Source organism: Protomyctophum parallelum (assembly GCF_964188405.1).
Source record: "Protomyctophum parallelum genome assembly, chromosome: 21".
Lineage (NCBI taxonomy): Eukaryota > Metazoa > Chordata > Actinopteri > Myctophiformes > Myctophidae > Protomyctophum > Protomyctophum parallelum.
Genome location: NC_139713.1, coordinates 26,747,144 through 26,819,232, shown reverse-complemented (window position 1 = coordinate 26,819,232; position 72,089 = coordinate 26,747,144). Strand labels below are relative to the sequence as shown.

The 72,089-nt window shown below is 41.3% G+C and overlaps 4 protein-coding genes and 1 pseudogene across 7 annotated transcripts in view; 2 read left to right on the top strand and 3 right to left on the bottom strand.

The window, feature by feature from the left end:
• The window catches only part of prune2 (prune homolog 2 with BCH domain), an 11,568-nt gene extending 4,469 nt beyond the window's left edge, over window positions 1-7,099 (bottom strand). Inside the window, exons 1-5 of the mRNA XM_083794176.1 lie at window positions 6,996-7,099; window positions 3,639-3,713; window positions 2,920-3,120; window positions 2,545-2,730; window positions 1,418-1,520 (exon numbers count right to left, since the gene is read on the bottom strand). Coding sequence (XP_083650302.1) covers window positions 1,418-1,520; window positions 2,545-2,730; window positions 2,920-3,120; window positions 3,639-3,693 — 545 coding nt within the window. The 5' untranslated portion in view covers window positions 3,694-3,713; window positions 6,996-7,099. The remainder of the gene's footprint in view (window positions 1-1,417; window positions 1,521-2,544; window positions 2,731-2,919; window positions 3,121-3,638; window positions 3,714-6,995) is intronic.
• Window positions 7,100-9,079: 1,980 nt separating this feature from the next.
• On the bottom strand, window positions 9,080-15,667 carry LOC310879242 (guanine nucleotide-binding protein subunit alpha-14-like). Its single transcript, XM_083793778.1, has 7 exons — window positions 15,510-15,667; window positions 14,131-14,315; window positions 12,807-12,961; window positions 11,608-11,736; window positions 11,096-11,225; window positions 10,649-10,802; window positions 9,080-9,299 (listed from the first exon to the last, which is right to left on the bottom strand). Exons 1-7 carry the CDS (start codon window positions 15,628-15,630, stop codon window positions 9,109-9,111), a joined length of 1,065 nt encoding a protein of 354 aa, XP_083649904.1. The 5' UTR covers window positions 15,631-15,667; the 3' UTR covers window positions 9,080-9,108.
• Window positions 15,668-20,855: 5,188 nt separating this feature from the next.
• hnrpkl (heterogeneous nuclear ribonucleoprotein K, like) lies at window positions 20,856-46,667 on the bottom strand. 3 transcript variants are annotated; one of them, XM_083793529.1, is made up of 18 exons: window positions 46,451-46,667; window positions 44,912-45,012; window positions 42,080-42,177; window positions 40,867-40,923; window positions 38,045-38,088; window positions 35,602-35,674; window positions 34,531-34,644; window positions 34,324-34,452; window positions 33,712-33,899; window positions 32,432-32,551; window positions 31,717-31,770; window positions 29,285-29,324; window positions 28,132-28,147; window positions 27,905-27,937; window positions 27,706-27,773; window positions 24,839-25,008; window positions 23,030-23,067; window positions 20,856-22,690 (listed from the first exon to the last, which is right to left on the bottom strand). In XM_083793529.1, the coding sequence occupies exons 2-18, from the start codon at window positions 44,970-44,972 to the stop codon at window positions 22,686-22,688; spliced, it is 1,308 nt and encodes a 435-aa protein (XP_083649655.1). In that variant the 5' UTR covers window positions 44,973-45,012; window positions 46,451-46,667; the 3' UTR covers window positions 20,856-22,685. The 3 variants fall into 3 exon arrangements, with proteins under 3 accessions (XP_083649655.1, XP_083649656.1, XP_083649657.1); XM_083793530.1 differs by having other exon boundaries at window positions 34,531-34,638; XM_083793531.1 differs by lacking the exon at window positions 23,030-23,067.
• A 1,140-nt stretch (window positions 46,668-47,807) lies between these two features.
• Window positions 47,808-51,427, top strand: LOC310878914 (coatomer subunit alpha-like; annotated as a pseudogene). Its single transcript has one exon. The product of its transcript is annotated as a coatomer subunit alpha-like (transcript).
• Window positions 51,428-54,365: 2,938 nt separating this feature from the next.
• ntrk2b (neurotrophic tyrosine kinase, receptor, type 2b) overlaps window positions 54,366-72,089 on the top strand; it is a gene marked incomplete at its 5' end in the record, with an annotated part of 25,694 nt that continues 7,970 nt past the window's right edge. The window contains 16 exons of the mRNA XM_083793046.1: window positions 54,366-54,565; window positions 57,081-57,155; window positions 57,258-57,329; window positions 57,747-57,815; window positions 58,114-58,265; window positions 58,481-58,617; window positions 59,008-59,140; window positions 60,214-60,341; window positions 61,807-61,990; window positions 62,105-62,122; window positions 63,584-63,618; window positions 63,846-63,945; window positions 66,744-66,932; window positions 69,047-69,177; window positions 70,365-70,537; window positions 70,869-71,109. Of these exons, the coding sequence (XP_083649172.1) occupies window positions 54,366-54,565; window positions 57,081-57,155; window positions 57,258-57,329; window positions 57,747-57,815; window positions 58,114-58,265; window positions 58,481-58,617; window positions 59,008-59,140; window positions 60,214-60,341; window positions 61,807-61,990; window positions 62,105-62,122; window positions 63,584-63,618; window positions 63,846-63,945; window positions 66,744-66,932; window positions 69,047-69,177; window positions 70,365-70,537; window positions 70,869-71,109 (2,037 nt within the window). The remainder of the gene's footprint in view (window positions 54,566-57,080; window positions 57,156-57,257; window positions 57,330-57,746; window positions 57,816-58,113; window positions 58,266-58,480; window positions 58,618-59,007; window positions 59,141-60,213; window positions 60,342-61,806; window positions 61,991-62,104; window positions 62,123-63,583; window positions 63,619-63,845; window positions 63,946-66,743; window positions 66,933-69,046; window positions 69,178-70,364; window positions 70,538-70,868; window positions 71,110-72,089) is intronic.

The following is a 72,089-nucleotide window of genomic DNA, read 5'->3' as shown; positions in this document are numbered from 1 at the left end:
ATGCACACACACGCACACATGCTCACAAACGCACGCACGCATGCACGCACACATGCACACACACACACACACACACACACACACACACACACACACACACACACACACACACACACACACACACACACACACACAACACACACACAACACACACACACACACACACACACACACACACACACACACACACACACACACACACACGAGACACCCAGATTGTATTTGACTATGGACCCACATCTGAAAATAGGGGGAAATGTTTACGGTTTCACTTGGATCACATAACATAACGCGGGTAACGCACGTGCAGTAACTACAATGGCTTTACTGAATGGGAAACGGTAACTAGTTAGCTTACTAGTTACAGCAAAAAGTAGTTTCTTTATGTAACGCCTTATGTTATGTGGCATTTTGTGGGATTAAGAGCACACAAGGTTTTTTGTTAAAAGATTAAACAGCTCTATATTCTGATGGTTCTGATCATTGCTATGTAGTTGTTCAATATTAGGGGTCTTCCCAACTCTCCAGCTCTTTAATAAACAGAAAACAATTTTTCAGGTGGGTTGCCAAATGCCAATTTCATCCAATCAGGAGAGAGTTACCATTTGCATTTATCCATACATCCAACCACGATCCATCCATATTCAACTGCTTATTCGGAGTTGGGTCACGGGGGCAACAGTTCCAGCAGAGAATTCCAGACATCCCTTGTCTCGGGCCACATAAGAAAGTTCATCCTGGGGGACCCTGAGGCATTCCAAGGCCAGCTTGGATATACTACCCCCATGACCCATCTGGTCCTTGTTCTGCCTTGTGTCTTCCTCCCAATGGGACATGCCCACCGGACCTCCCTAGGGAGACAGACAGAGATACCAGGAAGCATCTGTCTGTACTATACCCGAACCACCTCAACTGGCCTTTCCGCATGAAGGAGCAGCAGAGTCTCTCCCATGGGTGATTGAACATTATCCCTAAAGGAGAACGTAACTATATTCCTCACCAGCCACCCGCCTGGGAAGACTACTGTTCACTACTCACGCCACGTGTGAACAAGGCCACGAGTGAACAATCTGAGTAATCCTTTATAAGATTACATTTTACAATGTTTCACTTCCATGTGTTCTGCTCACTGCTTTTCCTGTATCCTGTATGAGGTTTTGATTGGGTAACTTGCATACTGACCTGAAAATGCATTTTCTGCTTGCTAAAGAGCTGAAGAGACACGGAGACCCCCGTCCGAATATAGAGAAGAGAATATAAGATAAGGCTGTTATATTTGTATATTGTATATATTTAAAAACTGTTAATCATTTTGTCAGGGACCCCCTGGACGCCCCTTCAAGGATCCATGGGGGTCTCCAGACCCTAATTTAAGAACCAGTGTCTAACAGAATGTGTGGTACAGTATGTGTCTTACAGGAAGAGGTTCTCCATCACTTCATGGTAGTCCTCTCTGTCACTGTCTGGCAGGAAACAGGCAGCGAAGACGATGATGGCGTTGACTCCATTTCCATAGTAGCCTGGATGATGTAAACAAGAATGCAAAACAGTCAGTCTGATCATGTGACGTTGTCAATAGTTCTCAAACATTTCCATTTCCCAAATTGATACGTATTAGGCCGGGGTCTGGGGTCTTGTTTTTTTTAGGATGTTTTTTAGATTTTTGTCTCCACCAGCTAGCCTCGGAAACACAGACGTTTTTATTTCCAGGGAGAAAGAAAAAGTCTGAGACCGAGTCCACTTCAATTCGGCATACGTAGCGCAAACGTCGATCACTCTCTGCTGATTTCTGATCGTCTGCACCTTTGTTAAATTCACGCACACACTATACGTACGCACACACACTCCTCTCTCTCTCTCTCTGTCGCTCTAATTATTTAGTCTAATGTCGCGCAGCTGCATCTAGATTCTCCCTGCGGATCCTGCCGGGAGCTGCCTATGCCATAGAAAGCATAGGCGGACCCCAGAGAAGAATGTTTTCGCCCCTGTGTGTCCATCCGTGTGTCTGTCCGTTACCAGCTAATCTCCGGCACTGTTGTCCCGGTCACTACGAAACTGTGCACACACAGACCCTGGATGCCAATTCCGAATCTCTGCCCCAAGTTCCAGAATGACCTGTTATAACGCCACCATGAGGCAGATTTTCGCTTTTAATATAATGGGGCAGATTTTTTCCATTCATAACACAAATCGGTACACACTCAAACTCACAATCGACAAAAGATTGTGACAATCGACAAAAGAAAAAATATTTTGATGCAATATTAACAACTTTTGCTGGGGACCTCCTGGAACATCCTCAAGGACCCCTGGGGGTCCCCAGACCCCATTTTGAGAACCACTGATCTACTGATTACACCTAGCTAAAATAATACATTTGCATGCAAAAACTAAAACAAAAGGCTTTATTTCTGTGTGTATTTTGAACTATTTAGTTCATTAGTATGAGAGAGAGAGGTCTACTTGAGTCTATGCGGGACTAAAAAGACAGATTTGCACTTGGATAGAAAGCAGCAGCAGATGGTAGATCTAAGCTCTAGCTACCTCCATGGGAGATGACCTTCTGGTAGGACTCTATGCTCTTCATGTTGATGCGGTGCTCCTGCTCTCCGATGACCACCGTCCTCCACAGCTTGCTGTCCTGGCGTTCCTCCTCAGTGGAATACGTTGGGATTGGTTCACAGGGCTCCCTCGCCGCAGCCACACTCTTATTGGCTGGCGCCGGTGGGCCTGGATTGAAGTAAACGTTGGGATTTCACAGGGAAACTAAAATCCCCCACACTGATGTGTGGGGGATTCATTATTTCTTACAGCAAGGCCTATATTGATGGGGATAAGCAAAACTATTTAATATAGTATTTTATATATTTATATGTGTATAACCATCCATGTATATATATGGGGACCAGACAGACCAACCTTCCCAGTCCATTTCATGGTCAGTATAATCCAGGTAATCTCCCTCATCCGGAGTGTCAAGGTCATCCACATTGATGTCGAGGTCGTCCGGAGTTTCCCCAAGGTCGTCCTCGCTTTGGTCCAATGACAGGCTGATACGAGGGGCGGAGAGTTTCTTTCTCTGGGCAGGGCCTCCTTGCAGGGGTAGAGAGGTGGGAGGAGCTACGAAAACAGTACATTCAATTTGACAGAATATATATATATATTATTATTTTTTAATAATTAAAAAAAACATGGCATCAAAATCAAAACGCAATTTATCTTCTGCTCTCAAACCTCTCAACCATTGAGATGCTCCCTGCTCAAACATCTGCGTTATAGAACACAACAATCTATTTGTGGACGTCTGATGGTTATATTAACGATTACGGGTTGTACATTATCGAGGTGTCACCAAATGAACCATTTTGTTCCATTCCATTTATACACACAATCACAACCGTGTAAAGTGATGGACGCTCTTATCATCATACATCATCTCATTCTGGCCATCATTATTTTTGCCTTCAATGTTTATGCTTAGTTACACACATTTGTCTTCAATGTTTGTGTTTACACACTTTTGCCTTCAATGTTTGTGTTTACACAGACCCTCAAAGCTGGACATAGGAGGGGCTAGCGCCCCTCAAAAAGGTTTGAGAACTACCGCGATGGGTTTGAATGACTGTATGCATGTTCACCTGGTCTGCCTTCGCCCCCGTCAGAGCTCATCTTCCTCTCAGATGTCAGGTCCATCCCCTCATCACCCAGTAGACCTGCACAAGATCAAACACATATCATCACAAAGACCAGACATATACACATCTGGATGAAACATAAACAATTGCACATGGTTAACATCCCATGCCAGTGCCATCGTCATCTCCCAGATCAGATCAGATCGCAAAACATACAGAATTGATATACTGTAAAATGCATGCATAGCTAATGCCTATTCCCTAATTTGTTGTCCTAGGTGTGCAGGTGACCTGAAGTACCACCAACTGCTTGTGCCAGAGTCAGAGAACAGATCATCTAGTCTAAAGGGGACTTCTGCATATACCTGTACACATTTCATAGTCATGGTAATTATTAAAGCAATAGTGAGAGGCCGAGTAGTGCGAGTTACGTAAAAGTATGTTTTGAATAAATTGTACTTTTTTTTTAAACTTTGTTTATTGGTTTTTTTCACAGAAGCATTATTGAGATAGAGTTTGAAAAAGAATAATTAACATTAACAACTTCTCTTAAATAAACCCCACAAGTATGACATAAAAGAGTAAACACATTGAATTTTCACCCCAAAGAAAAAGGACAACAGAAAACAAGACAAACTTAAATACAAGATCAGTAAAAGTTGAAAAATAAAAGGCAGACAAAAACAGACAAAACAACAGTACACAACATCCTATATAAAAATAAAAATAAACATAGGTACATGATACATCCATAATCCAATACAATACAATCCATACAATCCAATCACAGTATAAGCTACTTTTAAAACAAAAGTCCAGCAGACCTCACTCATCCCCAAGCAGAGATGGATTCAAATTCTGAATGAATTGAAAGAATGGACCCCATATCCTCCCAAACCTATCGGAAGAACCATTCAAGGAGTGTCTAATCTTCTCCAGTTTTACACAGTACAAGGTGTCCCTAACCCAATGAGTGTGAGAAGGGGAAGTGGGCGATTTCCAGTTGGTCAGAATTAGTCTCCTCGCTAACAAAGTGACAAAGGCCAAAACATCCCTCTCTGGTTTGGAGAGCGACGGTATTGAGGGAAAAACACCAAACAGGGCCCCCAAAGGTGTGGGCTCCACTCTTTGCCCGACTATCTTTGATAAGGAATTGAAGATATCGGTCCAATATTTGTGTAGAGAAGGGCAGAGCCAGAACGTATGGATGAGGTCTGCGGGAGCCTGCCGACATCTATCACACTCAGGAGACACATCGTTATATATTCTAGACAACCTGGCCTTGGTGTAGTAGACACGGTGTAGTAATTTACATTGAATAAGAGCATGCCTCGCACAAACAGAGGACCCATGTACCCGATGTAGAATTGTATCCCAAACCTCCTCAGTTATCTCCTCTCCAATATCCACCTCCCAACGAGCCTTTGTGTCAAAATATTCTAATGATCTTATTATTAAAGGTATATTCAGTGATTTCACTTAATTCAAATATGACTTATTTTTTTGTTTTGTTGTGATAATCCTCCCTACTATAGAGTGTGCTGGCCATATAAGGAGTTCCTCCCTGTCCCCAGTTAACCCCTGGGGGTCAAAAAACCTTAGGTTTCGTTTTTGACTCTCTATCCTGATTGGACGAAAGGCTGGGTCCCACAGCCAAAAACGAAACCTAAGGTTTTTTGAGTGAAATCACTGAATATACCTTTAATTGCACAATTTGTTTGTGTCATTCTCTCCGAGTGACTTCAGCCAAAGAGACTGACTGGTATTTGCATTGGCTCTGTCACATGACTCCGTCTAACCAAACAAGCATATAAGCCAATCACCACGTACACAATAACTAGTGTAGCCGGGTGACATAATGACATTTGAGGACGGACTAAACAATAGTTACGTTCGGCCTTCTTTGTCTTCCGTCATTTTTGGAAGATTTAGAGTGACTTAAAGTAGTTGACAACAGTCTGTAGTCTTTGTAGGACTAATTTACTTCTACTTTATACATTATACAATGGTCCTAAAAGCACAACACAAAAAGCCCTGAGGCCAGCTTTCCATTGTGGCCCTATGTATCCAATTCATTGAGACGTACAATAATGAGATTGAAAAAAGATATTGAGTTTAGGAGTAGGGATGTGATGGAGACAGACAGGAGCTGTTTTGAGGTTAAGGGTCATCTGATAATATACTCTTTTCCTTAGTAATGAGTAATCATCCATTAATCAGCGATAGAGGCAGGAGATGGGGAAGGGCATCGGAGGGACTGTCATCACCAGAAGACCATTCATATCCTCTCTGCCTCCTCTCCTATAAAAGCATGATTTGTACTTGGTCGTACAAACATCGTCCCTCGCAGAATATAGAGCTGATCTACAAGCTCACAACGTGTCCGTGACCGCATTGTGAGCTTATAGATCAGAGTGTTTTCGGCGAGTGACACACTGTCGTATGAACGACGGATCATAAATTAAAGGCATTGCTGTCGCAGACGCTCGCCTCAGAGCAGACACAAATCCACAAGCTGTCACGTCACGTGTGCTCAGCTCACAAATGTGAATAAAAGAAAATAGGAGTGCTATTTATTTTTAGCAACTGCAATGGAAAAACTCATTTGAATGGCTAGTGAATTGTGTTAATTTTGAGATAAGCACCAAGCTCATAGAGTTCATTCTATGTGTGTGTGTGTGTGTGTGTGTGTGTGTGTGTGTGTGTGTGTGTGTGTGTGTGTGTGTGTGTGTGTGTACACGCACACAGTCGGAGACACACTACATACAGTATTTGAGAGTGATAAAGTGATCTGCTGTAGGGCTGTCACACGATTACACAATTTGTGTTTTTGGCTTTGGACATTGGAACATAATATCAATATCAATATGTCCATGTTGGAACACTTTATTTCGGTTAGTTTTTTAGGCTTCATAATCACAACTTGCACAGGGCTATATGACGAGCAACTTAAACATACACAGAAATTACTGACACATTTAATTATACTTTTTTTAAGCAGAAATAGCCGATCCACATGCTTACATCATGTGACGTGTTGTGAGCTTGAAGCTATTTCTGCTATTTTTTTCTGCTATAAATGTTTAAAAATGTATAAACATTTTTCTACATGGAAATGATTATGACGATTGTGCAAAAATAATTGTGATTAACAAAAGATTGCGATGAGACGATGATGTAATAATAATTGTGACAACAGGCCCTAATCAGCTGTTTTAGGTTTACTCTCCATGGAGGATGCTGAGCTGTTCTGGACAGCACAGTGGTGCTGATGAAAGTCTCCTCCCTCCCTCCCTCTCTCATCTCAAACACTTCTATCTCGTTCTTTATTTCCACGCGGAATCGAAGCCATCTACTCACCACGGCTGGGGCACAAGGAATCTGTCCTCCTGTTTCTCAAAGCATGGATGTATTATCAGCCCCCTTGCCCAATATAAAACGTTATTTTTTCCTGCTCCCGGCCGCGTCGGGTAAGATAGTGATGCTATAAACAGCTCACAGGGTCCAGTCCACCATTTTGTGGTCACGTGAGGTGTTGTTGTGCCCAAATAAGGGCGATCATCATCTGCTACGACAAATAAAAACACAAATGATATTTAAATAAGGAAAGGACAGATGGGTCACTTTCTGAGCCGGAAGTATGGGCTACAGAAGAATATTCGCGGTGCCATAAAGATAACTCGAGTATGAGATAACTACACTAACCACAATCCTGACTTCCTGAGAGATGGCGGCTTTGGTGGAGATCGCCGTTACCATGGAAATGTCCACAGACCACATTACGCGATCGGACGACATGGCGACATGCTGTCAAGTGTCGGCTATCGAGTATCCCAATGGATCTACCCATTTTGGTCGCAAAAAACTTTTTCCAGTACACTTTTCCCCACATAAAAAAGATCACTATTTTTTACAATTTTACAAAATTAGGCTATAGAAATAAATATAAATCCATATAGCAATAAAAATTGAAAACTCCATATACAATGTTTATAAATCTTCAAGTTAAGTTCACAACACCTCACCATATGAGATTGTATGCCATTAACAATTTGTTTTTAAAGCTATAGGGCTTATGCTATTTTTATTTTTTTATAGTTTATTGGTAATAGGTTTCAACAATTTAGTACAATTTGAACATACCATTTATTTTCTCCCTCACCCCATCCCTCCCCCCAGTTATCGTCATCATCAAAACAATATGGCTTATGTTATGCTATATTAATTCATAATAGTTGTTTGATTTGATTTGTGTAGGCTAGTGTGCGGGGGAGATACCAATACCCTGCATTTATAAAGGCAGGCTACACTAAAAGCAACTCCACCCTCCAACATACATGCCCAGAGCAAACTAATTAATTAATAATTTGACATGATCGTTTAGAGATGAGGACGTCCAAAGCGGTGGAAATCCTGAGTAGTTTTTTGTTGTTACTTACCTATAAAGTCCGCCCTGTTGGACAAAGATCACACTTGACTTGACTTCACACACGTAGCCTACACTGTTTGGTACAAAGGTCTTTCTTGACTTCACACACGTAGCCTACACTGTTTGGTACAAAGGTCTTTCTTGCACAGCAACTATAAATCATGCAGCATGCATGGCCACACCTGATTCTGCAGCCTAGCAGTTTGATCAAAAACATAGCCTTCATAAAGTTGTTTGGTTCAGTGGTTCTCAATCACAACTTTTTCAGGCCGTGACTCCCCAAAATGATCATATTTGAATTAGGGACACCCCACCCTGACAAGCACTTGGAATTGAGTTGTAAATTGACTTTTCCTTTTTAATTTTTTCCATTTATTTTAAATCTCACCAACAAACCCCCTCACACCCCCCAAAAAAAGGACAACACGTCAAGTAACATTAATTTATTGTATGTGTGTGTGTGTGTGTGTGTGTGTGTGTGTGGGACACACACACACACACACACACACACACACACACACACACACACACACACACACACACACACACACACAGTTCATTGCATAATGTGCTGCTCAGTTCTTGCATAAATAATACGACCTAAACTGGAAGAACGTTTAACTGTAAAATGGCAGAATTGGCAGGGAGACGGGGTGGGTCACATTCTAGTGCAGTACAGTCTTTACCAGTTTGACACTGATGTGATAAGATGTCACACAAGATTAAGGGAACTTACTCCCGAACTGTCTGTACTCCCTAAACAGGAAGTGATCAGTGATGTGTGAAAGAATTTAGGCAAATTGTTTTTCTGAATGTCAACAATGGTCAGGCCCGTCCCATGGTTTAATTTGTCATCTATAATGTACATGTTAACTACTGTATTTACTGGAATCTCAAACCTGACACACCGATCATAATCTGCTTGGTGGTTTTCCCCAGAACAAGCCTCAGGCATATATAAAGTAAGCAGGAATTAAGTTGAACAACCAGTAAAACACTGTAATAGCCTAAACAGACATCCGTCGTTACAAATCACTTTATACTTTATGCAAGGTTAAAAGTGTTGAAGTTCTCTTTTAAGATGGTGTGTTTGACGTCTTTGAAGACGACCTTAATGTTCTCCGTGTCAGTAGCACAGGTAAAGTGTCTGTAAAGGTCTTTCTCGTGTCCAGCGTGGTAGTCCACATACATTTTTGCGATGAACGCCTTTGCGGCTTCAGCGTCTCTCGGGGGGCCTATGAATGAATCAAGCAATAATACATTTAATTAAAGTTTTTCACCTGAGGCCAATTCTACAAATGCCTTCTAAATCAGTAGTTAGGCATTATATATATGGCCGCGGACCCCCATCTGACAATGTGTTGTGCCAGGAGATAAAAATAATTCCAAACAGAATTTTCAAAAATGTTCAGATGTACTGTACAAGCTTGCAGTGTGGCACGAAGTGAGCTTGTATATCTGCTATTTATCTGTTCTAAAGAAATGTTCTAAATCCTACGAGTTTTCTGGAAAACGTATGATATAATTAGAAAATGACACAGATGCTTTCCCAGTTTTAATTTATGGGTTAAGAAATATGACGGTCATTACTGCTATGGCAGTGATGTGGTCAGGAACGAGGTGCACGCTCCAAGTTCCGAAATCATCACTGTGCCAATAATGGCACACTCTTGAGTATAATATTGTTATTATACAAGAGCGTTATTTCCGTTTCTCTGGAAATACAAGGAGTTGATTCATCCAGACAACTTCTGAACTTCTGAACTCTGAGCTTATGAGAAAAATAGAGATTGTGATTTCCCAAACTGAATAAAACTTTGCTTTTGGCTCAATCTTGTTGTAACTAAGATATTATATCTGCTATTTAACTTTTTTCAGCTATACGTTTGCAAACTTCACAGCTGATGGAGAAGCTTCTAGTACAGTGGTTCTTAAAGTGGGGTCAACGTCCTTGAGGTTCCAGGGGGTCCCCAGCGAAACGTGTTAATATAGCATCAAAGATTAACCCACTTTAAGCCTATATATAATACACAACGAGCTGTGATGCGGCGCTTTGTGATCTTGTAGATCTGCAATCCAATCCAATATTCTATGGGGGTTCCTTCCTGGCTCAAAATCTTTTCAGATGAGGGTCCGCTGCCAACAACATTAATTTGGATGACCTTTACATGAAACGGTTTGAGCACTGTTATAGTATATGGTAAAATTCACTGAGGATTTTACATACTGTGTAAGGTCAAGGCTGAACAACTGGCCATATTTTCAACCAGTGGTGTATTCAAATGTATTGTGATTAGAAAATATTCATTTTAAAACGACTAGGTTAGCCTATTTCAACCATTCGGCTTACTTGGTCAGAACTTGGAACTACCGTTTGTATTAATATAAGCTGCACACTGGGAAACTACTGAAGTAAACCTTAACCTCTTGCACGCTCTAGACTTAGTAAACTGGACCTGAGTTGGCTCGGTGCTCTGACCGCTTTCCCCCGCCTACACCAAGATCTGCTACTTTTGGCTAATGATTGCCCCAGAATATGGACCCCCAAGTGGTGTTTACACATACAAAGCATAGTGTGTTTTACCAGGAAATGCTGGGAAGTAGGTTGCCAAGTCGGATGTTTTGATTTTCTCTTCTAGCACGTCTTTTTTGTTGAGGAAGAGGATGATGGAGGTTTCCTGGAACCATGGGCTATCGATGATGGTCTTGAACAAGGCTTTGCTCTCTTCCAGTCGATTCTGTTAAGAGAGAGTTGAAGATCTTACTTAAACCACAAAATCTACAACGATGCGACGCATTGTGAGTTTGTAGATCTGCTATTTTTATACATTTTATACGGTTGAAAACTTGTGAAATGGGGCATTCTGCATTATGAGTACTTTCTACGTTTGGTACTTTTAGGTACATTTTGATACCAATGCTTTTGTACTTTTACATTTGATACCAATACTTTTGTACTTTTACTCAAGTAAATTCCAGACTTACTTATAACAGTATTTCTGCATTGCATTTACTTGTGAGTAGTGCTTACCTCGGTCTCACACTCCCGGAGCATCTGGTCATACTCGCTGATGGCCACCAGGAATATTATGGTGGTGACGTGCTCAAAGCAGTGGAGCCACTTCCTTCTCTCTGAGCGCTGACCGCCCACATCCACCATTCTGTGCCCATCGACAAGATGAACAAATGGATTAACTAACACACTGTTGTTTTTGAACGGGTCACAAGGTCTGAATCTGATTACGTGAGGTTCCTCCCATATCTTGGATATTGATTCAATTCATTAAATCTCTTTGCCTGGTATTTTGTTAGGGGAGATTTGTATTTATTATTAAACCTGAGGAGTTTATTATTATTATTAGTTATCAGAGATCTCCTTTTCAAGTAAGATCTGGCATGTACATTTGCATACCTAAATATAAACTAAATGCATTATGAATTTTATTAGCTATGGCTGTGTTGTGTACATGACCATCTTTTTGATAATTTAGAACATAAACAAAGGGTAGGTGTAAAAATGATTGGAATAGAGAAGCCACTTACCGAAAGGTGACAATTTTCATATCAAAGGGGTACTCTACGATGCCTGTGGAGGCAATCCTGACTCTCAAGATGTCCTGCAAGGTGGGAAGGTAAATTGGGCACGTGATTCTGTCCAAGTCATCTAAGTAGCTGAAAAGTTAAGAAGAAAAAGGTTTAATACCCAACAAGCACAGTCAGGACCTGGACAAATGAATGAAGTCTTAACATCACCGGAGGACGTCATCATAAAGTCATCATGACATCATTTGGCTTGCTGGGTACCTACAGATAGCAAAATCCCATATTTGTTAAAGGAAAACTTCACCCCTTTTGCAAAAACATATATGTTAATGACGTTTAGAAGATTAGGAACACTTTCCTGGTGGTCTTTATGTGTGCAATATGTGATTTTTTTATATTTTATATTTTAGCAGTGAGCTCAGAGTCTCTGATATCATGTACACTGGGCTCACTTACTTCCTGGACTACATGTTATCTAAGTAAGACAGCCCTCCCCTTATCCACAAGGAGGAGCAGTGAACCAAAGCATTATGGGAATTGTAGTCCAGGAAGGAAGTGAGCCCAGTGTCGACATCAGAGACACTGGGCTCACTGCTAAAATCTAAAATATCTAAAACCACATATTACACACACAAATACCCCCAGGACTAAATCTTCTAAACGTCATTAACATATATTTTTTTGCAAAAAGGGTGAAGTGTCCCTTTAAGGTTTAAAAGGGAGAGTGAAACCCTAATAAACTTTTGCAAGTTCAAAAGAATCATCCGAGGTGCTCTGCCGAGCTTGGGAAACCCAATCGCTGGATGTTTCTGTGTACCACTAATACTTTGCATCTCAACATTTCAAGGTTGGCACACTGATTGGTACACAATGTATAGCCCTTTAGATGATTGTTTTGCATTCAGATGGCAGCAAACTCACAAAAGTGGTCTCGGCACACCATAAAAAACATTTTACTTCTAAACTGTTCATCAGTGTTTAATGTCATCAATACAGTGCTTCGAAAAATTGCTGAATTACTGAAATGAGTAGCCTCACGATAAATAGCAAAGAAAAGGATACCTTTAAGCTCACAACATATCTCATGATGACACCTATTTAAAAAATAATATTAATTGGTGGCTAAGCTTATAAAACATTGGTTTGCCAGATGAACAGTTCATGCAAATGGTTATATTTAAGATGTATGATTGTCTTACTATTTGGCTGAATCAGCCAATTGGAATTCCCTCCCGCGTTTGTAACACTTTTGAATTCCCGGGTCATTCCACACCCCTCTGATTGCATCCACCTGCCACGGTTCCAGAGCGGTCAACTGTGTTATGTCCACAGGTCTTAACTCCTCTGCATGCTTCTGAAATATATCATATAGGCCAATACTATAAGACAGTGGTTTTCAACCCTTTTCATATCAAGGTCATTTATTCAGCATTTGAGTCACGGACGACCACCATTTGATGAGATTTAGCCTCTCAGATCCAAAACGTAGAATATTCGTATATCGTCGGATAAGATTTTGACCACAATTGAATGCTGTATTGATGTTCGTACCATAGGACAGATAACAGGCCAATGTTGATTAAAATAGCAGTTCTTCTACATTCTCTAATTGTGTAGACTTCTTGAAAATTAAGTAATGCAATAATTCTTTAATAAGTTGAGAGTGTAAAATGAAACTCATTCATTCATTTTACACGGTCAAGAGTTAAATATCTATAAAGGGTCCATTTGTTTACCAACTCTCCATAATTTAGCTTGGGACCAGACCAGCTGGAATCCCTTTAAGGACCACTGGTTGAGAACCACTGCTATAAAACAATATTTGACCGCTTTTCTCACAGTGGAGAGATCACATTATTCTGAATAAAAATGCATCTCTTTATGTAATGTGCGTTCTGTGTGGGTAGGTCCTTAGCGATGACCTTCTGATGAGGACACTTTGTGGGTCAAAATGTTAATAAACTGACTGGGAGCATGTAGCAAGTCACATTACGTGTGTGTGTGTGTGTGTGTGTGTATTTTACCATCTATCTTCATATAATTGGTCCTCAATAACGCTCATATTATGATAAAATTTCTGTGAACTCACTCTGCATCTCAGACAAAGGCTGTGGACAGTTCAGAAATCTGTCTACAAGATATGTCAGCATGCTAACTTTCCAGGAAGATAAATACTGTATACTTTCTTTTTCTTTCTATTAGCTTGGAATCCCCATTGATGTCATTAGTAGGAAGGTTTCTGAACTGGCCATAGCCCATCAGACAGAGATTGAGTAGCCAGAAACTGTGCCATCATAAAATGAGCATTAAAAACAACTTATATGAAGATAAGGTTGAAAATGGACAAAGTTCTCCTTTAAGCATGGTATTGGAACACCAAATAATACTGTGATTCCAATATTAATGTGAAAATAGTACAATATTTATTCATGTAAAAACATGAATTGAAATAGCAAGTTTATAACCAGATAATAGACCGACATGTGTGGACATGGTATATTTAGATAGGGTTCAGTGTCTTACAATGTTCTGTTCCTGTTCGTAGTCGATGTGAAGTTCATTCATGGCCTTCATTAATGCTTGAGTGGCCGTGATGATGTTTTGATGCACTATCTTAATGAAGCCTTTCTTGTCAGCATCATCGTACCCAGCACCATGAAGGATCCTCATCTGTTTGATGAATGTGCTCTTCCCACTCTCACCCGTCCCTGCATGGGAAAATAAGACCAATGAGATCAAAGCCAACTGCAGAAATGTCTATGACGTGGCACTGAAAATTATCTGAACAGCAATCAGTTGCAGGTGAACATGGTCTCAGCACAACAAAATGGTAGCGTAAGTAATACTTAATTTGCTTATAACAAAACCTTTCGATTGCCATCAAGTGTTTGTTCGGTAACATGGGTCTCCTTGTCCCAACCCACCAGGTTGCCAATTTGATCCAATCAGGAGAAAATATTTCATTTATCAGCTTCAATTTGATATTAATCCAGTTTCAAATTTGTATTTTTCTTTTCTGTGTGTCATCACTTCCAACTTCCTGTCACTTTCACTCTTGATTGGATGGTATCCCAACCTGAAAATGTATTGTTTGTATACTAAAGAGCTGGAGAGACAGTGAGAACCCTTACTTCACCTTTAAGTGAGCAAGAACATATTCATAAGTGTATGATTCATTATTTACTTATATTTAAGTATATTTGCAAGCTCTTGAAGTGTGTGGATACACGGGCTCCCATGCAAGTTTAGTCTGTTTACATCTTCATATAAACAAATAAATCCTACTTTAATTAATCTGACATTTTTTCTATTAAAATGTGTAAATGCCCAGACAGAAAGCATGCTATGCAGTGTCAGTGATTTAGATGAACTGGGGGAAGTAAAGGGCCGTCCACACAAAGCACTGTAGGCTACTGTTCTAGCTCTGCCATGATTCACTTGAGTTTCTTGAAAACAATATATTTCATAGTGTATTTTAATAGTTATATACAGTGCATTGACTGTGGACCGGTTGGTAAACTGGCAGCAGGTTTTGCGAGTCTTTATCATGAATGCAAAGAATGCAGCGACTTGTCTTGTCTGGTGACACACAGGTAAACAATGATAATCATTAAAGTAATCGTTAAAGAGAACACTTTTAAATGCAATACATCTAATAACACTGTTTTTTTAGAATGATTGTAATTATGTTATTCACCATTTAACAATGGTCTTTTTACAGCCAAAACTTGCCAGTGTCAGAAGCGTATTTCTGTAAGGCCAAAAACTTTTAATCCTTCTAGAAATCCAATTAATTCTACTAATTTAACCGACAACAAAGGAAATCTACACTTCCCATTCGAGTTGCGATCTGTCAAAGTGTTGCGTAGTAATAATTATTAAATTAATTCGGGTAGACTCACCTAAAAGAAGCAACTTCAATTCTCGAGTTCCTTTCCTTTTATCATGACGAATTTGATTCTCTATTTCCCTGCTTATTCTGCGGCTGTCTCGTTCTTCACTAGTTCCGCAACATAGATCCATGGCTGGACGTGTTCAAAGCAGCACAACAGTGCTGCCAGATGACAGCCAAACAAATGAATGGATAAGAGAGGCACAGCTATGTTTTATTCTGCCTGACCATGCAGGGGCAGTCCTGTCCCAAACAGGAACAGGTGGATTGGCAGCTTTAAGCAGTCATTCTTCCTCATAGAACCCGTCCAGGTGCATTTCACATTCCTCTCTGTGCAGGAGTGTCATCATGTAGACTGCTTGGCTGCGGGCCACTACAGTATATGCAGCAGTATTCATGGAATGGCAGCAGGGAAGTCGATGGGTGCTTCCCGATTGGGTTTGAAACCGCTTTCTTGACATCCTGCAGCAGTGTATAAAATACTGATTCATGAGGTTTTAGTATGTAGCCAGGTGCATGAGTGTGCAGTAAATGTGTAATACCTGTAGTGTACTTACAGTCTGCAGTGTGCACTCTCTGATCAAATGGATATAGAAGGAATTTATACAGGCACTTGGCAACAACAGCAGAATGAAAGTAAAAAAGAAACTAAACGGTGACAATTTATTGAGTCGAGTGAACTTAATGGTCAGACTGCAATTACTTTAAAATACAATAGCATACACAATAGCCTTAATGGTTATTAAAACATTAGCGCCAAGAACGTTATTACCTCAAGCCTATTCATTAATTTCAGCACTGAGAAATATAGGCCAGGCTAATTAAATAGGCAGAGGTCATTAGACACAAGATTCTTCTTTTCAGCAGTTGGGCCTTCATGATTCAATTTGCAGGATGTACTGCTACTGTATAGAAGAGGAGTATGGCACATTATTGTACCATTTGTCAAAGTGCCAGATCTTGTCAAACACACTAATCCAGGGAGTGACTTGGGCTAATCAAATCAAATATCGTTCCTGAATGAATTATAGTTCATGGGACATTTTGACTGTAAGCCTTTAAAACAGTGATACTCAACCTGTGGTCTGGGATGGTCGTAGGATATTGCGGGTGGGCCGCCAAATAAGTGGAAAAACACAAAGATTATAATGACAACATAACATTGATATTTATTATTTTAAGTGAGGAAGGCTGCCTGCATAACAGCAGAAATACTTTCCAAAGGTTAGAAGTCAATTGTTTATCAATTCTCTGGGAAGTGTTGAGTCATTACAGTAAATATTACCTTGCAGTACTTTCAGATTTTTTTTTCCTGATCCAAATCACCAAAGCTTGATAAAACCTACATTATGATTATACAGTACATTGATTGAATATGATTATGCAGTCCATTGCATCTCACTGGGTATGTTGAGGTATTTTGAGTTGAGTATTTCCAATTGTCAAATACTTTTACTTCTACTCAACTACATCTCAGAGGCAAATATACTTTTACTCCACTACAATTATTTGAAAACTTGAGTTACTTTGTAGATTTTGATTATTACCCACTTCAGCCCTATACATTCCGATCTACAAGCTCGCGATGCATTGTGACCTTTTTTACTTTCTATTTTTAAAAGAAATTACATTTTATACATTTGAAAACTTGTGAAATGGGACATACTGCATAATGAGTACTTTCTACTTTTGTACTTTTAATCAATACATTTTTGAATTCGGGGACTTTTACTTGTAACAGTATTTCTACATTCCAGTATTGATACTTTTACTTAAGAAATGTGACGATACTTTTTTCCACAATTGCCGAAATTGAGATGCCGGGTGATACGGATAGGAGAGATACAGGGCTGTATTTTGCGTGTCTTAGTACCAGGTCTTATTCCCTAACTTGAGTAAACTAAAGACCTGGAGGCGTGATCAATGCCATTTGGTGTCCAAAGAGCATTAAGGAAGAGCACATAAACAAAAGGTGTCAAAGTAGTCCGGTATTTCCAGTGGGTCGGGACCCATTTTAATGGGTCGCAAGTAAAGATCCCTTTAACTTTCGTTTCCTACAATACTATTTCCAAATATAATATCCAATATTTCCACACACACACACAATCACAATGTTTCATAAATGAATAACTATGCGGATATGGCGTTATGTTTATAGCCTCGAGCACCCACCATCCAGCCCCAACTACATGTGACAATGGTCAATGCCTGTGTGCAAAATTCGGGATCAATTTGTCAACCCACTGAGGAGGAAAATGGATAGGGACGGACTGACGTTTATGTTTATGTCAATAGTAGGATACCAGATAATACCAGTGACACAGATTTAACCACTAGGTGGTACACACACACACACACACACACACATACAGGTTCAGATTAGAACATAAACAAGCAAACATTGGACACACAATGACATGAATCTGTCACTGTTTTCTAGTTTTGACTAGGTCCTGTATTTGCTGTATATCTATGGTAGCTAGCACCACAGCATATTCTGATCTGACTAGGTCCTGTATTTGCTGTATATCTATGGTAGCTAGCACCACAGCATATTCTGATCTGCCTGATAAAGCTCGTACAAAACTCTACGTCATGATGACCCTTTCTGCTTTATATCCCAAATGTTACTAATTTTGACAATAAGACACTGAGGCCGCATTTAGACTGCAGTCAAATTCAGTTAAAATAGTGATAACGGTGGGAAATGTACATCTCAGCTCGCCCTCTACACTGTAGAACACATGCTGAACTCTTTTTTTCTCTTTTCTCTGTTTCTCTATTTCCTCCTATGCCCAGCTTTCCGGGTCTGTGTGAACACAAACATTGGCTGATGATTGGCTGATCAGCCCATAGCGATGATTTGATTGGCTGAGCAAAGTCCATATTAAAGTGAGGGCAGAAAAGTGAAGACGCCAAAAGTGATTGGCCATTTGTGATGATTCGATTGGCTGAGAACGGAATGTGAAGTATGATAAGAGCGCACCTCACTTTTCATTATACCCTCTACACGCCGCTCGTAAATCAAAATGCAATTCTCTGAAACATCTGTAATCAAATCTGTAATTACGTCAGTGGCGCAAGGGTAGCGCTGCAAGTGACGTTTTGGACAGTTTTATATGCGACTTGGATGGTTAGAAGTGTGTTACAATGTGACTCTGTCATGTCCAAGACCTTTCGAACACTTCCAGCAGGAAATCCTCCCTGTGGCCATCTAGCCAAAAATGTACACTGGAATGTCAACATTTAATGACAAAAAACTACCATGCATTGCGAGTGCATGCGTCTTCACTATCCAATCCAACCCAACTTCATTTATAGAGCACATTTAAAACAACAAAGTTTGACCAAAGTACAATTCACTATTCATCAGCAGCAAAAGTGCATCGCCTGTGGTCCATATTTCCCTATGGTGACTATCTATATTGATGATACAAAATAGCTTACAGAGCATCAACCATTACTTAAAAAAATCACACCCGTGTGAACTGAGTGGTGAAGTTACAGTGTGACCCTTACAACCCACAATTATAATAATCAATCATGTTACTCAAAGTTATAAAAAACATGTGACACACATTCCATTTGCCAATTTCAATTCACTGGTCTTGAAGTATAGCAGTATAGCACAATATAGCGTCAACCAAAACTGTCATGTATCATTACAAATACTACTCAAATCAATTGTTGTTTAACAAAACTATGCCTGCAATATACTTATTACTTGCACCCTAATTAATTCTATAACTAATACAATGTAAAGATTCACTGATTTTACACCGTTTCATCTTTCAAAGATTTCACCTCACATGACATTTCTTAAGAATGATTCTATCTTAACTGTCCATCTTCCTATTTGAGTGAGTGTCAGTGTATTACAAAGGGTTAGGGACACTCCCTAACCCTTTGTCCCAACTTTTATAAATATCTGGTGCACACCTTTTGTATGTTATTCCCTGAAGAAGGCAACTTTGTTTGCCGAAACGTTGGAAATAAAAACTTGCATCGTGACTACGAGCTGTGCGACCTCTCCTTTTTTCAGTGTATTACTGCAACCACATGCTGAAGTGACTTAATGATCTATCACTTATCTAGTACTATACTATTGAACTCCACTAATTTATATTAGTATTGTAGTATCTGACCTCTGAACAGCTGATCATAGCATGTCTTTACATTCAACCCATGCAGTTAACACTTGTAGCACAGCCTAAATAAACTATTTACTACACTTTTAGGTGCATTCTGAGGTAAATAGAATGAAAATCTCCTCTTTCTTCAAATCTGCACTAAACTTCTGTGTACAGAAGGCCAAGGGGGTTTTGTTGTGCCTTGACCATGTTGTAAAGTTATAAACATTCAAATAGCACTAAGCCTTAACTGTCAAGATAAGGTCAGATCCTGGGGCACAAGTCAAAACACATTTTAGAAGTTTACCAGACCAACCACGTATTTCTTTACATAGCAGCCATAATTTACAATCCACCTTACTATTTTGTCAATATGCACCTGTCACCTCTCTCCATCAGTACAGAGAGAGAAAATACAGTTCCTTGCTAGCCACAAAAATCTGCAAAATGTCCAAGGTATAGTCACAAAATCAGATGTCAAAACATATACTCCATTTTGTTGCAGAAGTCAGGAACAGCTCCGCCTCGCATTGAACACAGTTACTTTGCAAGCTGCCAGTGCAAGATTCCATGTGACTCGTCTGTATTCAGACTTCATAAAACAAATATGATTCCAATCTGGATATGGCACAGATCTGATTTAGGCTGGATTTGGATGCCAGTCTAAATGGGGCCTTGGGCACCTTGTGCAGGGTGTCCAGTTGTCAGTGATCTGGGTGTTAACCCATTAAAACCAGGAAAGCATCTGTGTCATTTTAGATTTTAACCAGTTTAACCATTATTTTAATATACTTTATATATACACAAGCTCATAGCGAGTCACTTTGTGGTGATATGAACATGTAGATCTGCCATTTAATTTGTTGAATTTATCTAGTTTTTAAAAGGGATAATTATTCAGTGTGTGTCAGATTCACAGGGACGATTCCCTTGATGAACAGTTGGCAGGAATTGAAGGAGGGGTTGGGGACAAAGAGTGATGCACAGTTAGGCTGTACTTTTAACTGTGCATCAGTCTGTCCCCAACCCCTCCTTCAATTCCTGCCAACGGGGCATCAACGGAATCTGCTTGGCGGAGTCAGCATGCATGAAATAAAACTGACACAAACTTGGATATTGTGCAGGATCTGTAACCTGACAACAACCCTACCTTCCATCCAACCATTCCTAAACAGAACCCCTTAAGATGGGAAAAAGAAAAGTGCAATAATGGATTCAATATATAAATGATTTAATTATGCATACATTAAAGCAAGTCTATCTCACTGAGTGGAAGAGTGGAAACAAGAAATCCAGAGAACAGAAATATTGACAGAGCTAAACCTTTTTGGCCCCACCTGTCTTTTGCCAAAGTAAAATCTGAGCCAATGTTAAAATTCTGAAAATAATTCAGTCCATGGGCCAGACAGTTGCCACCAGAGGAGACCTAATTTCAATGAGGGCAATTTATATATATATATTTAAAAAAATAAAAAATAAAAAAAACCTAATAAATAAAGATATAGATTTTAGAAATAAGTGGCAAAACACATTGCGGAAACGAATCAAAACGAACATGCATGAAAACATTCCAAATGAAATATGTACCCACATCAATAATACACAACATTGTATCTTTTTTATGGGGAAGCCTCAGGGCCGCTTGTTTCTTTTTTTAACAGTACATTTCTATGAATATTTTGGTGTATCCCATGACGTTACCTACCCTCATAGTCATTTGAAATACTGGTGCTTATGCTATTTTAGGCACTGCTCCAGAACAAAAACACAAAAATCTGAAAAGCATAGATTTGGTATCATTTTAAAGATTTGAATCTTTGTTTCTGTACAAACCCTGTCAATGTCTGACTTCCGTCAGACAAACAGCGGTCACCAGAGCTCTTCAAACAGTGGTCACCAGAGCTCACAGTGGCCATTTCCAGCACCTATGCTTTCCCACTCTTCCACCGTCCTAGACAGAGCTTGGGTTTGACGTCACACAGTGTTCACTAAAGCTCTTCAAAGAGTTCGAGTGACCATTCTGTGACTTTGAATAGCTCTAGTAACCAATGTATTTGTCTGAGACTCAAATTGGGCTTTAATGTAAGTCTAAACTTTAGATGATGAGACTTGCTTTTGAAAAGTTGCATACAATTAAAAGTGCATAAAATGGTGTACAAAATGTATAAGCACAGAGTCTAAATATTACTTTTTATGGAGGATTGATAACTTACTGAGACAAAACTATAACTCTGCAATGGCTATCATACAAAAATACCATCTGCAGATGTTTAACTTTTCAAAATGTTCTTACTAGATTTGATCACCTTGGATGCAACCAAAAAGTGACATTTTAGGATCTGGCCCATGGACAACCTGTATATATACATTTTTAGACAGCTCATCTTTCAAAGAAAAACCCCAAAACACCCAAGAAATTCTTAGTTCCTCCTATGTCCTTTGGCTGCATTTCTCCAAAGTGAGGTCCAACCTCGCACAGTCTTCGGCAACAGTGGATGTAGGATGTTTGGCTAAATTAAATTATGATGGCTTCCGTTAACTTTTTTCTTTACGGTATGCATCTCGTTTTGGAGAACGGCACCAAAGCATTTGAGAAAACTGTAAAATCCATAAAATGTTCCTTACAAAACATAATTACATTCTGCATGCTGTACTGAAAAGGGGAAAACTCACAAGACTGAAGTTATCACACAGATTTGTTTTACTCTAATTACAGTACAAGGATCCATAAAAATAATCACCAGCACAGAAACAAAATGCTATTCAGTCATGGTTTGTTCATTTTCCAAAACATCTCTAAATAAAATAATGTATTACATGAAGGTTTATGCTGTGTGTGTGTTGTGTGTGTGGTGTGGTGTGGTGTGTTGCGTTGTGTGTGTGTGTGTGTGTGTGTGTGTGTGTGTGTGTGTGTGTGTGTGTGTGTGTGTGTGGTGGGGACACATCTACCCAAAGCAGAGGAATGTTGGCTCTGAAGAATAGAAGGATCAAACAGGTATGGCAGTATGGCTTCACTCTCCTCTTCCTCCTCTAGAAGAATCGACCAGAGTATTGCTTCACACTGAAACAAAGTCAGAACAAGTATGCTTTAAATTAGGGCCCGACCAAGTACAGACCTTTGGGTCCAATACCGTTCCGGAGTCCACCGATTACTGATATTTATTTTGAAAAAAAAAAATATCTTTTTATATTGTAAAAAAATTAAAAGGAAGTGTAAGTGATATTTTTTTTAAGTGATATTTTTTTGGTTGAAACAAAATGTTTTTTGTTAGAAGGTTAAAGGGCAAGACAATGTATGTAGTTACTTATGATGTAACAACAAAGATGGGCAAGAAAAGAAAAAATAATGTCTCCATTGACTAAAAATGGATAATTCAAAATATGCTCCTCGTTGACTTACATTGTACGGCAAGACCACTCTGCTGGCTCTTTTTCAGCCTGTAAACGAATGCAAACAAAGCTGATTCTGACAGTATCAAACATCACCAAACCCAGTACTGTTTTATAAAAATGTCAACTTCCTGTTGATTTTACCGTTTTTATTAGGAAGGAAAACCCGGACTGGATGTTCAAATAATGAAATGGTCTTGCCATACAATGTAAGTCGATGACGGAAAAGAAAAAAGTGAGAAAATGAGAGAAATCTCTCTCCCCTTACATTCCCCACGGATCTTATGCAAGAGTATGAATGTCACTTATTTTGAATTAAACACAGATGCTTTCCCAGTTTTAATGGGTTAAGTGCACGTTACTAGCAACATGACCTGTACCAGTTACTGGGACAATAGCACACACCAAGATGCAGGCTTACAGTACATAATACCAGCACTCACATAGTATCCTGGAAGGATTCAAGCTTTATTTTGTTTCCCCCAGCAGCAAACAACAACAGCAAGGACGTTTCATAATTTTGCTGTTGCATATGTAGTTTTTGAGTGTTGCAACCACTCCAAGGTACAGCAATGTCCGTGTTCACCTATGTGCCTAAGTGTTGGTTAATGAGCACCAGTAGGGGCGCTGTTGTGCCAGAAACAGAGAGGGATAGTGCTGCACTGTTGCCTGCTAATATATGTGAGAGAGAGAGAGAGAGGTGGTGGGGGGGGGGGGGGGGGGGGGGGGGTTGCACCACTTTTTAACATTCTAAGAGATATATTTTTTTCCATTATCGTTCTTAGAATGTTAAAAATCTGAGTCTGTCTTTATAGAGGGGTCCTAGAGACCTGCACAGGTTATGTTTTGTCTTTAATGTAGATCCTGATGGATCCCATATACTTAATATTGACACTGTTATTTTTGTGTGATTATATATTTATTTGTTTACCGTTTGTGTAATAAGTACCATGCTTCTTTTAGTAGAAAAAACTATGTATGTAACAGCAAAATGATGATGTCTTGTATGAGGTAAACTGAGATAACTTGAGGTGCACCCGGACCGCTATGTGCGTGACACAGGTCCTCTTTATAAGTGACACCTACACCTAGTGTTCTCTAGATTTACGCTGAAGAAGGCTCTCGGGCCGAAACGTCCTTACTGCTGTTTGCTGCTGGGGGGAACAAAATAAAGCTTTAATCCTTCCAGGATACTACGTGAGTGCTGGTATTATTTTCTTTAAGACTGTATCTTCCAGAACCGTGCACCCGTGACATTATGACGTGGAAATACTCAACCGAGTGCTTGCTTTTGCCTTCTTCTTCAAGGCTTACAGTACATGACATCCCATTGTGATTTCAATTTGATGGCCGCTTTCATGTCAATCATGTCACTGATTTTAAGCGCATGTATGTTTTGGCAATGACTAAAAGATATAGAAAGATATGAGACTTGAGAATAGTACTAAAATAGCACTGAATGTTTACTTTCTGAATGGATGTGAATGCATTAAAAACTAAACATACAAAAACAAATCTATGTTTTTATAATCTAGATTTATTCTAATCTATCTATTTGAAATAAATAACTCTTTGGGTGTGTTAAATCAGTGGTCCACAAACATTCTCCAACTGACTCAGGCATTCCAATAAAGTGTAAGGGACCCCCATTACAGAAATATGTCAAGATTTAGCCCCTAAAGAACTCCCTGGGGGTCCCCGGACCCCAGTGTATTAAATAACTCACTCATATTACAAGATTAGAAAAATGCTGCAGCTGGAATAAAACAGAGCGTAGAAAAGGCATCAATTCAACACTGTAAAGTATTAAAACACATGCCTGTTCTGTAGCAGATACTGGGCGTTCTGGATCTGGTCCTGGGTTCCTGTGATGGTGATGATGCGGTCCTCGGAGCCCTCTAGTGGCTCGTCGATCTTGATGGATGCCCCCGACTCATGGCGGATCTGCTTGATCCTCTGTCCTCCCTTGCCGATGATAGAGCCTGCCAGCTGGCCAACAGCAAGCCAGGGGAAAATACAGTTAGATTACTTTCCCGGCTTAGCCTATAGTTTGTCATTTTATACTTTGGCTACTCAAAAATAGCAGATATAGCGGATGGCACAAATTATGCAAGAATAGGTGAAAATGATACACCAAACTTTCACATAAATCACTATAATATGGCAATTTAAGTTAACATTTGACTAAAATGCAATCCAATCCAATCTACTTTATTTATATAGCACATTTCAGGTTTACAAAGTGCTGCACAGAAAGTTAAAAGCTAAATACACTATAAAGCTAAAACCAAAGACACCAACAAACCACACAGTAGAAAAAGGACACGTTACAACAAACCACAGAAAAACACAGAACTTCCAAACGGAATTAAAAGCCAATGTGTACAGGTGGGTCTTAAGGCGAGATTTAAGTCTCGATGGTGGGGGCCAGTTTCACATGGGAAGAAAGGGAGCTCATTCCACAGTTTGGGGGCTATGACAGAAAATGCTCGGTCACCTCTGGTCGTTAAACGTGCCTTTTTTGTGACCTGGAGATTCAACTGGCCAGCAGAACACAATGACCTTGAGGGAGTGTAAACCTCTATAAGGTCACAGAGATACTGAGGCGCAAGACCGTTCAGTGATTTAAAGACAAACAATAAAATCTTGAAATAAACTCTAAAACGGACGGGGAGCCAAAACAGGGGTAATATGGTCGTTGCATTGCAGTAGTCTAAACGAGTGGAGATAAAAAGCGTGAATGACACGTTCAAAATCGAAAGCAGACTTGATTTTGACAAGCAGCCTCAGGTGATAAAAGCTGGAACTAACCACAGCGTTTACCTGTTTGTCCAGTTTGAGTGCAGGATCGAGCCCTGGGGGACTAATTTAACTGAGAAATGTCAGAATGAGGGCAGAATCCCTAAAATGCAGAATGACTAAAATGCAGATCTACATGTTCACAATGAGTCATTGTGATGCGCTGTGAGCCAGGATATTTTCACTGCTACACGACATACCATGAAGTAGAATAGGGTTTAAGTGGTTAACCATACACTGACACGAAAACGCGTATTCAGGGCGGAGTCACCACCCCCAGGGTAAGTTGTGATTTGCTCTCGTTCACTGCAATGCAATTTGCGGCATTTCCAAAACAATATTGCGCAGAGTAGCGATTATCAAACGTATTTGCAATGCCATACGTTGAAAGATCTGTTGCCCGTGTACAAGGCACGTTAACTCCGCAAGTTAGATATTATCGGCATAGATGTTTGTCCGTATGTGATTAAGGATTGGAAAAAGTTGCATTGGCAGCCATAGAAAATTCTGCCCAGGGTAAAAAAACGGATGTGACGTTTTTGGGCGTTCCTGTCTTGTTTCGTGTCAGTGTATCATTCAACTCAATGCATCAACAATGGAAGGTTGAAATCAATGACAGGGCGCCTGTCGACAGCTGCAATCTTGAAAACAATCATCTAGATCAGGGGTTCTCATCCTTTTTGGCTGGGGACACCAGGAAATGCTTCAGCCATGTCTAGCGACCTACCCCGCACCGCAAAACAAATTGGCAGCTACAATAACCTTAATAATAGAGAAAATATACAAAAATACTGAGACCAGATATAATCGCCGGGTTGCACTCGGGATGAAGTGTGTGTGTGCAGAGGTATTAAAAGAATTACATTCCACAACACTGAAATGTCTGCTGTAGTGCACCATCAATGAATTATGAGAAACAATTTGAAAATGAGTCTGTGGTTATGCAAAAAAAAGGAGAAAATACTAGAGTCACCGTATAAGATCAGGAATGTGAACGTAACACTGTAACCTGAGCCCATTCCTGAACCACAAGCTGACAGCAGCACATAGCCTCACAACCAATAGGAGGGGATGGTGTTCCAAAAGCACAGGGATATAGTCAGAATTGGCCAAACTTTAGAATATTCCTTACACTGCTGAATGTATAGAAAATATCGTTGTATGCAGTAAAACACAGCGGAAGTCTATTTCGCTATATCACTGGCGGCCACAGATGGTGCTGAGAAATGCACTCTTACGCACATTCAATTTAGTGTGTCTATAACATTCATTTATTTTTCAAATCAATGGTCGTTGACAGCATCAGTTCAAACTAATCTATGCATTTAGTAGTACAAAAGAGATCCTCATTCTGAGAAAGGCTTGAAACTTCACCTTGGTCTTGGTGGCAACTTAAAACACGGGTGTGGACTCTGTTGTTCTCCTTTTAGTCTTGGCTTCTGTCCAGCATCTGGCATATTTTCTTTTGGATATGTGCGCTGTGTTTACTTTTTTGCATTCAGTAGTACAACAATATGAGCAGTAACTCCTTCCGTGACGATAATGCCTTTATATTGAACAAGCCTACCTCAGCAAATCGATTTCAGTGCGTGTCACATCCGTCACTGCACCCAATCAGCAAGACAACATGGGTAACTGCAGTTCTGACGGAGTCATGCGTTGGTAACTCTCCTTCAGACATGCACGTGTGACCACGCGGTCCGTACCCGTATACTTGATTGTGCGTTCGCAGTGCACATAATTGAAAAGAACTGATCTACAAGCCCACAACGTGATGTGGTGCGACACGTTGTGGGCTTGTAGATCGTCTATTTTAGATGTGTTACACAACTACAATCAGGCATAAAGCAAACATTTTCAGCAGAATATGTTAATTGCCAAACTTACATCTTTAGGTATGGTGACTTGTGTTGTAATGACGGGGCCTCCTATGTCACTGTATGAGCCTCTGCCACCTGGAAGGAGATAAATCCATGAGGGTGTAAATGAGCTAGTGACATAACACCAATATTACCTTCAAAGATCATTAAAAAGTTTTAAAAAATAAACAAATGACAATATCAAACTGATATTGTATAATACTCACCAGACTGGAAATGGTCCCAGGAAGAGTTGTTGTCTTTCGAAACAGAAGGGACAAAAAAATAAAAAAATAAAGATACGGGAATTTCAAGCATTACAGTACAAGACAACCGCTGTTAAAACCTCTTGAACCCTAGCATCCCTGTTATGGGGCTAATATTTGGCAAACAGTAGAGATCTACAAAGATCAGCAAAGATATTTTAGAGTTCAAGTCGACTGTAAAGACTCACCATATCCACTGCTGCTCTGTATTTCAGAAGCCATGAGAGAGAGAAGAAAAATCATATGTAAAAACAAAAAAACATGCCATTATAATTACCTGTCAAAACCTGAATGGGGTACTACTCATATTAAACTTTTATTGATTAATATAAAAATAAATATTGCTAATCAATAATATAATAAATCAATTAATAATGAGCCCATATCATTACATAATAAAAAATAAAATAAAAAATAAAACAAATAGTGAAGATGGCCAATCTATAAGCTCTTAGACGTGTATGTGTAGAGCTAGATTGGCTCTCTGCACTATTTTTGCACGACACCGTTGTGCGAGTATATTATAATTATAGACAGAAATTACAAATGGAATTACAACATATAACATATTCGATTAAATGGAACAACTGTCGAGAGAACAATCACTAATAATAGTTGCATCCCTACTAGACAATGTGTTACTATAATTTGGGGCCTGGACTCAGATGACAAACACTCATTTGTAGACAGAAGCTGAAAGGTCTCTATTCAGGGATTGTTTTGGTTTCACCTCAAATTCATTTGCAAATCCAGCGTCTCTCCAGACTGCGTACACTGCTGCTCCTTGGTAACCAAGGAGACAACTGTTGCCAGGCAACGACAGGCCTAGGCCACTACGTTTGCCTGATGAAAAGGACCAGTGTCCAAAGCCACTGGGCTTCAGCTACGCCATCAAAATAATTCCACGCCATCATTTGTGAACACATATGTTACGAACAGCTATCAGCTACAAAAGTGTTCTGATGCCTTGAAATGTACAGTAGATCTGTGGAGTTTCTCAAATATTTTCATGTCAAGGATGACCAATTTGGCTGCAGACCCCAATCTGAAAAGATTGTGTGATCACCATAAGAGTGGAATTGTGACCAAAATTATTCCCGCCTCCCCTTTTTCTTTTACAGCACTACAATCTCACAGTCGCATCACAATGCGTTGTGAGCTTGTAGATACCGGTAGTCTATTTTCGAATTGTCTAAAACTTGAGACTTAAGGGTTTAACCGTTCCTCATTTCGCTGGGAATCCCCTGAATCAGTCCCTCAAGGACCCCTGGGGGTCACAAAACCCCACATTGAGAATCAGTACAGTTGATTATACAGTAGATGAATACAGAATGCACTCACCATGCTATCATAACGGTCTCCTGGCCGGCCTCTTCTGTCACTACGGAAAGATATAAAGGATAATTTATGCTTCAGAGTGGCATGAGACACGGATACGTTTTCAGCTGGAAAAAGCTGATAAAATACAGATTTTATTGCAGGGGGTCACAAAACACTATTTTGCCAAACCATACATTAGGCTTAAGGGGGAAGGACATTATTACTGAGTGATTTCGATACTCAAGACATACACCTGCAAGGGGCCATTTGGAACCCCCCCAGCTCGATAACCATAACTGTTGTCTGCAACAACTTGGCCTTCAAGTATATCAGTGCAGTTAAGCAAACAGAATTGGAATGAAGGCCTGTAAAATGTGTCATGCAATGGAAAAACACAATTGAGAACACAAGCAGGTTTTCTCAAGGGACCTGAGAGTCTAGAGAGTAGAGCCACTACTTCTTTGCCTAGGAAGGAGCCAGTTGACATGGTTCAAGCATCCTGGTTGCCCCTTTGGAAGGTTTTCCAGGCACACCCAGCTGGAAGGATATATATTTTCTTTTCATGAAATACTTGAAATGCTTCTGAAGTGTTCATACATCTTAACCACTTTCAATCTCATACCTATTTTTGGCCATTTCATTTCATAATGTGTGGCTGCATGTGTCTGTGTGTATGTGAAGCAGGGCGTTCCTGAAAAAGAGAATTTGTTCTCAGCAAACCTCCCCCGGGCAAATAAGGTAAAAAACGTTATGGTTATATAACTATGGTTGGGACTGGCACGCTGCGAAAATGCTGCTGCATGAAAAACACTGAGCCGGTTTGGTGCCATCTGATGTTCTTGAATCATAGGCTAGAATACAGATGTAGAGATGACAGTACAATATAGAGACGGATGAATGGGAAAACACTGCATTTGGCAGTAACAACTTTGAAGCGTTGTGGGCATACATCTGTGGATATCCTTTTTATTCATTCATTTCAAATGACAAATATTTTTGTGTGCATTGGAGAATTGTGAACATTTGTGGCTTTCCATTTCCCCTCATAATATCACGTCAACCTCTGCTACAACGAATATTCCATATTCGAACGAATTTTCGAGTCAAAAGAATAAATGAATAACTGAATATATAAAATTAAGGTTAGATTGTTTTTTTTTATAATAAAAATGCTGTGCAAGTTCTCGCGAGACTCTGGGCCACGTAACATTAATCGGCGGCTTGTCTCGTGAGATCACAGAACCCTCAGTCAGAGGCAGAGAGGAGCACCCAGCTGCTACCGAGCTGCAGCAGGAAGCTTTTTAATCATACGACGGAGAGCCGAGTTAAAAGTTAAAATGCGTCGTTAATGCAATGCGTTGTGAGCTTGTAGATTACTTATATTTGCCACGCGACATGCCTACACCGGCATACAATGAAGAATAAATCAGCTGCCTCACACGGTCGCCGCTCCACTCTGCCTGCCTGTTGTTAACACCATGGGGCCACACAGACCACAGTGACATGGAAGCCTTGGAGGAGTCGCTAGGCAGTTTTGACTTTAACTTGCTCCGCATGAAGCACAAGAAAAATGTCTGAAGTTTTACGGGAGAATGCATGCGTTGTGTTCCGACTCGGTTTTCAGCAGCGCCAATGTGCAGAGAGAGAGAGAGAGAGAGAGAGCTGCGCCAGCAATGCCATCTTAAGTTAATTGTTTTACATTAAATGCAATGTTAATGTTTACACAATTGAAAACATTCATCACATCGCGCACAACATATTAACGTTGCTGGCGAAAGATTAACAGCGTGAGCCAACATTTCTTATAATGGAAGTCTGCGAGCGGGGAAACCGGATATGAAAACATGGTAATCTGCCCAATTCTGGCTGGCACAGCCGACTACCCTCTATCGCCACACGCTGGTAGTTAACTTATTAGGAAATTGGGCCACTTCCTTCACAGGTTTTTACCAATGATGCCAATTAAGGTCGTGTTCCATTCTGTTCGAATGGAGTGCTGATATTGTGCATATTGGCTCACTGCAAACACTCTGCTACACCGTTGGGTCTCAAAACTACAGTGCTACACTAAATGGAACAGTGTTTTCATTAGAATCAACACCTGTGAATGAAGTAAGGAAGGGGCCCCATTTCATTCCAATATGGCTGCTGTGCATCGAGCCCATTGTTTATATTGGAGCACCAAGCCGGATGCATCGTAGAGGACTCCAAACCACTGTGGTGGTTGACCCTTGCACTGCCCGGACACCCACACTTGTTTCTATATAAGTAATGCTACAGTAATACTGTACATTTGTGATTCTTGCACACAAAGAAATTGCACAAATATGTACTTTTCTCGACAATAATATATTTAATGTTTAAATAATTAAATACGACTGACTCTTCTTTGTGCATTTGTGGTTATTCAGATGATCTCTATACATAATAATGCAAGTGAAACCTGTACTCACTTTGGTCTGTCATCCATGCTGCCATGATAGCTGCTGTGGGAGAACCGATCCCCTCTGAAAGACCAGGAAAATGACAAATCGGAAAATGTGCAATACTAATTGATGTAAAAATGTTACAATGTATAAACACCACCACAAATAATGACTTAAAATGAATTAACAACTTAAGGCCTATATCCTTTGTTGTGCAATTAATTGCAAAACTAGCACGTCTACAAGCTCACAACGTGAGATAGCATTTCTGTTGGCTTAGATAGCATTTGACAGACTTATAGCATGTCATGTAGACAGCACTATAATTGTATTGTATATAGCACGCCATAGTACATATGTATAGCATAGTAGTAAATATGTATAGTTTATATGTATAGTGTATGTATAGTTTCATTATATAGATATTCCACTGTTACTTTCTTAGCTTACGCATGTTTCATGATAAATGCTTTTATGTGATGTATTCCCATGCTTTTGTTCTTGCTTAAATGTAAGTCGCTCTGGATTAAGAGCGTCTGCTAAATGCCAAAATTGTAAATTGTGTGCTTGTAGATCTTCTATTATCAGCTATATCAGTGGTTCCGAAACATTTTAGCCTGTGACCCATAAGATAAATTTGGTGTTTGCACGGGATCCTAACTTATAAAAAGATAAAGGGATTCATAAAAATGAGTTTGACCCATATTTTCAACTTTTTTATAAAGTGACAGCCAGCGCTCACCCTCCTCTAGGTGGCGGTGGTGGGGGGAGAGGCAGATTACGTGCCCTGCTGCCCCCTCGAAGGCCTCTGCTCAGTGGGGGTGGAGGGCCACGCCGGGGGCTCATGTCATCATAGTCCCTCCTGGAAAGCAGTGGTTAGTTTGACAGCACATTTTGATCATTTCACTTAGTTTTAGTCAGTCTTTTGAATGTAATTCTGTAAGTTTTAGTAATATCTGAAATGTTTTAGTGTTAAGGGCTTTTCAAAGGTGAAGCGAGGAACGCACACGTTGTTGCCTGGATCAACGAGAGGTCTGCTACAGGTCTTCTCAAGAAGGGCGCAACAACGCAAGCGTAAAAAAAGCTAGGTCTGGTGAGTCGCGGGCGTGTGCACGAAACGAGCAAGCGCGCAACAAATTCACGGGACCGCGCTCACGTAAATACGTTTTTCTGTTAGCTTCTCCGTGCAAACGGAGAACTACAACATGGCAAGCGATCACACGGCGGTCAGCGGAAACGCTATAAGGACACCCTAAAGGCCAGCCTCAAGAGCTGCGGTCTAGATCCTTAGACCTGGGAGGCCGATGCCCAACACCGCTGGCGCTCTGCAGTCAGACATGGAGTAGAGGAGTCTGAAAAGCGTCGCATCCAGGAAGCCAAACTGAAGCATCAGCTCCGAAAGACCAGAGCCAATTCCTCCCTCTTACCCAGCCAGCCCCCAGTCAAATGCCCTCACTGCAATAGGACATTCAGTGCACGGACCGGCCTCATCCGCCATCTTCACACCCACAAGACGCGAAGTCAATTGGTCATCTTCGCTTGCGAAGGACGAACATGATCTCCGTGCAAAAACGCAGGTATCTTTGAAAATGAACTATAGGCGTGTCAAATCGTTTCACGTTTGAAAGGCCCTTTAGTCTAGTTTTAGTCGACTAAATGTCATAAGATTTGAGTCTACTAAATCTACAGTTGATTTTGTCGACTAAAATGCGTTTTTGGCAGGCCTTGAAGGCTTGGTTGCATGCTGAAAATAGCCGATCTTGTCATTATCTTATCGATGCGACACGAGTGTGTAGATCTGTTATTTTCAGCATGCAACCAAGCATAAAATGACTTGTCTTTTAGTTCTACTGGAACTATTTTCCACTAGTCTACTCCACTAGTAGTCTACCGGTAGTTATAATTTGTTGACGAAATTGTCAGTATATTTAGTCTCAGTTTTAGTCATTGTAGCTTAGTTTTTATTTCGTTTTTATTCAGTTTGTCAGTGAAAACAAAATTGTTTTAGACGACGAAATCTACCTGGAAGGTGCCATAGGTCTGCCGCCACGACTGGGGGGCAGGCGCTCAAAGCCCCCACGCCCGCGCATCGGGAAACCTCCTATAGGGCGCCGTCCTCTCTCCTCGAACATCATGGTGAAACCGCCATAGTCGTACGTCTCGTCGTAAAAATTGGGATCGTACGGCTGGGCACGGCCTTTGATCGGAGCCTAGGGTTATGGAGGGGAGAAAAATGCAACTTCAAAAGAAAAGTACGAGATTTGTTGAAGGTCTTAAGCACTGATCCAAAGCAAACACAGCAGAACAAAACGGCATCTAAAATAACATCATAGTAGGGCGCGGGGCGATATGACTTCGAATCAATATCACGGTTATTTCAAACTTTTGGCTCAATTCCGATTAATGAATGATTTTTTTTTACTTATTAACTATACTATACTTAATTTTAATCATTTAACTAAGTATAATACAGAGTTAAGTGGTTAATTAGACTAATCGATTTAGTAAGTTATAAAAAATTAAAAAAAGACAGTCCGTTATTGGTTAACAACAATATGGCAGCATATTATTGGTTCTAAATGTCAGTGTCAGTTATGCTCTTGTTTTCAGCGGACCTCAGGGTTGAAATCTCACCTCTGACACCAACTCCAGGATGACTTTAATACACTCAACAACTCGCTCCGGTTTCCCTCCTACCAAGACCACTCTGTCTGTTGAGTGAGGACAGCACTCCTGGAACAGCTTGATGGTGGTCTGGGTGTTCTACAGGAAGAAAACGGCATTACAAGCAAACTCATGGTGAAGAGCAACTTGACAGAACATGCAGCAGCATGGTCTTACCTCTCTCAGCTCCTTTATCTTGGCACCTTTTACCCCAATGATACCCCCAGCCAAGCTCTGATGGACCAGCAGTCGCAGCTCGCAATCGAAATCCATCCCATTGTAATGCTGGTACTTCACAAAGAGTGGTAAATTAGTGAGATCATAGGACTTTTGGGATTATAAACAACAGTAGTTTTATGCACATTTTTTTATCTTGAAATGTCTGAATGCCACTTATTCTGTAGTGATGCTTTTTGTCATTATGTCAGTCAGTATATGCAACTTTGAAACCCAGGTGCCGGTTTGGTCCAAATTAAAGCCATAATCATGTGGGATACTCTCAGTCAAGGTGATGGTAGGCAGTCTTGGGAAAGCAGAATGACAGTGCACAGAGTTTCCCCACAAGTGTAATTAGAAGTAGGGGTGGGTGATATGGATATCACAATTTTTTTTTAAGCAGTATCACAATTGAGTCAATATTATCGCGATATTTCTTCATGCCGTTTATATGGTCATTTTAACATAACTTAAAGTAACAGTACAACCTCCTACAAGGTAACAAAAACTAAAAGAAAACTGAGTAACAGACCATTTTAGACCAAAATACTTTTTTGGCGAACGAAACCTATAGAAATATAAATCAACATATACAACTGCAAATCATCAAATCACAATAGATATGATATCTATGAAAAGGCATATCGTGGAGACATTGTATCATCTCTATAACCATATCACCCACCCCTAATTAGAAGGCAGGTGGGCTAAAGTCAGCAGAACTAGAAATCTGTACCGGTGAGTACAGACTCCGTTCAAACTTAATGTTGTTCATGAACAGTCCAATTTCCAGACATCCTGATTGAAAGAAACTTTTCCCAGCCAGCCTCATTCAGTGTGCAGCCCAATCAGCAACCAGTCAGGCTGTACAAAATATTTTTAGGACAAAAGACCATGTAATAATATACCTTTCACCTGACTGAAGAAATAAAATGTGTGATACATGTGAATGGAAGCCCAACTATAGAGGTGTAGGGTTGTGTTAATTGCTCAGTTAGTTCATGCATGCGTGAAACTAACGAAGTGCACTACCTCCTCCAGAGTAGGGATGATCTTGAGAAGAATCTCTCCAATGGTGTCAATATTGGCACTCACACTAAGGATCCTGTCAGGAATATTTGGGCCAAAAAGAATTAAGGCATGAAGAGAAGGAAGACAAACACGTACAAAAGTAAAGAAAAGCTCGCTATAAGATGAGTGAGAGGCAGTTCAACAAAACAGTTATAAAGGAGGGGAAAAAAAGATTTGACAGCAGCATATAGTACAGACTTTCTGGACTTCTCCCCATACTGGGCTGATAAAAACGAGCAGCTGACATGCACTTGGTCTGATCTGATTTCACACTCAACAAAGAAAGAGAGACCTGACGACAGGAGGATGGGCAACTTGAAAAAGACTCAAATTAATGTGTTGCACAAGACTGGCCACACAGAGTGCAGAGAGAAAGAATTCTAGAACCATCCCACCACCAGCACTGATTGGGGAAGGGAGAACAAAACAGAATATATTGCCATGACAATCGCGTCACCGGTTCCCCTTCTCATTGTGACAAAGGGTGGGTGGGGTTGGGGTGGGGGGGGGCAGGGGTGAGGAGGTGGGTGGGGCAGTAGAAAAAGAGTACATTAACCACTTTCAACCTGCCATTTCTATTTTTGGCAGGTCATTAAATCTTACAAATCAGGGGGCGTTTAAAAACATTGTCTCCACCAGGCCGAAAGCATGGGGAGAGTATGTTTTGCACTCTGTCCGTGTGTCTGTCTGTGTGTGTCCATCTGTGTACAGCTAATCTTGCATGCACATTCCCACTGGCCCATTCGTGTTTTTACATATAACTACACCAATCTGTGTAAAACTTCACATCTGCTCTTTATAGCGCCACCAGCAGGCCCACTTATGTAAAACACATTTTTTGATATTACTCCTCCAGATTTTATCCAAATCTCATGCAAATCGGTACACATGATATCTATAGTCATGTGATCAAGACAGGTCTGTTTTATTTCTCATATTCCATCCCGATTGTCTAAGATTGGCTTCCAAAGTTTTCAGGAGTGGCCCATTTTGTACAAAATGCAGCAAATCATTAACAGTGTCAGTGTGAAACTGCACGCATATTCCCACCAGACATTTTTCCAAAAACAATCCTATCCTGGTGGAGACCTGTGCTCCGAGGGGCACATTTTATAGTTTATATATATATATATTTTTTTTTTAAACTGTTGTTCATGTCGAGTACATCCACACAAAGTGTATATTATGCGCGATAAAGCGATAAGAACAGGTCATTTCTTGGGGGAAGCTTCCGCACCGCAAATAAAGGCATCAACCTGTATGAATGATGCATCCAAAACAATCATAGTATGAAATGTTTTGGAACGTTTATTCGTCACGCCCCCCAGCGTGTAAAGACCTTCACAAGTAAATAGCCAGTCTATAAGCCCACGTGTTGTGAGTTTATAGATTGGCTATTTTCACTATTCATCGTATATGTATAGGGCTTAAGTGGTTAACAGAGTAGGGGATTTGGGGGGGGAGAGACGGAGAGGAAATGCGAGCCAACCATCTACTTGGTGGGCACAGGAGAGGATAGGAGCAGTGGGGGGGAGGTGGGGCATGAAGGATTTAAGTTAACAGGCAGATCTTATCTGATGTGGGGGGGGGGGGGGGGGGGTGTTGAGAGGAACTAAACAGGAGAGATGCAGCACATAAAGGAAATAAAGAAGACAACAGTGTAATGAGTGACGTAGGGGGGGGGGGGGGTAGAGGGCAGAGCCTCCAGCATTCAGCCAGTGCTTGCGGAGAGTGATGTTGAGAACAGTGGGGTGTGGGGGGGGGAGGGGGCAGGGGTATGGGGAGGGGGCAGGGCACAAAGGTGAGAGCAGGAAGAGATGTATATCTGCTTTCCCCAAGTTTCATGATTACTTAAATTAAATATCACAGCATGTAAAACAAAAATAACATCCACCAGTGTGCTCCTATGCACACAGAATGATTGGTTCTTCAGTGGTTCTTTGGGGGCGGTGCACTGCCGTCATACGAGGAACCTGTATGGTTCTCCACTGGTTCTTCAGCTTAGTTTAGGTGCCTATAATAGACACTGGTCACCTTTAAGATAGATGCTATATAGCATCAAGAGGTTCCCCGATTATGAGCCAAAGAACCATTTTTAGTCATTTAAATCATTCTCTGAATGGTGTAATTGGCTGGATTTGTAGCGGAGTAACAGAATGTCCAAATTAATGGAAATGCTTACAATGTGACGTGGGGGTAAAGAAGACAAGAGAAATCAAATGGAACATACATGTCTCTTAGAAGTGTGTGGGGGTTGGGGGGAGGGGGGGGGGGGCTGGGGGAGGGGTTGGGTATTATATTATCATGTATATAAAAAGTTGAAATGAAACAGAAGGCAGGTTATCAAAGACACGTTGTTTCACTGTTCTAATCAGGCAGTGAGGCAATAACTTGTGGGACATACCGCTCTGGGCCACTGCTGTCAGGGACTGATACACTGGCATTGTACTGCGGTGGTGGTGGTGGTGGTGGAGGTGGTGGTGGTTGGCATTGGGCAGAGGGGCATTCAATCACAAGATTGAGGGCGTGGGGCACAGATTATGGGCGGGGCCAACCGGGAGTGTCAGGTGGGCGGGCGGGCGTTCGGGGGCGGGCGGAGGTTGGGCCAACGTCAAGGTGGGCAACGCAGGAGGGGCATGACGATCCAGTACATGATGGGCAACGGAGGAAGGTGGCCAAAAATAAAAACAAAAGTAAAGGAGAAGGGAAGAGGGGGAGAAGGAATACATTTTAATTGAATGCACGCTGTACTGCATCACTGTACTTTGTCCCAAAAAAAGAAAAGAACTGTAAATGTGGTGAGCGCTTTAAGAACAGCACCAATGAACTGTTGGACAGTCTGTCGAGATAAAAAGATTAATAACAGTGCTGACTCTACCAGACTAATAGGTATTTTAAAACACCCGATTGGTTGTCACACGTGAATGGTCCGCTATACAGGTTTTCAAAGTGAGGGCCATGGGGGGGAGGGGGGGGGGGGCAATTGGAAAGGAGAGGAAAATTAAATAAGTATATTATATATATATATATATATATAATATATATATACACGTCCAAAATAGGGACGTTCAGTTGAAATTTGTTGAACTGGAACAATAATGATATGAATAGAAAAAAGTGTGTGTGTGTGTGTGTGTGTGTGTGTGTGTGTGTGTGTGTGTAAAACAGAGCTTCTCGTGCACATAGGCCTGATCCTTTTCCACTTTGCTTCTGTCTCGTCATATATATATGGGCTATGTGATCTATGCCTATATATGCTGATACTGTAGTAATAGCTATTTTCAACTTGTAAAAGCTGAAATGCTTTTATTGTGAAGGCAAACGTTTCACAACGTCTCACAAAATAGCCGATCTACAAGCTCACGTGTTGCGGAATGCGACGTGTTGTGAGCTTACAGATCAACTATTTTCAGCACGCAACACATCATACGACGAAGCACAAGTCAGGCTTCACTTGATAGCTGTGTTTTGTTAGCCGAGGCGTCGTTACACAGCGCTCCTCGACGCAAAAATAATATGCTATGGGAAGCTAGTTTTCGGTGGCAGCGTGGCGCTGTCACATTGTGTTTAATCAAACATCAAGTTTACCTCAGTGTTTTGGGACGGGACATGACGACATGTTCTACTTCTGTGTCTTGGATCAGCGCGAGCAGAGCGCACATCATCATAGAGTTGTCACTCTGAGCTGCGCGCATCAGAGTGTGATTACGTTTAATTTGCTGTCAGGAGGCGGGACAGATTGGTGTTTTTTTAGCTACATATTAAGGCCTGTTTAGGGTGTGTTTTAGCTGACTAGAAGACTCCTAGAAGACTTCTATGGAAATCTGGGACACTGTTAAACAAAGTGAACTGTCAGAGACTGACGTTCACACATGTTCAGGGACAACACTGCGGGTCAAGACTGTGCACATGCGTTAACATATTTTAAGTTAACGCAATTAATTAACACTGTTAATTTTGACAGCATATATACACACACACACACACACACACACACACACACATTTCTTTCCCTATTCAAATTCAGTTCAGATCATTATTGCGCCAGTTCAACAAATTTCAACTGAACGTCCCTATTTGACAATATTCTGACAAGAAATTGGAATGTTTTCAAAAATAGCAGATCTACAAGCTCACAACACTGAGTCATTTTGCAATATGTGGGCTACAGCCAGAGGCTATGATTATTTGGGGGTCCTTGCTATGGAATGTTAGTGAAACCCTGCACTATAGCAGTGGTTCTCAAAGTAGAGTCCAGTGATCCTGTGGGTTCCTTGACCCTTGCAGGTCTGTAACTCTTGAGTGTACAAATGGAACCAAATGGACCCACTGATGGGCCATTTGGTTCTCTTTGTACACTCACAGTTATGGGGGTCATTGAATTTAACAAATCACACCTGTGTGAAGTGAGGGGCGCTCTTATCATCATACATCATCTCATTCCAGTCAATCAGAATTTGCATCCTCACCTTCGTCTTCAATGTTTTGTGTTACGCAATGTTTGTGTTTACACAATTAACTGTCCATTAATTGTAAATGGCATTTCATGTTTGTGTAGGACAAACAAAGTTTGTTTACACACACACACACACACACACACACGCTGGAAATAGGAGGGGCTATCGCCCCTCAAAAAAAGGAACCCCTGCACTATAGCATATACTCGTCGAGGGTACTGAAATGAAATACAAAAACCGAGAAACACTCCTTTCTTTTGTTTCATACCCACTTCTGATTGAGTGATTTATTTGAACGTTGTGATATAAAAGAGAGAACGATGCAATGCATTCACTGAAATAACACGTCATGCAAAAAAGGGGGAAAAAAACACAATCAGTCAGAGACTCATTTCCATTATGGTCCTTTGGCTTGTACAGAAAGTAACAGACACAATGTTGTCTGTTCATGTGAGCCAAGTAGAAGTAAGGCATTATTTGACTGACAATGGCTATTCTTTAGTTGGACAATAATTGCGAACAAAAATTCCAATTTCCACTCAGATTAATTTCGTGGCTATTGAAATTATCATTCAAAAACATGTATGTGTATGTATGTATGTATGTATATATATATATATATATATATATATATATATATATATATATATATAGAGTCAATGCACAATTTCTTGGAAATTAAACAAAGTAATGTTTTTGGTTTGTATGTTAATGTTTCTTCCTTCAGTGGCAGAGTACCAAAAGTATGGTACTGTATGCGTTTACTCACGTCTGTGCGTAGAGATTTGATGTTCTTGCCACCCTTTCCAATCACAGCACCTGCATTCTGTGGAGAAACAGAGTTTTTATTGCAATATTTTAAGATAATAAAAAGGCATTTGAATCCAGAGGTCTAGGCCTAAAATTAGAGACAGTCATTATTTTACTTTTTATTGGAATTGGCAATTACGCTCAAACCCCCCCACACGAGGGTACTTACATTATGACCTACTTCTGATATACATCTTAAAGTCAGTTGCGAGCCCCTGCTTTTTTCTATGTAGTCTGTTTTAATAGAAGAGACACGAAACTCTAGCAAGTGTCCACAGTGCGTGCAGCTGGTGTGTTCACTCCTGTTGGTTACCATGGATGCCAAAGTTAAGCAGGGTGCATTCTTTGAGCACACTGCATCCAGTGAGTTAAGAGGCCCCCGGCATAGCCACTAAAGCCCTATATAAATGGTAAATTTATATAGCACCTTTATCCAAAGTGCTTTACAATGTGCATTACATTCACACAATCGCATACCAAGAGCGAAGGAAACCAACCTGCTCATCGGGAGCAGTTGGGTTTCAGCGTCTTGCTCAAGGACACTTCAATTTACAATTTACAATTTAGGCATTTAGCAGACGCTCTTAATCCAGAGCGACTTACATTTAAGCAAGAACAAAAGCATGGGAATACATCACATAAAAGCATTTATCATGAAACATGCGTAAGCTAAGAAGGTAACAGTGGAATATCTATATGATGAAACTATACATACACTATACATAATAAACTATACATATTCACTACTATGCTATACATATGTACTATGGCGTGCTATGACTATATACAATACAATTATAGTGCTGTCTACATAACATGCTATAAGTCTGTGTCAAATGCTATCTAAGCCAACAGAAATGCTATCTAAGGGGTTAGGGTAAGTGCTATGGGCCATGATGGAGTCTGAAAAGGTGGGTTTTCAGGCTACTTCAACACTAACCCAGGGGGAGCCTTCTCTGGAACCTTCCTATTTCCAAGTGGCCACTCAGTACTTCGTTGTACGATGAATAACAAAAATAGGAGATCTACTCATATATACATAGATGTGCTATTGTCACTATCTTTCAAAAATCTTGAAACAGATTTTTCCAATTGCACGTTTGTGATCTGAAGAAGTACCAGATTGTCAGGTTGATGTAATTACATGGTCTACTGAATGATGGGAACTTTACTTTGCTCTGAAGCAGCACCCGCAACTCCACCATCTCGTCTGTGTTACGAGAACGCTTGAAAGCCTGCTCCTCGTCCATGTCCTCTGCTGGCCTTTTACCTGACGGACAAAAACATTTGGCTTCAGTACATAATAACAGAACGCTTTGCTAAATATAGCCTAATGCTTACATTTGTTTTGGAATTTGTTTAGGCAAAACTAATGTTTAGCTTATTCAGACATGTCCATCGGACAAAGCAAACAGACATCTTGCAAAGACACACTGGCCAAAACAGCATCCCTGTACAACGAATAGGCATTCCTTAAAGGTTTTATGACATCCAATTTCATTTATTTTTCTTTTTTCTTTTAGGTTTTATGACCTCAATTACACCCAAAAAACCTGAACTTTGAACATTCAGTGGATTTTCTGTGGTCTGAAGTTTTCTTTGGGGTTTGGAAGCCTTTTGAGCTACAATGAAAACAGGCAACACAGTGAAAACAGTGACATCAGCTGGCAAATCCCATTGATATATATGGGATTTGCAGGGTCTTACATCACTTACTGCCGGCAAATCAGAGCACCTGTTTGAGCCAGAAAACCCCAGATCACAGAAAATCTACTGAATGTAAAAAGTTCATGTTTTTTGGGTGCAATTGAGATTAGAAAACCTAAAAAAAAAATAAGAACAATTCCAAAACTTTTTTTTATGTCACAATCCCTTTAATGAAAACAAAACAAATGTACAAAACACATTTACAAACTTCAACTGTCAGAGCTTTTACGAGTGTTAACTCATATGAGCCTCACAGAAGGCACAAAGATTGGCATTTAGAAATGTCATTGAAATTCACAATAAGAAAATTCGAAATTTAAAAAAATTGCAGAGTGTGGTTGCCGCAGTGGCTTACACATGCCCCTCTCACCAATATTGCCAGCCAATTACAATTTCAAGTCAAACCTTAGATCATGTGTAAGTAATTCGGAGGGGATTTAACCCCCAAAATTCATGTTTTTGCGACAAACGGTTACATTTCTCACATTTGCTTTTGGAACTTGGTTGATTGAACCACCCGCGACATGCGATTCAAATTTGGAATGGATCGGACATTCCGTTCGTGATTTATGGCATTTTTGGTAAAATAGGCCCCTCCTACTATCTTCGGACGAGGATTACGGCCGAAGGATACGCACTACCAAAATTCTGCAGTTGGTTGTTTTAATTGGATAGGTCCGGAGATCATGTGTGCCGATTTTTGTGAGATTTGGACAAAATCTGTAGGAGGAGGAGCCAAAAGTGTGTTTTGGAGAAAATTCTAATTTGCAGGAATTTCTTTCTTGACGAAAATGGGCATGGCCTATATGTGGAAATGCATCATGACCCAAGGAATCCATGGAAAAGAAATTTGATTTTACGACTAACGGTTCAAGAGTTATAGGGAAAACGTAAAGTGGGCTGTTATAGCGCCACCATGAGGCCGACTGATGTAATTCCTTTTCAATTAATTTTCATAATTATTATGAACCTCCCTCCCAAGTCTTGTAAATATAGCGCTTACGGTCTCCAATGGAAAAAAAATACTTACATTTAGTCTTCGATTTCCCCATTATAAGTCTATGGAGAACTAATTAATTAATATCAATTAAACTATACAACGGATCTCTTAGCAAAACACAAGCACACGATTCCCGATGAAGCCGGTCAATTTGACATATGTGTGTCGAGTGTGTGCGGCAAAAACTGTGGGAGGAGTAGTGCGGCAAAGTATCGCTCATTTACAATAACAATAGTCTGTTAATAAATCGCATCAAACAGCTGATTATGCCGTCCTTCCCACCCCCGGATCGGTTTTAATCAGAAGCCAGCTTTATCTGGGCAGATATCCAGGCTATCCTACCACATAACACGGGCAGATCTGGTCACAGACCCCAGAACAGCAGTGTCTTGGACATGAGACATGCACAACCATCTGACATGCCCACATGACGCCAGACACAAATTTCCATATAATTTCCAAGTACAGTAATGACAAGAGTATTCACACTGCATCCTAGTCTGTGATTGAGAATGTAATGTAATATTGGTCTATATGGCACTGAATTATAGACAAAAATAATGCCATTCCAACTCCTCATGCTCCTTAAATATTGTGATAACGATGCTATAACATTCCTTTCCTTTAACACTTGAATAAATGTCAAATAGGAGAGATTAGGGCTGCATGATTTAGGGTCAAATTATTTTGCCAGATATTGTAGTTATTATTAGTCTCAATGATTTCTTTGCTGCGCTGTGGACCCACTCATTCTCCCGATTGGTAGAAGTGGAACTGCTGTAATTGGCTTTTAGCAGTATTCAATGTGAATAGGCGAGTGTGCTTGGTGTAATTCCATGGCAAGTTTTTTTACCCCAAATTATATTATTAAACCTCGAAAAAAAAGAGCTCTTCCACGACTTCCACCTTATTATCATGATTGGCTGACACTGCCAATCAAGTCTCAAGTCATCTCATGGAAACACATGAGATGAGCTTTGGAATGCCCTGCCCGTGGAGTATAGGCTTTTAAATCGCTTCTGAAAACACCTCTGTAGACTGTATGTTAAATGTTTTTCCTAAGTGTATAGCTTATGTCAGCTCTGATTGCTTAACTTTATAACTTGTTTTATTTGCCGACAGTCGGTATACCATAATTATTCCCAACCTCCCATCGTATCCCAACCTCCCAGTCTCATGTCGGACACTCTAACCACAAGGCATGTCTGTAAAGCACTTTGTAACTACAGTATAGATGCTATGTATGGAAAAGCTCTATATAAACAAATTCATCGTCATGACATCATCATCACCTTACCATTAGTGTCAGTGTTGCTGAATGTGGTCTCCTCTTCTTGCTGCTCAAGTTCTGTCTCCATCGTCTTGCACCAGCAATGGAATGCAAACACACGCCTCTCCCTGGATTTGATAATGTGTCAGGTAACATTTGGGAGTCAGGATAGAAGACAGGGTACTATAGAGCCTACACACCTTAGGATGCACAAACCAAACTAAATAGGTGAGGACAATTGGCCATATTCAGACAGCAGCCATCTTGCCAGCAAGGTGATACCTAGGTGATACTTCCCATAGACCCATTCAGCCCATTCATCCAAACAGAAATATTCATAGCTAGTATGTAGGCATTTGGTATACAAATTGAGGTACGAGTAAAAAAAAAAATGTGTAAAATTAAAGAGTAATTAAAATTGTACCTGTCATTTTATAATGGACAAATTACTTTTTGGGCAAGTGGGCATGACCTTTGGGCAAGTAGAACATGACCTGCACCTCTGAGACCTTAGTGTCAACCCCATATAGGCCTCATCATCACACAAAGATTTGGTAGCACCCTGTCATGATTCTGAGGACCCCCTGTTGAAGACCCCTAAATAAAACACGGCACATAATAGTATATACACAGGGATTCTGCAGGTTTAAGCAAGTCATGCTTAACTTGACATGCTTAACTTAACGACATGCCTACAAGTGGATATTCTGACAATTCTAGACACAGACACAATAAGCAGCAATCTGAAGGAGAGGGCCTCCAGTGTGATGCTGGTCAATGGCGTGGCCAAATATTTGATCTGCTACACCCTGTTAATTAGCAGCACCACACAAGCCGATGTGCCACAATACTCAAGTCAATCAACAATGAGTTTTCTATTGATGTGCAAGCTATTGTAACTGACCAGCAGTCTAACAACTACACACGCAGTCACGCACTGGTGTGCAGATCAACACCACGCATTTTATTTTATCAAACATTTAACACGTTTAGTAGCTTGACTAGCTTCGTCCAGGACCAGGCGCTAATTCCCGCAAGTTACAGCGCTGGAGCACAGTGCATGCCAGGGCCCAGGGAAGATGTCACAGTCATACTTGCACGTTAAGCATAATCAAACATAAACCCTGCTGTGCATACAATCTAAATACAATGTGACGCCTGACTTCACACTGTGTTAGCTAATAGCTAGCTATGCTAGTTGCAACTTGCTAATGCACAGCTAGCCAGCTGCGAAAATAACCGATGCACAAGCTCACAGCGCGTCCTAGTCTAGTAGTGCGACGCTGTGAGATTGTAGGTCTGATATTTTAGTTATTTCTGAGGGAATTCATTATTTTTTGTATTATTTTATATTAATGACATGCCCACGGGGCGCAGTGGTTAACGTGAAGTTTCTTCACGAGGCGTGTCTGTCTGTCTGCCGTACACGTCGCGACAGCGCATGAACAATATAGCGTTAACATGATATGCACATGTTGTATTATGCTGTGCATGCGGGTAATAAGAAAATTAAACGCACATTAGGAACAAGCAAACGAAACGAATGGTTTATAATGACAAACAAACCTGCAGCAATAAGACCGCGTTCTCCTCCACTATGAAAATGTTAAGTTCTTCTAACCTAGAGACGGACAGTCTTCTGTCTGTGTGTGTGGGAGGGGGGGTCGTTCAATTCGATCAGACGGCGGGTTGTTTGTTTCTACAGCAGCACCGACGATCGGAGCAATAAAAACATCCTCTCTATATCGTCAGTGTGTATCGGCGTTGAGTTGTCGTCAAAAACGAACATACTACATAACACCGCCCGCCCTACTTCAATGATTGGCAAAAAAACGATAGAGGCTGGTTTCTAAACTTTCTATTTGCTGTTCCATGCTTAGATCCGGTTCAGACCCCCCTACTGTATGCGGTCAATTCAACAGGCCCATGCAAGAGAGAACACATGGCGTTTCCGTATCCGTCGTAGAACGGATATGCTAATTGCAAAGTTAATTGATCGGCTTGGTGATCGGGGAGGACGCACCCGAGAAAGTCGTTTTTATTGGATAGATTGCCTGTCGAGTATAGTCGACGCTTCGTCATAGAAATGTTATTTACTTACCAATCAGACCAATACAAACATTACATTAGGCAACTAAGATAACAAACCAGGCGAAGAGATGATCATTAAAATGATTGTGGTCAAAAAGCAGCTTTCTAAAAGTGTGGCTGATGAACAACAGGACACCACTTTAGGCTCAAGGGAAAAGGCAGTATTGGGGGAGCTATTAAAAACATATAGCTTTGCAGTACAAATTAGCCTACACTAGTCGGTTGTCCAGAACCGCCAATCCAAACAATATGAGCATGGCCCAGTAGGCCTATAGGCATAGGCCATATAGGCATAGGCCATATGGAGCACCTGGATGTGATAATATGACATCAGACTGGCCTAGACTCCATATATGGTCATAAAAGGGACACAGGCGGGTACAACAGCCATTCCACAATGAATATAAGAACACTCGCCCCAGAACAGAGCTCTGGTCAGCCTATAGAATATAGATTGTATGAGCATGCATAAAGTTAGTAGCAAATCGAGTGACAAAGTTAGTGGCAAAGTGAGTTTAACGTTGTTTAATGCAATGATAGCACTTTTCCTTTTGGATGTAGGCGGTCAAGGCAAGAAAGTCTTTTTTGCCACTCAGTAGGCGTTTCCTCCTAACTTCCGGGTATGATGATGAATGATGTCACACGCATACCCTCTATATAAAGTGTAGCAGACATTTAAACACATAAATGCCCATAGATAACCTCTCACATTGAGAGCCAGAGACACAGAGACAGAGAGATAGACGGAGACACGAAGCAAAACGGGGTGTGTGGACTTTTTATTAATTTAATTAATCGATTTAGGAACCTGTATCATTGATCATTGGTCACAATGTTGACCAAATTTGAAAAGAAGTCGGCTAGGGTCAAAGGATTAAGTTTCCACCCCAAGAGGCCTTGGATTCTTGCAAGTTTGCACAATGGTGACATCCAGCTGTGGGACTATCAAATGGGCACATTGATTGACAAGTTTGAAAATGAGCATGATGGTCCTGTCAGAGGAATTGATTTTCACAAGCAGCAGCCTCTCTTTGTGTCTGGAGGAGACGACTATAAAATTAAGGTTTGGAACTACAACCTGAAACGCTGCCTCTTCACTCTACTGGGACACATGGACTACATCAGAACCACCTTCTTTCACCATGAGTGCCCCTGGATCCTGAGTGCCTCAGATGACTGGACCATTCGTATCTGGAATTGGCAGTCCAGAACACAGGTCTGCCTGCTGAACGGCCATAAATACTATGTGATGTGTGCCCAGTTTCATCCCTCTGAGGACCTGGTGGTGTCTGCCAGTCTGGACCAGACCGTGCGTGTGTGGGATATCTCCAGTCTGAGGAAGAGGTACCTGTCTCCCAGTGCAGTGGAGTATGAGGTGCGTGGCAACTCTGGCACTGATTTGTTTGTACCCTCAGGTCCGGTTGTCAAGTATATTCTTGAGGGTCATGACCGTGGGGTCAACTGGGCAGCCTTCCATCCCACCCTGCCTCTCATTGTATCAGGAGCCGATGACCGGCAGGTCAAAATCTGGAGAATGAACGAGTCCAAGGCATGGGAGCTGGACACATGCCGTGGTCACTACAACAACGTGTCCGCTGTAGTCTTCTACCCACGCCAGGAACTCATTCTGTCTGTCTCTGAAGACAAGAGCATTAGGGTGTGGGACATGGCCAAGAGGGTGGCTGTCCAGACATTCCGCAAAGACCACCATGGCCGCTTCTGGGTCATTGCGGCCCACCCCAACCTCAACTTGTTTGCTGTTGGTCATGACAATGGCATGCTGGTGTTTAAGCTGGAGCGGGAGCGGCCGGCCTATACCGTCTACGGTAACATGCTGTATTATGTCAAGGATCACTTCCTCCGCCGACTCAACTTTAACACCAGCAAGGATACGACTATCATGCAGCTACACAGTGGGTCAAAGTTCCCCATCTTTAACATGTCTTACAACCCTGCTGAGAACGCTGTACTGCTCTGCACCAGGTCGACCACCCGGTCGGGCAGTATCTATGACCTGTACTCCATTCCCAAAGAGAGTGACTCTCAGAACCCCAACACCTCTCAGGGACAGAGGTCCTCTGGTCTAACAGCTGTCTGGGTCACCGGGAACAGATTTGCTGTCCTGGACAACAGGCATTCACTGCTGATTAAGAACCTGAAAAACGAGATAGTGAAGATGGTTCCGGTACCGGGCTGTGAGGAGATTTTCTACGCCGGCATGGGTTCTCTGTTATTACTGCGCGATGTAGATGGCATAAAGCTGTTTGATGTGCAACAGAAACAGTCGCTGGCTACCGTCAAGATTGCCAACGTCAAGTATGTGGTGTGGAGTGCAGACACCAGCCATGTGGCCCTTCTAGCTGAACACAACATTATGATCTGTAACCGTAAACTCGAGACTTTATGTAATATCCATGAGAAAATCCGGGTGAAAAGTGGAGCTTGGGATGAAAGTGTCTTCATCTACACCACCTCCAACCACATCAAATACGCACTCACCTCTGGTGACCATGGCATCATCAAGACTCTTGACATGACCATCTATTTGACCCGTGTAACGGGGAACAGTGTGTACTGCCTGGACCGGGAGTGCCGACCATGCATCCTGACAATTGATCCCACAGAGTACCGCTTCAAACTGGCCCTGGTCAACCGCAAATTCGAGGAGGTGCTCCACATGGTACGTAATGCCAAGCTGGTGGGCCAGTCCATCATAGCCTATCTGCAGAAGAAGGGCTACCCTGAGGTAGCACTTCACTTTGTCAAAGATGAGAAGACCCGCTTCAGCCTTGCTCTGGAGTGTGTCAACATCGAGGTGGCATTGGAGGCAGCCAAGACCATTAATGAGTGTGGCTGCTGGGAGCGTCTGGGTGAGGTGGCCCTACTTCAGGGACACTTCCAGGTAGTGGAAATGTGCTACAAGAAGACCAAGAGCTACAACAAACTAACCTTCCTCTACCTCATCACCGGCAACCTGGCAAAATTGCGCAAGATTATGAAGGAAGGCAACATCAGGAAGGACATGAGCAGTCACTACCAGGCAGCTCTGTACCTGGGAGATGTTAGTGAGAGAGTTCGCATCCTCGAGGACTGTGGACAGAAGTCTCTGGCCTATCTGACTGCAGCCACTCATGGAATGGATGAAGCGGCTGAGGCCCTGAAAGAGACCTTTGACCTAGAGAAGGAGACACTGCCAGATGTGGATCCTAACGCTCAGCTGCTGCAGCCCCCTCTTCCCATCAACCCTATGAACACCAACTGGCCTCTTCTTAATGTCTCCAAGGGCTTCTTTAGGGGAGACATCACAGTCAAGGGCAAGACAAGACAAATGTCAGCTGACCTGAACATAGATTATCCTAGAGAAGGCTGGGGAGATGATATTGAACTTCAAGATGAAGATAACTACATGGATGCCAAGGATGGTGGTGAAGTGGAAGTGGGAGTGCAGGTGAAGGAGGAGGGAGGTAGTGGAGGATCTGGACCTTCCTCCAGAGCTGGATATTCCAGCTAATGCCAGAGGCGGGGTTGAGGATGGCTTTGTGTCACCCACCACCAAGGGCGTGAGCACTACCCAGATATGGTGCAACAACTCCCAGCTGGCAGTGGACCATATCTTGGCTGGCTCTTTTGAGACCGCCATGAGATTGCTCCATGACCAAGTAGGAGTGGTGACATTTGACCCATATAAGTCCATCTTCATGCAGACGTTGTCCCGAGGTCATACCTGCTACCCGGGCCTGCCCTCCCTACCCTGTCTGCGAGGCCATCCGCAAAGAAACTGGAAGGAGTGTGGACCCATGCAGGGCCTGCCTGCCGTAGGTCTGCATCTCTCAAATCTCATTGATCGCCTGCAGCAGTGCTACCAGATGACTACAGCTGCGCATTTCAACGAAGCCGTGGATCGTTTCAGAGCCATCCTGCTCTCTGTGCCTCTACTAGTGCTGGACAACAATCAAGAGGTTGCAGAGGCAGAGCAACTCATCACAATCTGTAGAGAGGAGGAAGCTGACCAAAGATCAGTGTGACCGGAAGAGGCTGTGTGAGATGGCAGCTTACATCACCCACTGCGGTCTCCAGCCAGTGCATATGGTCATAGTTCTGCGCACTGCTCTCACCCTCTTTTCTAGTCTCGGAAACTACAAGACTGCAGCCAGCTTTGCCTGACGCCTGCTTGAGCTCGGGCCTAAACCAGACGTTGCATTGAAGACACGCAAGCTTTTGGCTGTCTGCGAGAAAAACCTGGCGGATACCCACCAGCTGAACTATGACCCCCACAATCCTTTTGACCTGTGTGCTGCCTCATTTGTCCCCCTGTACCGTGGTTCTCCAGTAGAGAGGTGCCCTCTGTCAGGAGCCTGCTACTGCCCTAAATATAAAGGTCAGGTCTGCAGGGTCACACAGGTGACAGTGATTGGCCTGCGTGTGAGCCCCCTTCAGTTCATCAAGAAGTGATGAAGAAAAACCAACAACACAACCTCTCTTTCTATTATAGAGAGCATACCATATATTATAATGGAAATGGAATAGAAATGGAAACTGGTATGACCAGGCTGTGACAGATTAAGTTCTATCTTGATGTTATAAGGATTTTGATGTTATAAGGATTTTTATCCATTCTCTGGCTGCCAGTTCACTGGAAATCTTTTCTATCTTGACTGACAATTATTTTTTGTATTTGTATTGGTTAGCTCTCAAGCACTACATAGTTGTCATTGACATGTTGCTCAACATAGTGATCAAGCGTGTGTCTGTGAGCAAGCAAAAATATTAATGCTTCTTAAAAGTTATGGCAATTGTTACTTTATTATTATTACTTTCCCTCTCCCATTAAAGCAGGAATTGCCCAGAGAGAAGGGGAGTGGAAACGAGAAAACAAGGCAACCAATCAGGTTAGGCCGTCAGTATGACTAGGACCTCTAAATGACTAGGTCGTCTACATTTCATGAGATTTCATTAGTCAGGTTTCACCTGGCAAAAGATTAATCACTGCATCATTGGAGAGCTGTAAAATGTTGAATCCAGCTCAACTTTTTGTAGCTGGGTTTTAAGATTGGCAGACCTATGGTTTCACAAATCACAACCAAACCAATACACAAACGACTGAATGGAAAACAAACATATGGCTAACACAAAAACATTCAAGACAACATCCTAGTATACGGTACGATCCTTATTAACAACAATAAAACAATACGTGTGAGCACGCTCTGAGAAGTAGTTGGGCCTATGCTTTTAATTGATGAGAATAACAGTTCTTGATAATGACAGTATGCTAACTATTTTCTATAAGCTATAAGCCTAGGCCTATAAACTTCAATTCTAGGCATCCAGAAGAGTGGACATGCACCTTCATGTATTTCAAACCCTTTAGTTTAGCCTATAGGCCCTAGGCCCTAGCTAGTGGCGGCCTTAGGCAACTGGTGTGCAATGACGTTGAGTAAAAGTTGTACTGCACTGCTACATCCACCAGATGGCTCTATTGAAGCAGTGTTACAGTAGCCTATATAGAACCAATAGTTTGGACTCGCTTTAAAACAGTCCGGAACTCTGTGGCTTTGTATAATTTAATGTAAATGTAACTAGTTAATTGTGGTTTAGTTACTACACCTATTAAGATTATCAGACTTTATAAGTAGGCCTACCTATAGCCTGCCCTACACCCTACTCTTAATATTGTATTTTTTTAACTTATACAATTCCAGTATAAGGTGTGTAGCCTATCACACACACACACATCACACACACACACACACACACACACACACACACACACACACACACACACACACACACACACACACACACACACACACACACACACACACACACACACACACACTATTAACCCAATTAGTCCGCCTAATTATTTAACCAAGAACCGTTTTTTCTGTGACAGTCAGACATCCCATAGCCTCATATAGCTACAACTTTATTACGTACGGTCCATATTAAGCTTGCAGAAATAGTAGCCTACAGGTAATTATTTTTCATAGATGCAATTCCGTCTTGTGCGTCAAGCGTACGTCATACTACCTACTATAGGCCTAATGCCTGGCCATCCGTATAGCTGTGATGTTGAAAAAGCATATCAGTCTTTAGGCTACCCAACGGATATGCCTTTAGTTTGGATTGGGAATATATAGTAGCCTGCCCACAGCCCATATCATTAAAATGTAAATGAATAATGCCTATTGTCGCCTACGAAGAACAACCAACAGTACACTGAAGTTTGCTGGCTTTAGGCTATTTGTTCAACAATTTCAGGAGAAAAAATTAAGAAAACCAAACAGGCCTACACAATTAGCGAATTTACTTTAAAATAATGACGACATTAACATGTAGTGACGCCTCTCTCGCTACGATGTCAACCACCATCTCTTATTATTAGCCTATAAACCAAATTCCAGCGATAATGGCTGATGATGTGTTAGATATGTGCTCATCCATGATCCATATCCCTCAGCGAGAATCGATCAGACGAATGCAGGTACCCTGCCTCCTCGCACGGGCACGGCGCACACACGCAACCCCCGCAACATCACCACGCATTCTTAAGCCTAATTTATGCTCCCGAGCTCGCACGACGACGGTGTCGCGCAACGAAAATAGCAGATCTACAAGCTCCCCCATAAAATAGCAGACTCTACGTGCGACGCGCAGTGAGCTTGTAGGTCTGCTATTATCGGCCTGCGCGACACCAGCGCGGACGAAGTATGAATCTGGCTTTACTCCACTGAGCAGTGTGTGTGTGTGTGTGTGTGTGTGTGTGTGTGTGTGTGTGAGTGTGTGTGTGTGTGTGTGTGTGTGTGTGTGTGTGTGTGTGTGTGTGTGTGTGTGTGTGTGTGTGTGTGTGTGTGTGTGTGTGTGTGTGTGTGTGTGTGTGTGCGCGCGCGCGTGCGTGCGTGCGTTTGTGTGTGTGTCTTATTTTTCTCTTCCGTCACTACACACTCACTGGCTGCACACATGCACGACCGGCCACACAAGGAACCATAGCATATTGATCAGTACATAACAACTCGCTTTATTTTTGTATTTACAGGGCAGATGAGAATTCTGGAGGACTGGGCCAGAGACCCATGCAGGAGGGACCACTTGACGCCCTAGCTTCCACGACGGCATCGATATGCAGTAGTGTGGTACCAATTCTGCGGAGACTGGGAAGGCCATTCCATGGCATCTTGATATTAAAACACCGTGGGCTCTGCGCATTCGTGACCGTCGTTTTTTTTCTTTTTTCCTTCTTCTTTTTTTTCTTTTGGTGGAGAGTCCAAATGAATAACATGGCAAGATAGAGGCTGCTATAGGCTACGAGTGAGGGAATCTTTACAATAATTCAATTTGACCAAAAATTCTGCTGTGGGGGAATCGTGGAATAGCCTTGGAACCTGCGATGGACTCCAACGTGGGGGATCATGGAACGGCTCGCCTGGGTTTGGTTTTGGTGCTGATGGGGCTGTGGAGGTTTAGCGACGCTTGTCCTGCATCCTGTACTTGCAGCATCTCGAGAATCGCATGTATTGATTCTGTACCTGGAATCGAGGAGTTCCCTGTTCTCGCGTTCATGGATGACATGGAAAACATCACCGAAATGTAAGTGTGTAAAAAGCTTGTGAACTTACTATATAGCCTAGTGCATAATTATTTGGTTGTCAACAATGTGAAGGCTAATAATAATAATAATGATATGATGATGACAAGTCCAACAACACGCGATGATTTGATTCCAAGCCACCTAGAGCTGTCTTAACACAAAGATATGATGTCAAATCACAAACGTGGGATGGTGATAGCTGTGTGTGTGTGTGTGTGTGTGTGTGTGTGTGTGTGTGTGTGTGTGTGCGTGCGTGTGCGTGTGTGTGTGTGTGTGTGTGTGTGAGCGCGTGTGTGTGTGCGTGTGTGTGTGTGTGTGTGTGTGTGTGTGTGTGTGTGTGTGTGGTCTAAAAGTATATGGTGCACGTTAGGCGGATGGATGAACCAATGCTTCTTTTACAAACCATGCATGATGTCCAGTGCATGCATGTAAATGATTTCTGCATGTATGTGATTGTGATTCTGGCATGCAGCCTGCTGTCTGCATGGGATATTAAGCAACAGAATATATACCAGTCCATAAACATGCTGAAACTCAGAAATATGAGAATGTGCACATAACAAACATAGAAGCAACATCACACATTAATTTAAGCAACATTATAATATATTTGTAGCATTGTATTGGAGTATACTAGATAGATATGGGAAAGGAACATATAGTGAAAACAGAATGGACCCCTATAGAGTTTCAGAGTAACGAATGGAAAATAAACACTGAGGATGTTACTGTTAGGGTGTTACTAAGTGGGTGAAATTATTTTTTTGAGTAAAGCTCCATAATTTGTATAGTTTTCGTGAGACGATATAGACGTATGGTAGAGCAGGAGAGGTAAAGAGAAGAAAAAAAAGAAAAAGATCAAATATTCAACATAGTATACATACTATCATTGTCTCATATGTCCATTATCCAATACTGTTACCTTTCAGGATTCAAATTCAATACCCAATTTACAAGCTCTGCTATTTTTGCTGCTTTTATGTGAAACAAATAAAATAAATAATTTTAAATATAATAAAATATGGAAATAAGAGGTTTCTGCCAGACTGTAACGATATACAGAGCGTGTATAGTAGCAGGTATGTACATGATGTTAGGACCTACCACAAACAACACCACAGCACCTCCATAGATATTAATATCTTGTCACAAACTACGGTATATCATATGCATGCAGCATGTCATTAGAGAAGGTCATTACATTATAATGTAGTTAAAGTGTACTGTCTGTGTACCAGTGAACAGGATATACCCATTGGAAGCATCCAGTGTCTAAAGTAAAATATAATATTCAGAAAAAGCTTGTGTAAACAAACAAGCACACGACACACGCACGCACGCACGCACACACACATAAACGCACGCACACACACAAGAAATACCCAAAGTGGAAAGATGCACCAGTTAGAACTGGGGGGAGGGGGCATGTCCTTGCATGAACCCACTGCAAGTTTAGTGTTACTCAAAGTTAACCCTTCATATCACACAATACAACTTATTTACAAAAGTTACTAAATACATAATTATTGTCTCCGCCAAGCCAAGACTATGTTTTAATTCCCGCCCCCTGTCTGTGTGTGTGTGTGTGTGTGTGTGTGTGTGTGTGTGTGTGTGTGTGTGTGTGTGTGTGTGTGTGTGTGTGTGTGTGTGTGTGTGTGTGTGTGTGTGTGTGTGTGTGTGTGTGTGTGTGTGTGTGTGTGTCTGTCCGTCCGTCTGTACGTCCTTCTGTGAGCAGCTAATATCCGGCACCGTTAAAATGATCGTTGTGAAACTTTGCATGCATACTCCTTGGAGTATACTCCTTTTCTCTACAATTTGGAGATAAAATAGAACAGTGACTGGTCCATATTTAATCCATATTGAGTGAGAGAGAGATAAAGATATAGAGACCAATAATAGTAGATATACAGTACAAGCTCACAACACATTGCATCTGATCTGTGAGCTTATAGATTGGCTATTTTCACCCAACACCATTATACGATGAAGTATAATGGTGGTAAACACAACATGCTCTAGATCATGTTGTGTTCCTCTACATTAGCTTGACAACCAGATGTCTTGGAGACCTTATGAAGAAATATGAGAATGCAGACAGTGCTGAATTGAATTGGATGCTCATTCAAACCTCTGTGTTCTACATGATTCTCATTGGAAAATGAATTAGATTAAAAAACTATATTCAAAGAGACATTGTGCTTCGTAAACAAAACGTGCAAGTGAGATTGCACAATAATGCTTGATTTTGAATTGATTTTATAAATTAAAATGTGTGATTTTACTTCATTTTTAGTTCCATTGAAATACTGTATAGGTTCATCAGGTGTTTTATTCATTTGAGTAGGATTGTGAGGTACAGTATTACAATAGTACAATGACATTTCATAATAAACCATACTTGATCTGTTGAGAACATCTGCAATGTTGCAAAATTGTCTGTTAAAACATTAAGATTGTATAATATGATGATAAGAACATTATCATGATGAGTATTGTTAATATTATTTTTAACAGATACATTGCCAATCAGAATAAACTATTTGACATAAAGGACACCAGCTTGAAGTACTACATTAATCTCAGAAACCTGTAAGTATAACTTATATTCTGTTATTCATGGGATAGTGGAATTTTGCTAACATGAAAATGACAAATATCAACAACCTGATAAACTGTCTCCACTTTCAACAGCACGGTGACAAAAACAAGATTAACGTCAATATCCTCAGATGCCTTTTTCAACAACACAAGACTTCAATATGTGTAAGGAGAAATGTTCACAAGCGTTTCCATATACATTTAACTAATGTTCATACATGATTTATTTTGATTAGAGTGGGTGGGCTAGGATGGTCATTGTCAATCATTTCTTTGTAGGCCTATATTTCAGTTATTAATTTGTCATGTCATGCCCAGAGCCGTTTTTATTTACAAAGGAATCAGAAATGTTATTTATTTTTGTTAATCCAATATTCAATGCCAAAAGCACAATTAAATCATTAATCATGATTATTTGTATGAAGAATGTTATGATCGTGACAGCCCTAGTAATCCTTTCAGTATTATAAAGATTATTACAATATAATGTTTCGTATTTAGTTTCAGGAGTATTGTTCACATAACACGTTAATAATAATGTTCATGGAATGTTTTTGTTGTGAAATTGCTTTAAACTTTCAGAAATCTCAGAGACAATAACCTATCGACATTGTCCTGGAGAACATTTCAAAATCTAGACACAACTTACTCGTAAGTGTCATTTTTATAAGAAGCTGTCATTACGTAGGGGTCTTCAACAGGTACCCCTAGGGGGTCCTCAGAGTTACTACAGATTGTGTGTGTGTGTGTGTGTGTGTGTGTGTGTGTGTGTGTGTGTGTGTGTGTGTGTGTGTGTGTGTGTGTGTGTGTGTGTGTGTGTGTGTGTGTGTGTGTGTGTGTGTGTGTGCGTGCGTGCGTGCGTGCGTGCGTGCGTGCGTGCGTGCGTGCGTGCGTGCGTGCGTGCGTGCGTGCGTGCGTGCGTGCGTGCGTGCGTGCGTGTGTTTTCTAGGCTGCTCCTGTCCGGTAATCCTCTGGACTGTGTGTGTGAAAACTTGTGGATCAAACTGAGACCACAGGATGAAAGTGAAAGTCAGGAGCTGAAATGCACAGATGATGCTGGAGCAAAGAGGACCTTCATTAACCTAACTCCACCAGACTGTGGTAAGGTCAATCCTAACCCTAAACCTGCTTATGTGACAAATCAGTTAAAAATGTACACTACAGTAAGCCCTCTGTGCTACTGGAGACGCTGAAAATGTATTAAACATGTCTATTTCACTTATAGAGAGAGAGAGAGAGAGAGAGATGGTTGAATCAGAGAACAATTCCAGGAAAAAGGCATCCCATATGTGTTGGATATTATTTGTGTGTTGCAGAGGTTCCCCGGGTAGTGGTGACCCCCGACAACATTACCATGATGGGGGGCAGTAATGTCCAAGCAGAGTGCAATGCCTCAGGCTCCCCTCCACCACAGATCCTGTGGAGCTTTGAAACACTCTCCACCCGCTATGAGGTAACAGAGTCTTGTCCAAGTAGTCTATGCTATGCTGTTTGGGAGGCTGTTGAAACGGGTGCAAGTGATATTTCTCTTGTAAAAGATATTGAGTGTGAGTTTGTTCAGTAAAGGGGTCTCCTCGTCTCTCTAGTAAACAGAAAATCCATTTTCAGAGGGCCGTCTGTCGGTTCTCCGGTCCTCCTTTAAGCCAGTTTTAATATCTATTGGGCAAACAGCTGACTTTCACTGATGTTTTCTTCTTCAATAATGTCATAATGTATTGATCACAGTTCTGTGATCAGCAATGGAATTTGGTTGAGTAGCTTTGTTAGGTTCGGACCGTTAGGTTGACTATGATGCTTACAACTATGATATGATAAATTTAATAATGTAATATAAAATTTCCAGATGGATCCCCAGGATCAGAAGAGCACCCTCATCCTGTCAGGCCTGTCTCCAGATGATAACGGCAGAGTCATCTACTGCACTGCTGAGAATGTGGTTGGTCAAACTGAGGCCACCCTGGAACTCAATATCCTCTGTAAGGACACTTGCTTTTGTTGTTATTGTGTTGTTATATAACAGAAACATTATTATTGAACATTACCTCTGGCTACTTTTATGCTAGGTTGATTGCTCTTCACATATAGAGCATCTTGAGAGCATAAAATGAAACCAAATAGACCTGTACGGGTCCATTTGGTTTCATTTCATGCTCTCAAGAGATAAAGATGTAATAAGGGTCCATTTGGTTATACCAACTCTCCATCGTTTAGCTGGGGACCAACTGGAAACCGGACGACTGTAAGCGAAACATTTGTTACCGTGTCATTGTTGCTGTTACTCTGCAGATCTCACTGAATCGTACCCGTGTCCTGTCATCGTAACTCTTCCTCTCGTAAAGCTCCTCTTGGCTATGGCTCTTCCTTCCGCTCGTTTAGTGTCACCATCTCTCCTCGTGCACCTCCTCCCCCCCCCCCCCAGCCTGCGTTGCGTTTCCCCTGTGTCAACGCTCAGATTGTCCGTGATCATGGTCCTCCTTTTCCTCCTCTTCCCTATAAAGGGCTAGTGTACACCAAAGCAGTGGTTTTTTTTGTCTGTTGTTTTGAATGGTTTTCCAATTTAAGTATGAGTGTTTACTCTATGATAGAAACGCCCGCGGCGTGACAAGGCGCTGAGTGTCTATTCTGCGCTGAGCCGTGCACGTCTGTTGTTTTTATCTGGCCGATGAGAGATATAAAATGTTCGACTTTGGCCATTTGGATAAGCGTTTTAGTCGGGTTCAATCATTGATTTACTCTCAGAGTAAAATAATTACTGAGGATTTAGTGTAGATTGGGGTGTCAGAGATATATAAAAAGAAAATCACAATGTGTTTTCAGTATAGGTATAGAAAATGCTTTGGTGGACACATGGCCTAAAAATGCATCTCCTCTGCCAATCTGGACATATCTTTGTCTCTCTCTCTCTCTATTTGAAGCCCCTCGCTCTCTCTCACCCCCCTCTCTCTTCCTGGTGTCTGTTTCCCGGTATCCCGTTATTATCACTCTTCCTCTCCTCTCCTGCTGTGTGTGCGTGTGTGCGTGTGTGTGTGTGTGTGTGTGTGTGTGTCAGTCGCCCCCATCATCCAGTCACTGCTGCAGCCAGAGAGAGACCACCACTGGTGCATCCCCTTCACAGTCATCGCTAACCCCACACCCGAGCTGAAGTGGTTCCACGACGATCGGCCCCTCAAGGAGCAGGTGGCCTGGAATATTCTGTATCAGTTTACTGTCTAGAGGTGTTGACTTGAGACTTGGGCTTGAGACTCGACTTGAGTCACACATTTGATGACTTTAGAGTTTTTCCAGTGCCGGTAGATGCACTGTGCTTGTAATGTTGTGTGCAGATGTGAGACAGACTGTGACTGTGCTGGACAGAGAAGGTGTAGGACCCAAGTGCACACAGTAGCAGCTGAGGCAGAATTCAGGTGCAAGATCCAGGCTTTATTAACAATGCAGGGAAACAGGGAACTGGCACGAGGAAACACAAGAAACTAATACTTGGAACATGTAAGCTCAAAAACAGGACTGAACACAGCGACTACAAACAACGAATCAATACAGAACTGAACACACAAGGGCATATAAATAGACAAGGGATAACTAGACACAGGTGAACACCACTGACAATCAACACTGGGATAGGCTGGGGAACCAAGGGGACACAGGTGGAAACAATGGAAATCACAGGACTAGTGAGACAAGACAGGAACAGAACTACAGGGGCAGACAGGAAAGCACAAAGCAAAACTACAAAATAAAGGTTCAGTGTAAAGCAGAACTGCAACTACGAAACAAGGAAAATACAGACTACAAAATCACAGTAACACAAAGAAGTAAAACACTAACTAACTGTAACTAAAAACCAAGGAACACATGAAAATCCAAGACATCTTTATAATAACAGTTGGGCTACAAGGGCATTGAATGTGGGCTTAATAATTGGCAAAACACTAAGATTTTAATGATAATATAACAAAAGTAATATGTAAAAAACAATCATGGTATAAAAACATACTTAGACTTTAACACCAATGACTCATGACTTGACTTGAGCCTTGAGTCTTTTCAATTCACTTGATACATTTCAACAAGGACTTGTTTGGAGCTTGAAACTAAGCTCGTCCCACCTCTGCCTGCAAATGGACTTGGAGACACTTCATGTTATAAAATAGAATTATTAAATACATGAGCTCTTGGGAGTACATTAAACATTTGGTGTGGTTATACAGTCGTTATTGGGGGAAAGCAGGGAGAGAGTCTAGTTGTATACAAAGAGGAAGGCTTAATTGTATCACGGGACCAAGCTGTCTAAACCAGCCCTTCTCGAAAGCCAGTTACGAAAAGTTGAGAATCCCTGCCTAAACAATAGAGTCCAGGCCTGTGTATAGAGGTCTCAAAACATATGGCAAAAGTTGAACAGAATTGATTGATTGATTGATTTATTGAATTATTTATTGACGATTGATTTATTGATTGATTTGTTGATTTGTTGATTTGTTGATTTATTTATTGATTTATTTATTGATTGAGGCTCGTTTCCATTGTGTTCCATAGACAACAATGGAACTGCTCATCTAATAATAAGAGATACAATTTTTTTTGATAATAACACAATAATATAATACAATATATAGTATAATTGTACCACAATTCCTCCTCACAGAAGGAATACATCTACACCGAGATCCACCTGTACACGAAGAGCGAGTACCATGGCTGTCTGCAGCTAGCCAACCCCACACACATCCATAACGGAGAATACACGCTGGTCGCTAAGAACGAGTTTGGCGAGGTCTCTGCCAAGGTCTCTGCTCATTTCATTGACCATCCTGACATTGGAAGCACAGGTCTGTTTCTCCAGTTTTTCAAGTCTTTCCTTCCATGAACTTCTTGATCGTTCATAGAACAATTCATGTTGAGTAAACGTTTCTTTTTTGTGTGTGTTTCTTTGTTTATTTCAGAAGAACCCAATTACTATTGTAAGTAATGGAGTTAAAACACTGACATGTTTCATCCAGGTATGTCTTGTTGTCAAGTATTTTCCTAACACGGACTGTATTGAATTATGTAAGTTATGAAATTGAACTACAGTATGACTTAGGCCAGTGATTCTCATCCATTACCACAGACCCACCATGTTTATCTCTGGGACCCCAATCTACACCGTACAAATCCTCAGTGTAATTTAACTCTGAGAGTGTACATAATGGAACCAAATGGACCCATAAGGCTAAGGGTCCATTTGGTTCCAGTCTCTGGTGGTCCCCGGACCTCATGTTGAGGACCAGTGGCATAGACAGTTGCGGTAAATGAAAGTGGCATAAGAAAACATTGAAAAAGTGATAACCGCTAATCTTTCTTGTCTTGTATTTTTTGTGTCTCTTGTCATGCTGCCACACAGACACTACCGGTACGTCAACGTAACACAACATGGCTATACATGTCACCCAAGAAGCCCACTCTGTGACCACCCCTTCAATGTAGAGCTGCTGCTGACTGGGAACTGTTCAATTCTGCACCAGCTGTCAAAAAAGAAAACTGATTTAAAGTGGCACACTATGTAGTTTGGGGTACCACAGTGGCCACTTTTCACACAATCAACATGGCAGCCAAAGTCTTTGACTTCATTACCCAAGAGTCTCTGCAAGCATGTCCGGCGAGGACGGGCTGTGATTGGCCAGTCTTCGCTTTGACTGCCAGGGCTGTTTTTTCAGCGGAATATCCTTTTACCACCCTGTTTTTACTCCAGACATCCATAGGAACATGACAATACCTCCTTCACAATTGTGATACTGAAGTAATGTTATTTTTTCTTTTCTTTCTCTCTCTTTTTTTGAGGTATTAAAAAGGTCTTAAAGGCCATGTGAAGTCACTGTCATCTGGGGACAGTGACTTCACAGGACCCTGGGGGTCCCGAGTAGAGAATAGTAAAATAGGTCAAAAATATATTTATTCCCCCGATGCCCAATTCGCTAGATGGCAACACTAAACAATGTCTTTAGAGCTACGGTAGGAGCTATGGGTGAGATCACAGATGGGGCTAATCCAACAGTTACTACTCCAAGAAAGCCAAATCAGAGAGAGAACTCATACAGGATACAGGCGAAATATGTTACATTGGAAGTGATGAAGCAAATACACGAGCAGACAAAATTGGAATGGCAGCCAACAATATAACATTGGAGCTGATACATGGGTTCTCTTTCCTGATTGGAGAAATTGGTGACCCACCTGAACATTTATTTTGCGTTTACTCAAGACTAGATGGAGAGAGGCGGGGTGACCCGTTTCTTGAATTATCATGTCCCGATAAAGATTATATTCTTACTAGAATCAGTATTTAAAGTCACCACAAAGCTTTGTATTTGTTTATGTGCAATAGAAGGAATGAATATTTGTCCCTTGCCAATACATGTGCTGTGTTTGGTATATTTTCTCAGACTCGCCCCTCCCCCCACTGGATGACAGTATAGCAGTAAGTGATCCTGCTTTGATTGATTTATTGACATTGTTATTGATATACATTAACATATCTTATTCTTTCTCGTATGACAGTGTTAATTATAGTAAAAAATAGCAGGCCTACAAGCTCATAATGTGTGTAGATCTGCTGGCAGTGATGGTCTAAAAGATGTAAAATGCATTCATAATGTCAGGTTATGTTACGACTGATAGTGTATTGTTTTTGTTTATTCGGCGTAGGTTTATGTCGTGGTGGGCATTGCTGGCGTTGCCCTGACAGGATGTGTTCTGATGGTGATCATTCTCAAATATGGAAGAAACTCCAAGTTTGGTCTTAAAGGTAAACCTTTTTATACTGTAGAAGGTGTGTTCTATGTGTGTCTGCTATTTTCATAACATTTTTTAAAGTGGTTTAAGGCAGTGTCTCTCAACCTTTTTTGTCCCGGGGCACACTTTTCATAGCCTAAAAATCTCGGGGCACACCTAGATATATGGTGTGTGTACTGTATATATAATATATGATATATATATATATATGAACCCAATATACTTTTAAAAACACACATGACAGCACTCGTCAAATTACTTTAAAGAGAAAGAAAAGGACAGAGACAGTGCCTCAGTTTCACGAATTTATTTTTGAAAACTCATACAAAATGTAGCACACACATGTTCAATTTGTCAATGCAAAGTAATACTTCTAAATAAAAAAAGGAGTTGTAAAAACAAGAACAAAAATCTTTTGCCACAATACAATGGTCTTAAACTTGAGCACTTTTGTACAAAGAAAATCGTAAAAAACAATTGATAAAAAGAAAAGTAAATATTTTTGACAAGTTCTGTCTTAGTGTGAACCTTGAGCTTGTTTTCCTGAACAAAGAGTTTTTATCCTGGCTGGATGCTGGACAAACAGACACGGAGCTCTTCATTTTCAAGTCAGGCTTGAAAAGCTAAGCTCACAGGTAGGTTGTGGAAAAGGGGAGCAGCACTGCCATTGCGCTGGCTGTGATAGCTGGATATTCTTTCAAGTATCAAGAGACTTGCCTGCTTCGTTGTGTCTTTCTCCTTTTTTTCTTTCAAGCTCACGAAAAAGTGTTTGTCCTTCGTAGCGAGTTCATCATGATTGGTATGAAGGTGGCGCTTCAGTTTACTCGGAACCATGCGCTGTTTGCAAGCTTGAATCCACAAACTATACACAGCGGAATCGGGTACGTTTTATCCCCAGTAAACGTGAATCCAAACTTCATGTAATCATCGCGGTACAGTCTGGCAGGGGCTTTCTTTGTAGGCGTTGTTGTTGCTGTTGTTGCTGTGCCGTCGTCAGGTGGAGGTGACTCGGCGGCGCTGTGTGTGCTGCTGTCGGGTTCTGGTGGTGTCTTTCTGGAGGGAGCGAAATGTCTGTGCTGTGCCCCATTTATACAGTAAAGTTGCCAGGCGATTAACATTTCTATGGCCGATGGTCGTTAAGAGTGAAGAGTCTATTGTTCCGTCGTCATGTTGTTTTCGCATGTCTATTTAGACGTGTGACAACAACAACGACGCAACAATAGGACGCCTATCTATCGCTTTCGGGGGAGGGCTAGTGTTACTTTTGGTCAAAATCTCGAGGCACACCTGGAGATTTCAAAGGCACAGTAAAGTGCCGCGGTACATAGGTTGAGAAACACTGGTTTAAGGCCTATTCATAGTCTGGATTTTCGGTAGTGAGGTGACCACCGCTCCGGTGGTGAGCTGACCACCGGAGCTGAAATAACGTTGAGCGGTGGTGAGTAAAAACAGAGAGAAGGGCTGGAGCGGTGGTGGTGGTTTGCTCTTCACCGCGGCTCATGACGTCATGTTGTAGTTTGGTGGTCACCCCACCACCGAAAATCCAGACTATGTATGAGCCTTAAGTCTCTCTGTAGGGTTTATACATGAAAACCAACAATGAAATGTGTGTTTTTTTTGTTTTTTTTTAAGATTTATTTATTGATAATGCAGATAATTACAACAATGAATTACAGAATCATGATTATTATTTTTTTTAAACAAGACAAGACAAACTCAAAAAAGAAAAGTAAAAACAAACCCCCCCCACCCACCCCCCAACCCCAGAAAGGAAAACTACACAGCTCTCATTACTCTGTATTGTATACAACACCTCTTGACAGCAACAACTCAGATAAATACATGAAAATAACAATATAAATAAAAACTAAAACTAAATCAACCCAGAGGAGATATTGAAGGTAGAACCTCAAAGAACCTGCCCCATATCTTTTCAAAAGTAGCAGGCCTTCTTCTTACATTGTACAGTATCTTTTCAGGGGTACAGTATGATGAAAGCTCATTCAGCCAGTGTCTCTGTGAAGGTGATTTTTCAGATTTCCAATTAACCAAGATGATTTTCTTCGCAGCTGTACTGGCGAGTAACACAAAGTATGCTTTGTTGAAATTTGTGTTGATCAATGTAACGTCACCCAGTAACCAAATTCTTGGATCATGTGGTATTTCAACCTCTATGATATCAGAGACAGTAGACAAGATGAACTTCCAATAATCAATTAAAAGTGGGCAGTTCCATAACATATGTAATAGGCAGCCTTCTGTTATCTTACATCTTTGGCACATAGGGGAAATGCAACAATGAAATGTTTTAACAAGAGTGTGTGAATAAATACTGGTACATGTTTTTCTTTTTCCTGAAAAGTAAGAATTTTGGACAAGGTTTCCACCCAACCGTGATGAGATCATCAACATCGCTCCTCCTCCTCATGTTTCTTCTCTTCTACTACACACAAATAAAAAACAAAAAAATATATTTTAAAAAGTTATATGTTTTCACCTATTAAAGAACCGTTTTATTTAGTGAATGTTTCCTCGTATGGTTCTAGAGCACTTTGTTATTTATGTCAAAGACAAAGTTCTTTGAGGGACCAGAAATGGTGACTCAAAGAACATTTTTTATGGTTCTTTGAGGCACCTTTAACCACTTAAATCCTAGCGTGACTGTAGTGTCCTAATTTTGGGCATGTCGTAATAGGTGAACATTTGGCAAAAATAGCCAATCTTATAAACTGTGAGTCATAGATTGGCTAGTTTCGATAAAACCCATTTAATCCCTTTATTTGTGTGTGTGTGTGTGTGCGCTTCCTCCAGGCTCCTCCTCTGTCATCAGCAACGACGACGACTCTGCCAGCCCTCTCCATCACGTCTCCAATGGCAACAACACCCCGTCCTCCTCGGAGATGGGACCAGATGCCGTGATCATTGGGATGACAAAGATCCCTGTCATCGAGAACCCGCAGTACTTCCGCAACCCTGGCAGCATGCTGAAACCGGACACATGTGAGTTACTGCCGCGCTCGGCAAATGTCTGGTAACCCGCTCCTTTTCTGATAAATCCACGCGAGGGGTCAGTGAGCGTCGGACGCAATGTTCATAAACAACCTCCTGCTACATTGTAATAGCTACGACTTTGGGTGACTTCTGCTCTAACAATGTGTAGGCTAATGTAACCTACACGTGTACAGTACTTGTTAGATAGGTTTATTGAACACAGTTCACTGGACAGTGTACACTGGACATTCATTGCACATAATGATATCAAGAGACATGCATGTACAGGCGCACGCATGTATATTACATTTCAAACCTTTATTTATTTATGCTAGAGAGGCACTGAGGTTACCATCAGTACCTTCAAAATTGTGAAAAGTTAAAGTAGACTAACACATAAGGCCCTCATTTATCAACCGCGTACGCCAAAATATGGGTTTTGGACATTTTCGGCATTTAACATTTCCGCCAAAGCTTGAAATTGAACTTGACAAAGTTCAAAACTCACGTCTGGTCAGGAGCTGTCGTTTTGTCCTCACCTGTTTTTCTGTCGTAGAACAGCGGAGCAGCATTGTTTGACCAGCTGAGAGGCTGTCACAGGCATCTAAACATATGTTTTCACTCCTAAAATGTATAAAACTAATAATAGCCAGCTACATGTGAAAAAAATATATTTTGTAAAAGCATGACATATGAAATTGGTAGGATATTATCATATTTCCAAGTGTGCAAGCTTATTAAAATCGCGCAATTAAAAACACGCTTAAGCCATTTAAACAGTGTTTTGCATGAGCACATACCGGTAGCCCCAGAACAGGAGCGGAGGAGGAGATGCAGAGTTGCAAAACAGCATTTGTCACGGGCTGAAACTCATTCCAATGACGTGAGCAATGTTATTTAATTAATGCTTCACATAATCACAGGTTCAGGTTTTCGTTCACTAATCTTGTTGTATATTAAATGAATAAACATTTTAATAATTTTATATACAACTAACACACAGTGAAAGTTGCTTGCAAATTGCGATATGTGCGTGCGTGCGTGCGGGGGGGGGGGGGGGGGGGTGAGGAGCAAGGGAGGCAGCAAGGGAAGCGAAGCGAGAGGAGAAACAGACAGCTTTATTTAATTCATGCATGCGGTTTATTTATTTAAGATACAACAAATTGCAAGTTGCGTGTGCGTGCGTCTGTGTGTGTATGAGAAAGGGGGCAGAAAGGCAAGCGAGGGATTTTTTTTTCTTCATGTAACCATGGTTTCAAAATCGTATTGCCGTTGTTCCTGTCACAAAAACGAGGGCGAGGCTTGATTTCATAGGGCGTGCCAGATAGATTTCAGCCGTCACATTTATTAACGTCGGAACGAAATTAAGGAAGGATCAGCTGTTTGCGATCACTTTATAAATGCCGTGGCGACGTGGGTGTACTACGAAACCTGCACTCGAATCTGTGGCAGATTTTACACTCGATTGATAAATGAGGGCCATAGCCTACGGAGTACAGATACACAATGGTGTGTGATCATATATCAGAACTGTGCAAAAGATGCCACCGAAACAAGTTTTAAAATGCATTGAAGGGCATTTCAGGCATTAGAAGAAAAAGGAGATTTGCCATTCTCAGTGTAAACCCGGGGGACCTTAAGGACAAGCCATTTGATCTTGTATAGCTCACAATTTGTTCCAAGACAACATCCCAGACAGATAAGAAGGAAGTTTCCCAAAGAGGGTTTTAAAAATAAATGAATACCAATGATTGTTGTGCCTCTCTGTAAGAGAAGGCCAACCAAACATACCATAAAGAGCACTGTGATGATTGTTGTGCCTCTCTGTAAGCTGAAGGCCAACCAAACATACCATAAAGAGCACTGTGATGAGTGTCATATTCAGCGCCTCGGCCTGTAATAAATCTAATAGCAGTGATAGACCGAAATGCTGAGGCTCTGGGGCTGAGGCTGCAGTATTCATAGACAATGTCCCTGTTATCCAAAGATGATAAGAAGAGTACAGCACATACAACACATGCACGCGCACACGCACGCACACAACACAACACATTCATTCATACTGACGTATACATTCATAGTAAATAATCTACGTGAATTTGTTGTATGCCTTTGTATCATAGTCGTCCAACACATCAAGAGACACAACATTGTACTGAAGAGGGAGCTTGGAGAAGGAGCCTTTGGGAAAGTCTTCCTGGCTGAGTGCTACAACCTGACACCCGACCAGGACAAGATCCTGGTGGCTGTGAAGGTAGTGTACACACATCAGGAAGCCAGGATTGTATCAGTTTATTCCTGTAATGTCTTGTTTTATTGTTAAATTTACACTGTAATCCTCAACTCCACTGTAGTGTAGTTTTGTTTTCCGTGTTCGAGAATATGTTCTGTCACTCTCAAATAAATAAATAAAATCACAAATTCACATTTAATGATTTTTTGCTGAATCTGATCTTGACTGGTGCTGAGTGCATCTTAATCCATTATTATGTGACATGTGACACAAATGTTATATACACACGTTTTGTTTTTGTTTTCCGTCTGCAACCATACATTTATTAAATGACCGCTTCACCACTTTTCAACTTATCTTCATATAATTGGTCCTCACTAATGTTCATGATAAAATACGACTATTTATTTCTACTCAGTCTGTGTCTCATAGGAGGGCTGTGGGCAGTTCAGAAACCCGTCCACCAGTGGCATCATCGTTAGGCAAATCTTTTTAAAATATTAAAAAAATAAATATATATAGCCTAATTAGATTTTTATTATCGTGATACGGTGGCTTCCATTATCGCATTGCAACTTTTCAGGAATAGAAAGCCTGCCGTTTCTATTAGTTTGGATTCCCCATTGGTGATGTCACTGGTGGACGGGTTTCTGAACTAAACTGCTCACAGCCCTGCTATGAGACACAGACCGAGTAGAAAAGATGTGTGGCATTTTATCATGAACATTAGTGAGGACCAATTATATAATTTGAAGATATGTTGAAAAGTGGTGAAGTGGGCCTTTAACCACTTTGAACCTGCAGGCATCAAACATTTTGAAAACATTTGAAACCTTTTGAAAATTCCAGCTAAAGTATTGTCAATCCTTGCTATTTTTTAAATGGCCATCCCTAAGAATCAATGTACTTGTCAGCCAATCAATTAACCACTTAAATCCTATACTTAGTGGACCGGAGTCCCCCCAGGGATCCGGAAATTGTATCCCAGCCTGAAAAAAATCTATGAGAGCTGGAGAGTTGGAGGAGACCCGCTGTTACTGAACGAACACTCTGGCTCTATAGCAATGATTACTATCAGAATATAAAAGCTAAATAAATAAATAAACATTTACACCACATTGAATTGACATGTATATGTGTGTGTGTGTGTGTGTGTGTGTGTGTGTGTGTGTGTGTGTGTGTGCGTGTGTGTGTGTGTGTGTGCTCAGACTCTGAAGGAGGCCAGTGAGACGGGCCGTGCAGACTTCTACAGAGAGGCAGAACTTCTCACCAACCTGCAGCATGAGCACATCGTCACCTTCTATGGCGTGTGTTCGGAGAGTGACCCGCTCATCATGGTGTTTGAATACATGAAGCACGGAGACCTGAACAAGTTCCTCAGGTAGGACTCCACACTGCATGACCTTTGATTCTGTCGGCTCGTCTTCGACCCACGAAGGGTCACCCAGAATCTTCCATGATAATAAGTAATGACCTGAACATTTTCAGAATTCATCACGTGTTCTGTGATGTTATTTGTATTCTCTAAATTACGAATGGACAGACGTTTCGGCTATCCAGCCTTCATCCAGCCTGGATGAAGGCTGGATAGTCGAAACGTCTGTCCATTCGTAATGTAGAGAATAAATAATTCAAAAATGCATTCTTGGTGTGTGCAACCGTTTCTAATAATAGAAGGATAAACCCCTTGTTACCGTCTCCACCACTGGCAGGTCGCATGGTCCCGACGCGGTCCTGATGGCAGACGGCCAGCACTGCATCCAGGTGGAGCTGACCCAGTCGCAGATGCTACACATTGCCCAGCAGATCGCCGCCGGCATGGTCTACCTGGCCTCGCAGCACTTTGTCCACAGAGACCTGGCCACCAGGAACTGTCTGGTGGGGGAGAACCTGCTGGTCAAGATCGGAGACTTTGGCATGTCCAGAGATGTGTACAGCACAGACTACTACAGAGTAAGACACTCTCTCTCTCTGTCTCTCTCTCTGTCTCTCTCTTTCTCTTCCTCCTCTGAAACACTGCCATGTTCGCTGGTGTAAAGTAACTATAGTACATTTACTCAGGTACTGCACTTGAGTACAATTTTGAGGTATTTAGCTTTTTGCTTTACTGGAGTATTATCCAATTTTCAGTGCTTTTACTTCTACTCCACTACATCTCAGAGGCATACAGTATGTTGCACTTTTTTACACTTAAGTCCGTCATTTAGTCTGACCCCTCCCCCAAAAGTTCTATCTGTCCTGAACCCTTATCCATAATTTATTATTATGGATAATTAGTATTGACTTAAATGGTTCTAAACTTTAGTCACTAGTTACTTTGTAGATTTTGATTATTATCACAAAACATCCATTACCCACTTGGCCACTTCAGCCCTCCACACATTTATCATTTCGACAATTGGAAAATACTGACTTTTAGTAAGTAAATTTTGAATTCCGGACTTTTAGTATTTTACCACCACTGGCCACGTTTACACCACTGTGGGGCACCTCCATTTTCAATGAATCTCAGCACTGCCACCATTTGTCACAAAGTGGGAGCATGGTCAGTAAAAAGCCACAAATGGAAAAGGGGACGAGCTTGCAGAAGAATCTATGGTTTTAATTTGATCGGGACCACAAACAAAAAACGAAACGCACAACTGAAGAAACTACAACTCCAAAATCAAACCAAAATCTTGAATTAGTGGAGTGGCAAGGTTTCAACCTTATTTTTCATGACCGGTGCTGGTGCATGCCATTGTCTAGCACCGTTTCCATTTTGCCATGGAATTCCCATAAGCTCATCCTCATATCAGTCTTAACCGGCCATGTAACTCAGTTTCACAATGTTTTCGTTCGGCAGCAGTAATTTCACTCCCGCATTTCCTAGTCTCCTACTCGCCATTGTGACGATCAACCAACACACAGCTGGCTTCAACAGGTCGCTCCCA

Excerpts from the sequence above, each read along its gene's own strand:
- LOC310879242 (XM_083793778.1), bottom strand. The coding sequence starts at position 15,630 with ATGGATCTATGTTGCGGAACTAGTGAAGAACGAGACAGCCGCAGAATA. Across the intron at positions 11,737-12,806 it reads TTGGCTGATTCAGCCAAATA|CTACTTAGATGACTTGGACA; the intron begins GTAAGACAATCA and ends TTAACTTTTCAG. Across the intron at positions 11,226-11,607 it reads ATGAAAATTGTCACCTTTCG|AATGGTGGATGTGGGCGGTC; the intron begins GTAAGTGGCTTC and ends CGATGGGCACAG.
- hnrpkl (XM_083793529.1), bottom strand. The coding sequence starts at position 44,972 with ATGGAGACAGAACTTGAGCAGCAAGAAGAGGAGACCACATTCAGCAAC. Across the intron at positions 27,774-27,904 it reads CTGGGACCATTTCCAGTCTG|GTGGCAGAGGCTCATACAGT; the intron begins GTGAGTATTATA and ends ATCTCCTTCCAG. Across the intron at positions 25,009-27,705 it reads AAGTCACCATACCTAAAGAT|CTGGCAGGCTCTATCATCGG; the intron begins GTAAGTTTGGCA and ends GCTGTTGGCCAG.